At 39.0% G+C, this 58,494-nt stretch overlaps 1 protein-coding gene and 1 non-coding gene across 2 annotated transcripts; both read left to right on the top strand.

The window, feature by feature from the left end:
* The first annotated feature begins 32,540 nt into the window (after positions 1-32,540).
* LOC141593143 (uncharacterized) lies at positions 32,541-36,067 on the top strand. Its single transcript, XM_074414096.1, has 6 exons — positions 32,541-32,624; positions 33,204-33,816; positions 33,949-34,028; positions 34,074-35,048; positions 35,220-35,334; positions 35,481-36,067. The coding sequence occupies exons 1-6, from the start codon at positions 32,541-32,543 to the stop codon at positions 36,065-36,067; spliced, it is 2,454 nt and encodes an 817-aa protein (XP_074270197.1).
* An 18,606-nt stretch (positions 36,068-54,673) lies between these two features.
* Positions 54,674-54,780, top strand: LOC141593457 (small nucleolar RNA R71). Its single transcript, XR_012521538.1, has one exon. It is a non-coding gene; the product is annotated as a small nucleolar RNA R71 (small nucleolar RNA).
* The last annotated feature ends 3,714 nt before the right edge of the window (positions 54,781-58,494 follow it).

The raw sequence follows: 58,494 nt of genomic DNA, 5'->3' as shown, positions 1-58,494 counted from the left end.
ATTTCTCTCCTCCCTCGAAAGGAACTCGATTGGAACACCAATGGTGGTTCTCACCTCGCAAGGATCGAATCACACTACAATCTGAACCTCGCAAGGAAGTAATATAAAACTTAAAACTCGCAAGCAATAAGAACACAACAAGAAACTCTGGTATTAACTCTTAAACTTCAATTTCAGTAAAACTGAATACAAAACCCTTTATTTATAGGAGATTAGGCCGACTAAAATCTCCTCAAACTTAATAGGAAAAACGTCCTAAAAACAGCTCTCATGTGATTAGGAAACCGACTTCTATATGGCACAATTGCCTTATTTTTGCCTCTACTGAAATTAGGAAAGAAACAACAATTACCTTAAACTAATTAGGAAACTAATTTTAGGAAACTAAATCATGAACACAAAACTTGACATAATTGCTAATACACAGTTTAGGAAACCGTGTGGACAGCTCTAGCTTCCTTGCTCTCCAAGTAACCTATGTTGCTTGCTCTTTCCGAGTATGCTCCTGCATCACTTTGACTTGGCTTTGGCAAAATGGTTTATTCTCCTCAACTCACCAACATAATACATTTACGCAAACCTCAAGACATATAAACCAAAGACAATTGCAATTAACCAAAGTTACGACTAAAACGGCATAACCGGCATATACAATGATTCATGCTCAAAACCGGATATTATAACAAGTTTATTTAACTAATACAACCTAACTAACCCGACACAATTTGAATCTATCAAATACCCTCACACTTAGACTTTTGCTCGTCCCGAGCTAAACTCAAAACAAGCAATTGCATAAGTCTCCAAGTGGGTGTAGGTGTATTTGACCACTCTTCCCTCACTACAACCTTCTTATAACTCCCTCTCAAACAACCACCGATTAAAATAAAAATCTAGACTCAAATTTAACACATACTCTTCACTCATACCCCCTTCTTATATCTCCCTCATTACTACAAGACATACACACCACCTACTCCGATTCATCCACTCATAATCTACCCTTCTTATATATCACCAAGCAAGAGATGGCCACTCTCACCTTATCCCAAGGTGATAGAAAAGTGACCTATACAACCCCCTTACCAATCATCGAACCACCTCCTTATAGCACCCTCTTATCACTCCATCAAATGTATGATTGTACTACTTGGTTGGCCAAACACCTTTAAGAATCAACAATACAAGTAGCCAATAACAAAAGCCACCAATTTGGAACAATTGTTGTGAATAAAAAAGAAATTAAATCCTAATCTAGCCTCCTTCCAAGTCCCTCCTTATTTCTCCTTTCTTTTGCCTCCCAAATTCTCATCACAGGATGTAGTATGCTCCATTTTATTTTATTTTGTCTTTTCTTTTTCTCATTTTTTTTCTTTCTAAAATCCCTCATTTTGCCTAAGGTGCCCTTTCGGGTTTTCACCTTAGCTTTTCCTTTCGTCTCATCGGTGGCTCAAAACTCGATTTTTCATTTTGCCCGGAACGCCCTCCCGTGTTTTCATTCCGTCCTCGGCACATTTGCTTAGGTGCCCACCCATGTGGGTTTTCACCTAATCGGGATTTTTTTTCCATAATATTGAATCAAAACATGAAATAAAACGTACATATGTTACATCTAAACTCCTCACCCACACTTAGTTTTCACATTGTCCTCAGTGTGGAGGGGAGTACTATAAAAGTAAAAGAAAGAAATATGAAAGGAGTACGAGTTGCCTCCCGTAAAGCGCTTTTGGTTTTCGTCGTTTGCTCGACGCCTTTTAAAATCTTCTTTCTTTAGCTAAGATCAAGAACGAAGCAACTCAAGGCCCTTAGGAACTTATCATACACATTAGCCCATATACAAGAGCCATGATAGCAAATATCACACATTTAGCAAGCATAAGTAAGGACCGAGTGTGAAAATGACACACATTTTAACTTTTCATGCCCAAGGAACGGGTTCTTATCACGATAAGGCTCTTTGAACGATGGGATGGATTTGGTGAAAATCAAGTAAGAATGAGGCGATTCGTGAGCTTCTTTGGGGATAATCATGGGTTGGTCTTTCAAAAGAGCTAAGGGTGGTAACTCTATTTGAGGATAAATAAAAATAAAGACATTGTTCTTTCTCTCTTTGACACATTCAAAGCCCATCCCCTCCAACTTCTTAGCCAAACTTGGGTCTTTAACAACATCCATAAGAATCTCACCCTTTTCTTTTTCCTCAACCATCTCACAAACCACCCTTCCATGTTCTACTTCCTTAATTAATTCACTCAACGATCCTTCAATAGTAGAATCCTCTCTCACATGACTATGAATCGAGGAATCATTACAAGGAGAGTCACTAGGAACAAAAATTGGTTGTAAGGGAAGTGAAGTAGTCAAGTCAAAACTATAACTCTCACTCTCTTGGAACCGGAGATCCTCAAATTGAGGCTCCTTGCTAGGAATAGCCTCATACGGTACACTAGGAGGTGACTTTCTCAACTCCAATTGTTTACTCGCAAGAGCCCGCTTATGGAAAAATTTCCACGTTTCTTCATAGTTAGAGACATTGCCAACAAATTCTTCGTTAGTCAATTGATCGGTAAACAACAAAGTTTTTTCATTCAACCTATTAAAGACCACATTATTAAAAAGCTTTCTAGTCTCAAAAGGGTATTCACGTAGAGAGTTAAAACTCTTTTATTCTATTAAAATACTTGTAGAATGGTTCATCATATTGGCGAAAATAACGAGTAGCCATCTAATCAAACAAGTAAATAATCTATGACAAATAAATGAGTCCTTATATTTACAAAGACTAACTACACTAATTAAAGACTAATAGTTTAAAAACAAGCTTTAGCTATGTTGCCTTCCTCGGCAATGGCGCCAAAAATTTGATAAGAAATAACTAGGGGTCGTTAATTACGCTAATTACTCTATCAAATTAACAATTTGTAATCCAAACTTGAATCTAACTATTTAAATTAAGAAAGTAGTAAAGTGTAAGTAAGGGTTGAATCCAAGAGAAGGACTCACAACTAAAGACTTGATTTTTAACTACGTAACAAACTAATTAGGAATCTAAGAACTAATTAAGATACTGACCACAATTTAAGACTTACTAATTATTATAAACAAACAATGGTATGAAAAATTAATGAACATGTAGAAAGACATATAAGGAGAGAAATGGGCTGCAAGTTTCATTATTTTGACAAAAACACAGACAAGTAAAGTGCAAGAAATCAATATAAAGAAAGAATTTGGTGCAATTCTCCCTAATGACTAACACAATAAGAAAGTATGGACTCCTTCTTTCTTCCCTTCTTTCACCCAATACATAACATGAGATGGTAACCTACTAATCTAAGCCAACTAGAAGTTTCTTCATTAAAAGGGTCTAACTTACTAAGCCACAAGAGAAACCAATTTAAGAGCACTAGACATAATTCCAAACAAGATATGCTAGGATGTGTCTCAATCAATCTAAGCCTATTATTCAAGAATACACAAGTAATTTTCTACTCACAAAGACTTGATTTTTAAGCCAAAATCAAACCTTTACAAGTTTGCTTTCAAGAAGTTCCACTTTACTAAGTCATAAAGAGGATCTATACACTAATTAGATGAATAACATGCAAGATTGATCAAGTCCTACATTCACTCAACTAATATGACATTCAAATGAAGGAGATTACAATAAAGAAGATAAAAAGAGTAAAGGAATCCTTACAATGCTTAATATGTTGTCACTAATTCAAATTACACCAAGTATTAAAGGCCTAGCCAGTCATAATCATAAAAGAATCTAAGAATTTTGGAAAGATTAGCATGAAAATCCAATAAAGATTACAACTTTGTCTTTCTTAATAGTACTTCTCTTGCTAGCATAAGAGTTAATTATTATTATAAGATTAGATGATGTTTTTAGATGAGAGTAGGAGAGTTTATAGATCTAAAAATTCTAGATATATATAGGGAGGCACAAGAATCTAGGTTAAGTCCCTCAAGAAAGCCCAAAACACGGAACTAGAGTTGTGATATTCAGAGAAAAGCGCAGGCTACGCACATTTGCGCAGGCTACGCTTCAGCTTGATAACATCATCTTTCGGAGGCCATATCTCCCTCGTTTCTTGTTTGAATCAGGCGTGTGACCTACCATTGGAAAGCTAAGAACATAAGCTTTAACCTACACTTTGTCTGCGTCAATACTAGCTCTAGAACTCGAGACATACTCGTTTGATGTTGCCTCTTGTGAAACCGAGTTTTTAATTCTTCATTTTGGCTCTTATTTGTGCATGTCAAGGCTTCAATTCTTCCTTTTGCTCGCTTCTCTTGACTTTGAACTTATTCCCTTGGCTTAACTTTGGCTCTCCTTCTTCATCTTGGTTGATCATGGCTCGGGTTTGACCCCTTGACTTTGACTTGTCTATATCTCGATCTATTTGACTTGGCTTTGGCAAAATTATTTCTTCTCCTCAAGTCACCAACATAATACACTTACGCAAACCTCAAGACATATAAACCAAAGACAATTGCAATTAACCAAAGTTACAACAAAAACGGGATAACCGGCATATACAATGATTTATGCTCAAAACCAGATATTTTAACATGTTTATTTAACTAAAACAAACTAATTAACCCAACACAATTTGACTCTATCATGAACCACATCACGACTCAACTCAGAAGAACAGTTTAACTGATTGTCCAACATATGCAAATGCACAGTTTAACTGACTGTACAACTCATGCATGAATAACATCAGGACTCGACATAGTAGAACAGTGTAATCGACTATCCTAATAACAAATGAACAAGACTAACCAATCAACAAATTAAACCACAAGATTATAACACATGCATAAAATACAACATATGAAGTAAGTATAAAAAACCAAGGTTATGGTAGCCTTAGTCATAACATGAACTCTGGATGTGAGGTATATTAACCTCGACTATACCTTCAACATACCACTAGAGGTTATACTAACCTCAGCCATAACCTTGACACGAAGCTCTAAGTTATTCTAGTTCTAACCATAACCTTAAGTTATAATCTCAGGGTTACGTTAGTTTCAGTTATAACCTTAACTTGTAGTCCAATGTTATACTAGTTCCAACTATAACCTTAATTCATATTTCCAAGGTTATACCTCAAACAGCCATAACTTGAGTCATAACTTAAGGTTGTACTAGCTTCAGCCATAACTTTGAATCATATTTTCAAAGTTATACCAACTTCAGCTATAACCCTGGGCATCACTCTTGGCCGCAGGTCAAGCCGCCTCTAGGGTTTCACTCGTGAACCCTAGCCGCGCACATGACACCCATAACAACGCATAAACCACACACGCGTCATAATTAGGACATTAAAACATGCACAAACATATGAAACATATTATTCATGGTAATAAATAATCAAACATGTACTTAATCATACAAAACAATCATTAAATCATATTAATTTTATCAATTGGCATAAACACAATTAAAAGAGACACACATAGTAACCTTTTTAGCAAAAGCTAAAGAACATCTTCTACCAGATAGATGTACTCTCCAGGTGTAATTTCCACACCTTTAACGAATTATCCACGTGCCAAAGATAACTGATCTAATTAATATCCTTACTATATAAATATATTAAAAATCGCGTAAACTACGAAACTTATGACGAAGATTGATAGATCCAAGAGGTAGGATGGATCAAGGCACGAATGACGATGAAGAACGAATAAGCAAAGGTAGCACAAATCCCTAAGGCTCCAGAAACCGTGCGGCTCAAAGGGAGGGAACAGAGGAGGAAGACTAGGTTAGGGTTTTGTGGAAATATGAGAAAAGAAATGTAAGGGATTGGTTTCTCTTCTTATTTATAGAAAAACTCGTGGGTTTACTACAACTTAAGCCCAAAACTCAACCCATCTATCATAACCACACGTGAAACCCACAACCCAAGCGGGTCATCACCACACTCAAGCTCGATCAACCCATTAAAAAAGAAATGGATATTTTCCCGGAAAATAAAATATGAAATATGGGAAAAAAATAAAGAAATATATTACGGAATTAGGGGAGTTACAATCAAACCCCCTAAAAGAAGTTTCGTCCTTGAAACTTGATAAGAGAACTACCTCACTTGAAACGATGCGGATGCTTCTCTCTCATCGACGATTCGGTTTCCCAAGTCTCTTGCTCGAACTTCTGACTCCTCCACAGAACTTGAACAAAAGGTACAACCTTATTCCTTAACTTCCTTTTCCGACGTTCCAAAATGCGAACAGGCCGTTCCTCGTAAGTCGGGTTAGGCTCAACATCAATCACATATGCTTGTAGAACATGAGAAAGATCACTGCCATAACGACGCAACTGCGACACATGGAAAAATCGTGAACCTTCGAAAAATTTGGAGGTAAACTCAACCTATAGGATACCTCACCAACTCTCCCGAGCACCTCATAAGGTCCAACGTACTTAGGGCTAAGTGATATTGTCATTTTGTACCAAAGATAAACCTAATTAAAACTAACAAAGAAGCTAGTGATAAGCAGGGTCGATCTCCACAGGGAGGCAAGATATCTGTTAAGAGTCCGTCTATTTGGTCATAAATGGGGGGTTTTGAATTTTGGTTTCTAAACTAATAAAAGGTTAAAGGAAAGAGCAGTAAAGAGAGAGCGATAAAAGTTATAAAATATGAATAAAGTGATCAAATAAGAGAAAGCATGCCAGGATTTTGGTTCACCATGGTAGTCTATCGACTCAGCTGCAAATAGTCTAGACAATCTACTGTGAGACGAATACAGGAAAGGTCCTTCCGGTCCACTTTCTATCCTAGATTTCCACTAACTTAACTTCCGTCCTCATCAGGGTATTCTACTGTTCATAGCAGGTCTATTTAGTCCACTCTTCCGAGCTAGGAGTAAATTTAACCAGATTAAAGGTAACATAGAAGCGTGCACTCAACTAAGTCAGTATTACAATTAAATTGCCATGGGTACAGGTTCTCACAAGTAAACTATCTAGTCTATTTGCTATATCGTCACAATCCTACCATGGATTCCCTAATCCCGACATAAGAGAAATTAGCTACTCATATTACTAATGATGTCAACAATAATAATATAAAGCATACTAATTGAAGGCATGATGAAATAACAATAATTAAGCATAAACAGAATTAGGGCAGAAATAATTAAGGGAGAAACAAGAATTAAAGTAAAGAAACAATGAGATTAAGATCAATAAGAAAAGAATGATTACAATCTCATGCAATCCGGCATAAAGAACAATCCAGTATCCAAGCAAGAGATTAAAGATAAAGTTTATCAGTAGAGAGTATGAAAAAGAGATTAGAGAGTTCTAAGATGATAAAAGCGTCCTAATGACCTAATTAGCGAAAGCTTAAATAGGAAAATAAAAGGTTTAACGAAATAAAACTAATCACGGGTCACGAAGCCCGCATAATACTAAAAACCTCTCGATCGAGTGATATAAAACCACTCGATCGAGGTCTTCATCAGCTAATCCTCTCGATCGAGCCAAAATACCTATCGATCGAGGACATCCAAAAATCAGCATTTCGATCGAGTAACTAAAAGTACTCGATCGACCTCTCGTGTCCTCCAAACCACTCAATCGAACCAAAAAAATTCTCGATCGAGTGCTTTTCTTCATATTAGCCTCTCAATTTGACTTTGACTGCTTCGTTGACCACCCTTCATGCACTCCAAGGCATAATTCTTTCTTTAACACTCTCGTCTCCTCAATATGCATGCTAAATAGAACGAAAAGAGTACGGTTTCACCACTTTCAGGTTCATTTCTGCAATTCAGACAAAACAAACCAAAGTAGCCAATTCGGGGCATTTTGTAATACATAACGGTATAAAATTGCATAGAAATACGTGCAAAATAAGACTAAAAAGGCTATATAAAATGCACGTATCAAATCTCCCCAAACCGAACCTTTACTCGTCCTCGAGTAAACTAAATGCAAACTAATGGAACGGAAATAAAAACTCAGAGCTAGCTATAACTTGTCTACTTGAACCAATTTAATGCAGATAAAAATCAACAATCATAGCTACAACAGTCAATACGCAAACGAGTTATAAGATGTCCATAAACAAAGCTGACCTATCGACCTTACAAGACCAACAAAATCGGACTCTCACGTGGTCACTCTTCTCTCATGAAGCAAAAGGTTAATTATATATGTATAAGAGAGAAAGAGAAACAGTCACTCACCTAAACTGCGACCTACATAACATGCATACAACAAAAATGATAGACGATTCAAGTACTATGCATACACTCCAAACAACAATGTCCGTCATAGCCGAGGGCTTACAAATAGTATAGTAAAGTGAGGTTCAGGTAAGAAAGGCAAAACAAATTATGGGAATGTGAAGGTAAAGCGTCAAGCTAGCTCCTAAACAAGACCATATAAAACCATCTGAATCTCAACTGACTGAAACTAAAGCACAAGTGCCTTTTATGGCACCTATCTCACTAACCAAATACACTATCTCCTCAAAAATATACGAATAAGAACAGATGAGTGAGACGGTAACAAAATTCCCTTTTATAAAACGGTCTCATTTTTAATTCCAACCAACTTTTTCAATTTTTTTCTTTTTCTTCTTTCTTTCTTTTTCACGTGAATTCAACTCTTTTTTTTTCATTCACGTCTCTTTTTTCTTTTCATGTCTTTTTTCTCATTTTTCATCCCTTCTCCATCCTCATTTTCCACGAACTCCAATAATAAAAACGGGCCAAACTCGCAAAATGGATCAACATACCAGAATTGACACACTAAACTAGCTTGACTGGGCAGGCTTAGTTTTGGGTGTAGCTAATGGGTCAAAAAGGCTAAATTTGGCTTAAGTGGAGCTAAATGGGTGAAAAATATAAGAAAGGGAAATTTGCAAGCACCTCCCTGCATGTGACACCAGCCACATGTCACCAGTTATATGGCTCTAAATCTCAGAAATTATAGAGTAGGTTGTCAATTTATCAAGTCAAGTCTACACAGTCAGCTAAATTTGAACAAAAACTCGTAGATATGCGTGAGACTCAGCTAAGAACTGTCAATAAAGTGCAAGGCTCAAGTAAAAATGACAAGTTACAGTGCAATATCATCACGGAAATCAACCGTTCCGACTCAACCTATATAAAAATGAAACGTGAATATTTTATTAATTTTTTTGAAATTTTCTAATTTTTGAAATAAATGAAAACAATGCAATCAGAAAATAGAAACGTGAATGCAAAAACAAATGCAAATGCAGACTCAAAGGATGAAATACCCTCCCCAAACCAAAACGGACAACGCCCTCGTTGTCCTCCAGCATACACCAGCAGATAAATACAGGGGAACGGGAAAATACAACCGATAAATGCATGAAAAACAATAAATAAAAAGAAGACAAAAGAAATAAGAGAACAGGAATGTACATACAAAACACGAACTTCCCCAAACCAGCCTGAAAACTAGGGAAGTGAGTAGACCAGTAGCTACTCGTCAGCCTCGTCCTCTACGTCCTCCACCATGAAGTCTGGGTCCACCTCCTACTCTCTCCTCCTCGCCTCCTCAGCCTGAGTATGCGCCTCCTCCTCACCTGTGCCATCCTCGTCACTGGCTGGCTCTGGGTACCCCTCAGCTGGGTACCGGTAAAAAGACGGGTGTGGCCAACCCTCAGGAACTGGACGTCATCGCATCATGTGATACTCGTATAGAGGGAACAAAGTAAGAGCTATGTCCCGCTCCATACGAACTGCCTGCTAAGAAGCTCAAGCAACAAACCGTCACGACGCCCTTGGTCAAGGATCGCGTATGCCTCAAAAGGTGGAGGAGGTACAAAATTAGCCGGGTAAACCGGCTGTGTCTGGTCTGGTGCAGGAGTAGGAGTAGGAGTAGGAATGGCCATGTAAGTCTGGCCACCCGTAGAAGCTAAGGTGTGGATCCCTCTCCGGTCTCAGGTCTCTTCCGCTTCTTAGAAGCGGACATAGTAGGAGGTGGAGCAAGCGGGAGGTGATACATGGGGAGTGGTGGAGATAACCTACCCCTAACAATGGGCATGAGAATGAGACGAGACAGAGTGGTGCAAGACAAGGGTACAGACAGGGAACCGCAAATCTTCCATGTCTGATGGTTAGAAGTAAGCCAAGTCATAGACAGCATAGCTGCCAGGTCAAGGTACCTATCCGTGTCTAGGTACTGTAAGTCACGAGGAAAGGCGGGGAAGATAGAACGGGCAAGAAAAGTGGCTATGCCACCGCAAATAATGGTGCCCGTAGTCTTCCGCCCCACCGTGTTAAAGTACTGAGCAGTCAAGTAAGCAATATTAAGCACAAAGGGTATCTCACTGTCAATGTTCAGGTACCCACCAAGAATAGACAGCTCAATGTTGTTCACGTTGTTAGGTTCTTTACGGCCAAAGATGGTCCCACCAATGAGACGCAAGAAGTAACGGGCCGGGGGAAGGTGGACATGTGCGAGCTTGCGCTCCTCGTAACTGGTCTGTGCCAAGGTCCCCCACAACTGGCGGATGACCTTCCTAGGGGCGGCAGTGCCACCCATAAAAGAAAGACCTAACCTAGTACCAAACTCCTCTAAAGTCCAAGAAATAGTCCGGTTAAACAACCGGAAAGAAACAGAGGCACAGGTTGGGTCAGTGGCATAGGCGCCAGAAGAGAAGGTAAAGGAGCTGAAAAACTCAAGGGTTAGCTCCTTGAAGGTCAAGGCACTCGTGGTGACTAGTCAAGACATCCCCGTACCCCTCAAAATCTCAATAACAAGCTCGTAAATACCTAGCCTATCAAGCGACTTACGACACAAAAATTTAGTAGACAGAAAATCATAGCTCTCTAAGGCAAAGAAACGTTGACGATGTATAGCATTAAAGAAAATTACCTCAGGGTAGTCGGGGTGCGGGTTCGATACTGTCGTTTTGTACGAAAGATAAATCTAATTAAAACTAACAAAGAACTTAGTGATAAGCAGGTTCGATCTCCACAGGGAGGCAAGATATCTGTTAAGAGTCCGTCTATTTGGTCACAAATGGGGGGTTTTGAATTTTGGTTTCTAAACTAATAAAAGTTTAAAGGAAAGAGCAGTAAAGAGAGAGCGATAAAAGGTAGAAAATATGAATAAAGTGATCAAATAAGAGAAAGCATGCAAGGATTTCGGTTCACCATGGTAGTCTATCGACTCAGCTGCAAATAGCCTAGACAATCTACTGTGAGACGGATACAGGAAAGGTCCTTCCGGTCCACTTTCTATCCTAGATTTCCACTAACTTAACTTCCGTCCTCGCCAGGGTAGTCTACTGTTCATAGCAGGTCTATTTAGTCCAATCTTCCGATCTAGGAGTAAATTTAACCAGATTAAAGGTAAGTTAGATGCGTTCACTGAACTAAGTCGGTATTACAATTAAATTGCCATGGGTACAGGTTCTCACAAGTAAACTCTCTAGTCTATTCGCTATATCGTCACAATCCTACCATGGATTCCCTAATCTAGACATAAGAGAAATTAGCTACTCATATTACTAATGATGTCAACAATAATAATATAAAGCATACTAATTGAAGGCATGACGAAATAACAATAATTAAGCATAAACAGAATTAGGGCAGAAATAATTAAGGGAGTAACAAGAATTAAAGTAAAGAAACAATGAGATTAAGATCAATAAGGAAAGAATGATTACAATATCAAGCAATCCGGCGTAAAGAACAATCCAGCATCCAAGCAAGAGATTAAAGAGAAAGTTTAACAGTAGAGAGTATGAAAAACAGATTAGAGAGTTCTAAGATGAAAAAAGCGTCCTAATGACCTAATTAGCGAAAGCTTAAATAGGAAAATAAAAGCTTTAACAGAATAAAACTAATCACGGGTCACTAAGCCCGCATAATACCAAAAACCTCCCGATTGAGTGATATAAAACGACTCGATCGAGGTCTTCATCAGCTAATCCTCTCGATCGAGCCAAAATACCTCTCGATCGAGGACATCAAAAAATCAGCATTTCGATCGAGTAACTAAAAGTACTCGATCGACCTCTCGTGTCCTCCAAACCACTCGATCGAACCTAAAGACTTCTCGATCGAGTGCTTTTCTTCATCGTAGCCTCTCAAGTTGACTTTGACTGTTTCGTTGACTACTCTTCACGCACACCAAGGCATAATTCCCGCTCTTACACTCTCGTCTCCTCAATATGCATGCTAAATAGGACGAAAAGAGTACGGTTTCACCACTTTCAGGTTCATTTCTGCAATTCAGACAAAACAAACCAAAGTAGCCAATTCGGGGCATTTTGCAATACATAACAGTATAAAATTGCATAGAAATACGTGCAAAATAAGACTAAAAAGGCTATATAAAATGCACGTATCACTAAGCTTGCTCTTAATCCCAAATATTTTGACACATTTCATCGGTGAAATCATAAGAAAAACCTTATCACCAACCTCGAACTCAATCAGCCCGCAAATCAGCATACCTCTTCTGACGATCCTGGGCTGCCTTAAGCTTTTTACGAATCATCCTTACCTGCTCAATCGATTCCTGAACCAACTTCGGACCAAGAATGACTGCCTCTCTAGAATCTTCCCAACATAAAGGACTACTACACTTCCTTCCATAAAGTGCCTTAAACGGAGCCAACTGAATACTAGCTTGATAATTGTTGTAGGAGAACTCCACAAGCGGTAAACTCTTCTCCCAACTAACTTAGAACTCCAAAGCACAAGCTCGCAACATGTCCTCAAGCGTCTGAATGGTACGCTCAGACTGATTATCACTTGCAGCTTGAAAAGCAGTACTCATCTTAAGCTCACTACCCAAAGCCAACTGCAGTTTCTTCCAAAACTGAGAGCAGAACCTTAAATCACGATCGGAGATGATATCCTTAGGAACCCAATGAAGATGGATGATCTCACACCAATAAGAACTAGCCAGCTCTTCGAGACTCCAAGTCTCCTTCATCGGAATGAAATGCGCGACCTTAGTCAAAGGGTCAACCACGACCCAAATGACATTCATTCCTTTTGGTGACCTCCGCAAAACACATGACGAAATCCATCGAAATTAAATTCCATTTTCATGTGGGAATCCTCAAAGGTTTCAGTAGACCACCAGGTCTCTGGTGTTCAAACTTGACCTTCTGACAGATCAGGAAACGGCTCCCAAACTCGTCGATCTCTTTCTTCATATTCGGCCACCAAAATCGTAACTTCAGATCCTTGTACATCTTATCACCACCAGGATGAACCGAATAGGGAGTACTATATGCGTCCTTGAGAATCTTACATTTTATAACCTCACATCTTGGTACACACTAACGACCTTGGAATCGCAGACCATTATCAGGTCCAATGTCGAAGCCCTTGGCGCGACCTTCGCTTACAGCGACTCGAACTCCTTTTAGGAACCCATCCTCTCTATGCTTAAATCAAATCTCATAGAGGATCTCGGGTTCACATCTATCACACTCAAATCCAAAGTACGAGGAAGAACTACCTCAAGGCTCATCTTCTGGAACTCTCGACTCAAGTCGTGAGGTAACACCATCACAAATTTCATAGCATGACACACCTTACAACTCAAAGCATCTACAACCATGTTTGCCTTGCCCTCATGATATTGCTACTCAACCTTATAGTCACTAAGCAGCTCCAACTAATGTCTCTGCCTCATGTTAAGATCTCTTTGAGTAAAGAAATACTTCAAGCTCTTATGATCCGTATAAATGTTGCCAGAGACTCCATACAAGTAGTGTCACCACAGCTTAAGTGCAAACACACAGCTGCCAACTCAAGATCATGAGTCGTGTAGTTCATCTAAGGAACTTTAAACTGACGGGAAGCATAAGCCAAAACCCTACCGTTCAACATCAAGACACAACCCAAACCAGACTTTGATGCATCGCAGTAGACATCGAACTCGACGCCCTCTTCTGATAAAGTCAACACAGGAGTAGTAGTCAACCTCTTCTTCAACTCTTGGAAAGCAGCTTCACAAGCCTCAGTCCAAATGAACTTGGATTCCTTATTCATTAACTGAGTAATAAGCCTCGCGATCTTAGAGAAATCAAGCACAAAACGACGATAGTAACCAACAAGACCAAGGAAACTGCGAATCTTGTTCACATTCTTCGAATTCTCCCACTCGACCACAGCTCGAATCTTCGACGGATCAGCCATAACTCCAACGCAGAGTCTCTAAAATAACATGAAGATGACTCTCGTGCTCATCCTAATCTCTCGAGTAAATCAGCATGTCGTCTATGAACACTACGACACACGAAAAGCAGTCTTAGAAATGTCCTCTTTCCTAATAAAAATCTGATGGTAACCAGACCTCAGATCGATCTTAGAAAACACGATAGCGCCATGGAGCTGATCAAACAAATCCTCGATCCTCGGCAAAGAATAGTTATTCTTGATAATAAATTTATTCAGCTCACATTAATCACACAACTGCAAACTACCATCCTTCTTCTTGACGAACAAAACTGGAGCACCCAACGGTGAAGCACTCGATCGAATAAAACCCATATCGATCATCTCCTCAATTTGCTTCTTAAGTTCATGTAACTCAGCTGGTGCCATACGATAAGGAGCTTTTGAAATGTGACCAGTACTAGGCAACAAGTCAATTGAGAACTCTAGATCTCGCTCAGGAGGAATACCAGGTAGATCATCAGGAAAGAAATCAGGAAACTCCTTATGTAATACCCGCTTTATTAGGGACCCGTTGACCGACGCTTGACCTCGTAGGACTTTTGGTAGGGGATAAAGAGGGAGTTAGATTGTATTTGAGATTGTGAACTCGACCTAGTAAGGGTGACTTGGCAGATTGTCGGTGGCACTCAACTGAGTGCAGTGTACATGGTCGAGTACATTCATTACTCGACCGAGTGGCCCAACGTCAACACGTTATAATGTTACGCGGTTGATGCGACTCAAATCCTTTCATATATTTTCCTAAAACCTAAAATTAGAACCTCTCTCTATCTCTCTTTCTCTCTCTCTCCCCATATTATCAACCCTAAATCCTCCATCTAGAAGTTCATCATCATGGGAGCTGGATATGCCAGTTGGGACGTGTAATACCTGGATATTTTAGGACCCTCAAAGGAACCCCGGGATACGTGAGAGGACCCTTGGGTTTGATGAGTCTACTCGGGCATGAAGTATAACTATAAAGTGGACCGAGTATAACCTATACTAGACTTAGTGGAGTTGTTATAATGTCCGCCTATAGAAGGGTCGTCTTAAAACTGTCATAACTTGAGATCTATATATGGTATTGATGTGATTCTAATTGGAGATGATAGCTAGTTCTCTTAAGATTCCAATGGTAGGTCACACGCCCAAAATGACAAAGAAACGAATGAGATATGACTATTTTACGAAAAATGGTCATTGTTGAGAACTGTGTTGCACTCGACCGAGTGAGGTCACTCGATCGAGTTGACTCGGTACTTGATCATGTAAGTGACACTCAACCGAGTGAGTGAAATTCGATCGAGTGGACTCGTCACTCGATTGAGTGCCGCCGCGTCAAAATACGGAATATGGAAATCTTAAACTATTATCCTCATTCATTATATGTTCTTCCTTCTCACTCTATATCCTCTCCCTTCTCTCTAAAACCCTCACAAACACACTTATATGGGATTCAAGCTTGCTCTAGGGAATTGTTCATCCTTTTCCTTCCTCCTCTTACCTTGTAAGTTAAGATCTACCCTTCTTTAATTAGTTTAATCCTTAACATTTGAGGGTTTTATCTTGGGTAATTAAATAAAAATTAATATGTGTAATAAGGTAATTAATTGATAATAATAAGGGGTTTTTAGTGTATAGTAGTGTAGGATGTATTTGTGATAGTATTACATGGTTTATATAGGAATAAGACGATCTTGTGAGACAGAATCATATGGGATTCGAGTTGCTTGTGAAGAATGCTAAAAGGAAGGTTAATCCTACTCGGTTTTAATAATGTGTGTGTATATTTATATGTCTTTTTCATCATTTGCATATTATGATTCGGATTGTATCATGCGATAATGTTTAAGGACCTTGGTGAGTCCCTTAAGTTGTTGGATTTGCATTATATCATGTGTTTTGTTTGACATTCATGATGTATGAGAAAAGTCAAATTGTTATGAGTTATGCATATTCATTATAAAATGGTCGCATATTGGCATATTGTGATACATTTAGTGATATATGTGATGGTTGGTAATTGTTGGTGGTGATTCTTGTTGTTGAGGAGACGTAAGACGGTTGGGAGACTGACATCCGCTTGAGTCGCCTCTTGGAGCTTCCGACTGCAAGAGGGATGTGCACATTAATGGCTTGAGTTCGTAGGGACTCGTGTGGGTGAGACACGACGTCTGGCAGGGGATCCGGTTAGCTTCCGGACACGGTACTTCTGTGCGTGTCCTGGTACCTTTGTGGTGAGGTGTGGTGTCGTAGGCGTATCCCTGACACTGGTGGTTATGGGTATGTCTGGGCATGTCCCGGTACCGACATGGTGATTGTATAATTGTATCTCATTCATATCATTGGCATGTTGCATATCTACTTATGTTGTGTCTTATATTAAATTATTGAAAATGACGTGTTGTGTGTCTGTGTAATTGTCACCTATTTCCGGGATGGCCTGTGTCGATCCATATGATATTTCTGATCATATGGGGAGCAGGTTGAGTCGGTGTCACGTGGGAGACGGGACGAGCTTGGACTTGGAACCGAGTGTCATTTTATTAGAAGAGTATAGTAGTCGTGAGTGGTATCATTTATTTCATTTATTCATTTATGGTTATGGAATCTCCTAAATACTTTATTTATATTAATTGTTTCTTAATTGCAACTCCGATTTCACCGCCTCAGGAAACCGAGATGGTAAAATCTCCCAATTATCTTGGCCGGGTAAGAAGGGGTGTTACAGAACGTGACCCAATCGTAGGTCAATTGAGTTAGGTAAGTCGTCGCCATCACCTGCGGTTTTGGTTATGTTTGTAGTTAGTCGTAACACTACTAAGCTAACTCGCAATAGTGACAGGAAATCTGACGGAAAAATAGAGCCGTCATATGACACGGGAAACTGACGGTTTTCTGATGAAAATTCCATCGGGAAGGTGTTCCTAACAGAAAATCCGTCACAACCCGTCAGATATAGATGGCGCGTTGAATGATGGCTTTGGCGCCATAATGGGTAACGGATTTCTGACGGAAATTCTGTCAGTAGTAAGAAATTATGACGGAAAATCCGTCAGTACTTTGTATTTCTGGGCGGAAATTCCGTCAGTCATGCCCACATACAGATGCCACTCTAACAATTATTGAGTGTAAACTCCTGACAGATATTCCGTCCGAATTTCCAAAGTATTGAAGAAAATTCCGCCAGGACTATTTGAAAGCACGGGATCCTGACGGTATTTCCGTCAGGAGTTTTTTCGGACAAATCAACACACGCAAAATCCCCTGACACCTCTATACTCATTTTTACCCCAAATCAATTAATTTTCCAAACCCTAACCCAAATCCGCCTTCACCACCACCACTACGACTGCCGCCGCCGCGCTCGCCTCCCCTACCGTCGTTGTTTCAGGTAATCCCACCTCCTACTCTCCTTTCCTTCATGGTTTTTTTGTTTGTTTTTTAATTTTTTTTTGTTTTAGCCGCCCCGCCGCCCCTTTGCCGCACCACCTTAATTCTCCTTCTTCCTTTTAATTCTTTGTTTCTTAATTAGGTAATTTATTAATCTTTTTTATTTAATTTTTATTTAATTAGGTTAATTGCCTTAGGATAGAAGCCTTTGTTGAATTGATGTTGAAATTATTATTGGTATTCGTGCATGTTGCCTTAGGATAGAAGCCATTGTTTAATTGTTGAAATTTGTTAAATTTTGTGAAATGTTAATGTTTTTAAAAATTAGACTTAATGTTAATTAGATTAGCAATGTAAAATGAAAAATTAGACTTAATGTTACTTAGTTTTTGTTAATTGACATTATTAGGATAGTAGTAATTGTTGTATGTATGTTTTGTTTTTAGTATTATAAAAATTATTGTTCATATATTGACCTAGTACCCGTTTAAAAATTGCTCAATAAGAGTAATTTTTGAAGAGTCCCCGTTTTGGGACTCTCTTTGTACGTTTCAAGTCCCTTAGGTAGTAAACATGTACTTGTGATTTGTTAATGACGAAAGTGTTCGGTGACAATCCTTAATGTTCTCTAATGCATATGTGGAGTAATTATTTATTCTACAATGTGTATTTGGAGAATATAGGGGAATTGCTGCCGAATTTTTTCCTCATTAATAAATCACAAGTGCGTGTTTGCTGGTGACTTGAAACGTACATCGTTAGGTTTAGGTTTGAGTGATAAGGAATTAAGGATCCAATTGAAAGAAATAAATGTTACTTGTTGACAATAACTATATATTGGTCATAATGTTTATTGTGCGTTATTCTTGATTGTGATTGTTGTTAAGTTATTGTTTTTTTTAATGACACACGCACACACACATATAACTTGAAATTTAGATACATAATAATATTAAAAGATTAGAATGACAGTGGATGTATGAAAGATTAGACCAAAAAAAGAAACACAAGATTGAATTTGCAGAGGGGGTGAAAGAGTTTATAAATTCACGGAACAAAGTAGTGAGTATATGAAATTTGGTGAAATGAGGTGTCCGTGTAAGAAATTCAATAACGCAGGTTTTAAAAGAAAACGAGATCTTCAAATTCATCTTTGGTCGAATGGTTTCGCCGATAATTACTATGCATGGACATATCACGGTGAGAAGTTGTCTAGCCGAACAAATACAAGTATTGTAGCTAGTGAGAATCCTTACTGTGAGTTGGTGGAAAATGCATTGCGTGATAAAATTGATCAAATATTGGAGGATCGACACAATCCCGATGACCTTAGCGATGGAGAAGTGTGTTATGCGTTAGACCATATAGTTATATGTCCTATTAAGTTTTGATAATGACAAAGTATGTTGTGTCTATATATTTGGTACTTGTAATGGTTTTTTGTATGCTACAAGAACATTGAACAAAGCTTGTTGGTTATATCAAGACAAAGACAAGTACAAGTTTTGAAGCTCAAGATAAAGAGCTTTTATTCAAGATACAAGATGCCCAACTACTGAAGATCTCTAGAAAGATTAGATAGTATAAGTCGTCATTTGGTAATGATATCTTTAGATGTGATTGTTCTGATGTAAAGTTTTAGCTATTTCATCTATAACATTACTAAACCAAATATAAGGTTATAGCTCATTCCACTAAAGTATTTATTTTGATTATATCTTATACTTATCTTGGATGAATAATTTACTCCTATCCTATTGATCAGTAATACAACCTATGAGTTGTCATGCTATCTAGGGTTTATGTAAGTTATTCACGTTAATCCCTAAAACAAACCGCCTAGGGTTTCGTGAAAGAGGACGACTACCTTGGTCATGATCCTCTTCTCGTTTTCCTTCTTGTGCAAGTTAGTGTTTAACATATCTTATTTGATAATAGTTTGTTAAAGATTCCATATCTCTTTCATTATCTAAATAAGATATCTTTTCCATAAAAATATAGAATATATCTTGATTTAAATATTAGATAAATATTTTATATATTCTTTATTATTTACCAAGATATTATTTCCTCAAAGATAACATAAATCTTAGAGAAGTATTCTTTTCTTCTCATACACGAAATACACGGCCCTAGAGTTTTGATTTTCCAAACCCTAGTTTCCGTCTTCTATAAATACTACTTTCACTCTTTTAATTAGGTTTAAGACTTTTCACGCAAAATCATTTTACGAGCATATCACGCAAATAGAGTAAAATTATTTTTAATTGCAAACGCTTTTATAAAGTTTCTTACTTTATTTTTAATTTTGAAAAGTCGAGTTCTTCATTTGTCAATTACATTTATTATTATGGTTATTGGATTATAGTGCTTAGAATTGTTTCTTATACGTTCAATTGTGTGAACATCAAAAGAACAATCAAACACTTTCTTATTAACGTAAGATAGATAGATCGAGTATTTAACGGTACTCAATTGAGTTACAACTAGAGCTAGTTGTACGAGTGGGTTGATAATTTTGTAATCCGTAGAAAGGTACTAAAATTATTAATCGAGAATAGTGGACGTAGGTGTCGACTTGTGAAACTGAACTACTTCAAAAATCCGTGTGTCCTTTGCATCTGTTTCATTTGTTTCGTTTTGCTTTTCATTTCACATACAATCGAGTTAGTTGAATTTAATAAATAAATTCATACTAATTGCTACATACACGTTTCATATGGACATAATCGAAAAAGTGGGCATATTTACTTCTCCTCAATTCACCCCCCCTCACCCTCTTGAGCATTTCGGATTGATAGGCTCTTCAATTGGTATCAGAGCCTCGTGCTCTTGATTGTCTAACCGCAAAGAGGCTAATCCGTCTACTCCTTTTATTTTAAATTCCACTGTCTTACACGTGTGAAATGGATTCCATATATCTTAAGTGTCCCGTCTTTGATGGGAAGAATTATGGACTTTGGAAAAACATGATGACACACTATATAAAAGGACATGATTGGGAGTGCTGGAGGATCATACAAAATGGACCAAATAAAATTTTGGTTGGATCTTCTGAAGGCACCACCTATGAGAAAAAGGAAGAAGACTATGTGGAGGCTGATTACAATAAGGCTGAGAAAAACTCGAAAGCTATAAGCCTGATGCAAAACGGCCTGACGTTAAATGAATTCGATCATTTTTCTTCTTGTACCTCGGCCAAGGAAATATGGGATGGTCTTGAATTAGCTTATGAGGGAACGACAATTGTTAAGAAATATCGTACTGACTTGCTGATTCAAAAATATGAGCTCTTTACAATGGAGCCAAACGAATCTCTTGGTAGCATGTCTGCACGATTTTCAAGTATTATAAATGAATTGATCTACCATTGTAGGAAGTTTGAATCCGAGGACATTGCTAGAAAAGTCCTTAGGAGTCTAACCTAAAAATGGCGTCCTAAGGTCACAACAATGGAGGAATCAAGAGATCTTACTTCGTTGTCTTATCAGGAGCTTATAGGAGGTCTCATGGCTCATGAGATCGTCCTAGATAATGACGATGCCAAACCAAGTAAAAATAAGATCATGGCTCTCCAAGCATCATCAAGTGAAAAGGTTGAATCTGACATTGAAGATGAGACGGTCTTGTTTGCTAGACGTTTCAAAATGAAACTCTTCAGAAACAAGCAAACAAAGTCGTCCTATAACAATAATACATCCTCCAATAAGAAAGCAACTGAGTCAAAAATATAGTTCATTAATAGAGGATGCTTCAAGTGTGGAGAGTCTGGTCATATGATCAAAGACTTTCCCACATGGGAGAAAATCAAGGATAAGACTAAGCGTGAAAAGACCAAAAATGAATTTAAACAAGTCATGATGGCATGGTGTTGGGGAGATCTCGACACAGAAGATGACGAGGGGTCTGAAGATGAAGAAGTTGTTAATCTATGCATTAACAACGTTAGTCTTGACTTAATTTTTGACAGTGACGATGAAAGCACAAGTTCAAGTACATAATATTATCTTCTAGGAGAATTTTACTCAGACAATGAAGAAGAAAAGGTAAGTTATCTTGAACTTAAGAAACAAGTTAAGAAACTGTCCAAGAAAGCGCTGATTGAATACTTCAAGAAAACTCTTTATAATTGTCATGAACAAGATTTGGAATTGAAAGATTTGAAAGAAAAAATTCTAGATATTGCTGAGGAGAATCACCTTCTAAAGACTAAAGCCACGAAGCTTAAATCTAGAGTTACAGCTAATATAGCTACAACTTCAGATTCGACAAATGCTGAGAAAATGGCTCTTGAGTCTAACGTTATAGCCAATGAAGTTATAACCTCAGAACTAAAACTCAACATTAAGCATCTCCAAGCCAAGGTTATAGCTAATGAAGCTGTAACCTAAGAATTGAGAAAAGTCAAAGAGCTTCTAAAATCTGAGGCTATAGCTAGAGAAGCTACAATTTCAGATCAAAAGAAGGAAATTGATTCTTTAAACCAGCAATTAAAAGAATCTAAAGCCTTGCTATTTGATACTAAGAAATTACATTCTGAGATGGTACGGGTTCTTAATAAAAGTTTCCAGGATTTTCGTGAAATTATATAGAGAATAACTCCTCTAAAGATGTGGAACTAGATCATTCCAAATGCCTAAAAGAAATCCAATCTTTAAAGGAATTGCTCTTATATGCCAGAATGGTTCATGATAAGTGGGAAGGAAGCACGAAAGTCCTAAATTTTCTAACTAAGCAATTAGACAATAATATGAAAATGGGTTTTGGACATGAGTGCTATGGTCGTAGAGACCACTCTAAATGCAAATCAACTCATTCCGAGCGAGATTTCAGGAAGATAAAATATGTTAATTTACCTGAATACTTGATTTGCAATTACTGTGGTCATACGGAACATATTCAAGACAACTGTGTTAAATGCGTGCAAGATTGACGCAAAGGCATACAATTTTTTAAAGCATCTAACATAGTAGTTGAAGAAAATTATATTCTCACGAATGAACCAAACTTGAATGAAGAAAGAAATAATAACTTCCATTGGTTCTATGATATGAGTTTTGATTACAAGAAAAAGAGCAATGAACCTAAACAACCACAAAAGCCTAAAGAGTCGTATAAGACTAAGGCTCCCCTAAAACAACCTGAAAAGCAACCACGTGAAATACCTAGAGCTCACACTAAGATTAGGACACCTTCAAGACAAACCCATTCGTCTATCAAACGAAAAACCATTAGACAAGTTTGGGTTAGAAAAGATTTAATCTTTAGGCTGACTAACATTAAAGGACCCAACCTTGCTTGGGTACCTAAAAACTGTATCTAATCTCTTTGTAGGTTGTGGATGGTACCTTGATAGTGGTTATTCAAGGCATATGACTGGAGATATAAACCTGTTTCTTTCTCTTGAACCCTTTGATGGAGGTAAGGTTACCTTTGGAGATAACAAGAAAGGTAAGGTTGTTGGCATTGGTAAGGTCGGTATTTCCACTTTTCATGCCATTAGTGATGTCTATATTGTTAGAGGACTCAAGCATAATCTACTTAGTATTTCTCAATTATGCGACAAGGGAAATAAAGTTGTTTTTCATTCAGATACTTGTCGTATAATAATTGAATGAACAAGTAGTGTTATTCTTGAAGGTCATCGTAAAATGAATGTCTACATGATTGATTTGAATGCAATTCCTACTAACTCGTTTTCATGCATGAAAGCTACTTTAGAAGATCCGTGTTTATGGCATAAAATGTTTTCTCACATTAGCTCGACAATACTGAATAAACTCAAGAAATAGGATTTGGTTATGGGGTTGCCATCAATCAAATTTGACCAAGAGAAGCTATGTGACTCGTGTTCTCGTTGTAAACATGTGATATCGTCATTCAAACCTAAGAGAGTGGTAAGCACGAAAGAACTACTGGAACTAGTACATATGGATCTGTGTGGCCCAATGAAAGTAAGAAGTAGAGGCGGATCCAAGTTTGTTTTTGTTATAGTTGATGACTATTCAAGGTATGTTTGGCCTCTCTTTCTAAATTCAAAAGATGAAACTTTTGATGAGTTTGTAGTTCTAATAAAGCTTGCCCAAAATAAGTAAAAGTCAAAATTAGTTTCTATACGTACCGATCATGGCACCGAATTTGATAACTATGCCTTCATAGAATTCTATAGGAAAAATAGTGTAGGGACATAATTTTTCTACACCACGAACTCTACAGCAAAATGGTGTTTTTATATGTATGAATAGAAAACTAGAGGATGTGGTACGCACTAGGCTATTGTGTAGTGGTCTACCTCATAATTTTTGGGCTGAAGCTATTAGTACTGTATGCTATGTTCACAATCGAGCTTTGATTAGACCTATCATTAAGAAGACTCCTTATGAGCTTCTTAGAGGACGGAAACCTAACATATCTCAGCTACATTGCTTCGGGAGTAAATGCTTCGTCCATAACAATGGCAAAAACCGTTTAAACAAATTTTATCCCAGAAGTGACGAAGATATTTTCGTTGGATACTCTAATCATAGTAAATCATATAAAGTTTTTAATAAAATAACTTTATGCATCGAGGAAAGTGTTGATGTTATTTTTGATGAGAATAATATGTTTGATAAGGCTGATCAGGTTGCGGAAGAAGATATGAACGAACCAAATTTTCGTCTATCTAGAGATGATCCTCCAGAGTTGGATGAAGAAGATAAAGAAATTGAAGGTACTAATGATGAACGTGGAATTCCTTCAAATGACAAGGGAAAGAGAGCTGATATTATAGTTGATGATAAAATAACCTCCTCTCAAAACAAGAACTTGGAAACTGAAGTTATAATTGATGAAGCTATAACTTCAAATCCAAACCAAAGAATAGAATCAAGAGTTATACCTGATTCTACTATAACCCCAGGATTGAACTCAGGGGGAACAATTCTTGGATCCCAATAATTTGAAGAAGGTGAGCCCAGTTCAAATGAGATTGATGTGCCTTCAGTCTCTAAGAAATGGAGATATAAAGATTCTCATCCCATGGAGCACATTCTTGGAAATTTAAGGAAAGGTGTTCAAATTCGTAGAGGATTGAACAAATTTTTCTCCTTCTACTCTTTTCTCTCCGCCATTAAACCTACCAATATCAAAGAAGCCCTAGTTGAACCAGATTGGATCGTTTCCATGCAAGAGGAATTGCAACAATTCGAAAGGAATAAAGTGTGGCACTTGGTTCCTAGACCTAAAGATAGATATGTTATTGGCACCAGATAGGTGTTCAGAAACAAACTGGATGACACGGGAGTTATTATGCGAAACAAAGTTAGATTGGTTGTACGAGGATACAATCAAAAAGAAGGGATTGATTATGACGAGACCTTCGCTCCCATTGCTCGTCTTGAAGCTATTAGATTATTAATAGCTTTTGCAGCTTAGAAAGGAATGAAATTATTTCAAATGGACGTTAAGACTGCATTTCTTAACGGTTATTTAAATAAAGAAGTTTTTGTAGAGCAACCCTCAGGATTTCTGGATAGCAAGTTTCAAAACCACGTTTATAAATTAGATAAAGCTTATATGGTTTGAAACAAGCTCCCAAGGGTTGGTACGACAGATTGTCTAAATTTCTACTTGAAAGCAATTTTAAGAGAGGATCTGTTGACAAGATCATGTTCCTAAAATCCAAGGATTCAGATTTACTAGTTGTACAAATTTACATTGATGATATCATTTTTGGTTCAACTAATAATAGATTGTGTGAGTATTTTTCAGATTTGATGACCTTAGAATTTGAAATGAGCATGATGTGAGAACTCAAATTCATCCTAGGACTTTAAATTCAACAAACTAGTGAAGGGATTATGGTCCACCAGCAAAAATACATCAAGGAACTAACCAGGAAATTTGGAATGGAAAATTCTCATTCTATGTCCACTCCTATGGTCACAGATAAGAAATTAACATTAGACGAAGATGGTAAGTCTGTCGATGAAACAACTTACTGAGGTATGATTGGTTTACTTCTATATTTAACTTCTAGTCGCCTTGACATTATGTTAAGTGTATGCGTTTTTGCTCGATTTCAATTGTGCCCTAAAGAATCGCATATGATAGCAGTTAAGAGAATCTTGAGGTATTTAGTTGGCACATCCAAATTATATTTGTGGTATCCTCTTGAGTGTAATTTCGATCTCATAGGGTATTCAAATGCAGATTATGCAGGTTGTTTACTTGATAGAAAAATTAATTCCGGCATCGCTACGTTTGTTGGACCATGCATCATAACGTGGGGTTCTAAGAAACAAAATTCAGTCGCCTTATCTACAGTTGAAGCTGAATATATTGCTGCTACCTTGGTATGTTCTCAATTACTTTGGTTAAAGCAGCAATTATCTGACTATGGTGTGAATGTTGGTTGTGTACCTATTCTATGTAATAATACGAGTGCTATAATTATATCCAAAAATCCCGTACAGCACTCACGTACTAAACATATTGATATTAGGCACCACTTTCTTAGAGACCAAGTAGAAAAAGGCAATATAAGACTTGAGTTTTGTAGTACGGAAAAACAATGGGTATATATTTTGACAAAAGCATTGGCTAGAGAACATTTTGAGAATTTGCAGTTGGAAGTTGGTTTAATTGGTGGCACCTAAACTTGTCATAAATATTTCTTATCTCTATGATTGACTAGATTTGGACGAGATTATATGACTGTGTCCGTATATTCCGCTGCGGGATTATAATCGCTAAATATTCTATTATATTACTAGAATATTCCGTCTACGTGTTGTTTATATTTTATGTCGATGTACAAACCAAATTCCGTCTTCACAAAATATCTTGGCCGAAAATTTCCGAAATTAATTATCACATATACATACCTATTTTCGGTTATTTTCATATTACTTACCATGTCATACACTACATATCTTTTCATATCTCTACCATATTTTATCTAAGATTTTGCATTAAATTATATTATGTGAAATTGAAAATCAAATCCTTAGACTTACCCTTGTCAACCATCCAATCTTTACAAAATACACTCCAACCATAATTCTACCACCTACTTTCCTAATCTTACCAAGAGTCAAACACCTTTTTGACTATAAAAACTCTCCTTCCTCACGTCACTCATCATCACCATCATCTCCTCTCTTCTTTTTCGAAAATTGCAAAACCCAAAATCCCAAACACTCAAACTCACCTCACCATGACACCATCATAAAAACCTCAAATCACCCCTACCACTCGTTCAATAACCAAATCAACCAAAGCCACTACCAGTACCTTACCTCCTTCAACCCAACTGAAACCAAAATATTCCCTTGCAACCCAAACACATGTCGAGTCTAGTGTTGGAGGTAAAAGGAGGAAGTTAAACAAAGGGAAAAAGAAGGTGAATGCTGGAGATGAAGAAGTGGTGGTGGATGGTGGTGTTGTAGTCCGAGAAGGTGTTCGGAGGATAATGTTTTGAGAGTATATGCCGCATGCAACGGATTTAGGCTTAAATAAACTCAGTCTTACAAAAGATGAAAGACGACCGATTGATCAAGTACTTCAATATGACATTCATGGAGCTCGAAATTAACCAAGTGAATGGTATGAAAAAATTGAACCTTTTCAATTTTTCTCGAATTTCCTTACATTACAAAGATGGAAAACGATTTGTGAGTTCTCGGTTCCGGTTTATCCTATTGAAATCGCCCAGTTCTATATATCCTTTGAAGTGTCAAAGGAAGTTATGCATGCGGCGGTGAATGGAAAAGGAGTCGACATCTCTATTGCCGATTTTTGTTCCCTGTTTTCCTTTCCTGATGATAGACCCGAAATCAATCCGAGTCAAGAATGGGGTGATATCACGAATGAAGTTAAGATGGTGATTAAGCGATCTTTTGATAAAGATCCAACTTGTAATAGTCAGGTGTTGACCACATCTTTTTCGCCAAAGGTAAAGTTTTTCATCAATTTTCTACGGAGTACCATACTTCCTAGACGTGGTGACCGTGATAAAATATCAAGTTATGAGATAGTTACCATTTACTCTTGGTTGGAGGGACGGAAGGTGAGTTTTTCTTTACTTGTCTTTCATCGGATTATTCAAACTAGTGTCCTTGCTTGCAAGGACAAGGGATCCACAACTATCGATTTGCCTTAACGCATGTAGATATCTCGTCTTTTTTAGGTCAAGAAAGTTGACGATGTTGCAAGTTATGGAGTTATGACTCGGGATACAATGGAAGATAAATTTTTACAATTGATGAAATTGGGCGTGATAGAACTGGAGTTGGTATTTGTTTCAAAAGGAGTTATTGAGGACAAACCGTCCGATGTTTTGGCGTCTATGGATAAAAAATTGGAGGAATTATGGTTGGTATCAATGAGAAAATGGAGGCGCAAACAAGGTTGTTCATGGATGTTGTTGCTCGATCAGGGGAGGCAAAATAGAGTGATGCCTCTGTTGGTATTGATTCAATTATTGCTGCAATTACGGGATTAGAGGAGTGGGTTGAGCTAATGAGGAGGGATTTGGACTTGGTTGTTCACGATGTGGTCTGTCATACGACCTCTATAGCAAATTTGGTAAGCCAAAGAGCGGTGATTATGATGGCGGGTCGAAGGATGAGAGAGGAGATGAGTCTTATCTTCAAAGCTACGAAGGCTCTCTCGCTCAAACTGCTAAACTTTGATACATGTTTGACAACCCAAGCTACCCATGTTCGTTCTTGCCTTTACTGTCTTGAGTCCCTTGAATTCCGCACTAGACCCGGCTATGTCAACCCTCATACTGTTAATCATCCTCGCCATTAAGCTCTTACCTGTTTTTCGGTTGCCTTTTTCTTTGCTTTTCTTAACAATAATACTCTATCATTCGGCTAATTAAGCTTAACTACTCTAATGTCAATTCGGCCCATTTTGGCATTGTTTACATTCGGCCCATCGGCATTAATCGTTTGGTTTGTTAGTTAAGATATATTATCGTAAACCTTGTTAGATGTTACTTTCTCGTTTTATGATATATGTTTGCTTTTATTTTCTTTCCTCTGTTTATATTATTATGGTTATTTTATATCTTGTTCTCGTCTTTTCGATGATGTCAAGAGGGGGAAGAAATGACCTTGATTTATAGTATTTGCGACCTTGATTTATAGTTTTTGCCTAAGCTTGCTCCTTGTCAAGACCTTTAGTCTCTTAAGGTCCTTAAACGCTATACGTTTGAATATATTTGTCTTGCCTTGCATTTGACCCTTCTACAATATGATGGTATTACATTGAGGGGGAACCTACTTTTGACATAAATCATGGGAGGCTTGTCATCATCAAAAAGGGGGAATTTGTTGGACCATATAGTTATATGTCCTATTAAATTTTTATAATGACAAAGTATGTTGTGTCTATATATTTGGTACTTGTAAAGGTTTGTTGTATGCTACAAGAACATTGAACAAAGCTTATTGGTTATATGAAGACAAAGACAAGTACAAGTTTTGAAGCTCAAAATGAAGAGCTTTTATTCAAGATACAAGATGAACAACTACTGAAGATCTCCAGGAAATTTAGATAGTATAGGTCGTCATTTGGTAATGGTATCTTTAGATGTGATTATTGTGAAGTAAAGTTATAACTATTTCATCTATAACTTTAATAAACCAAATCTAAGGTTATAGCTCATTTCACAATAACTTTGGATGACTTATGAAGAACTTTGTTTTTAAAGCTTAAAATATTTCGAAATGTTTTTATAAACTAAAGTATTTATTTTGATTATATCCTATACTTATCTTGGATGAATAATTTACTTCTATACTATTGATCAGTAATGCAACCTATGAGTTATCATTATATCTAGGGTTTATGTAACTTATTCATGTTACACCCTAAAATAAACCGGCTAGGGTTTCGTGCTGCGTAGAGTATCGTGAAAAACGGCGGTTACCTTGGTTATGATCCTCCTCTCGTTTTCCTTCTTGTGCAAGTTTGGGCTTAGCATATCTTATTTTATAATAGTTTGTTAAAGATTTCATATCTCTTTCATTATCTAAATAAGATATCTTTTTCATAAAATAAAGAATATATCTTGATTTAAATATTAAAGAAAGATTTTATATCTTCTATATTACTTACCAAGATATTATTTCATTAAAGATAAGATAAATCTTAGAGAATAATTCTTTTCTTCTCATACACGAAATACACGACCCTAGGGTTTTGATTTTTTAAACCCTAGTTTCGGTCTTCAATAAATACTACTTTGACTCTTTTAATTAGGTTTAAGACTTTTCACGCAAAATCATTTTACGAGCATATCATGTAAATAGAGTAAAATTATTTTTAATTGAAAAAGCTTTTAAAACGTCTCTTTCTTTATTTACAATTTTGAAAAGTCGAGTTCTTCCTTTGTCAATTACATTTGTTGATATCGTTATTGGATTATAGTGCTTAGAATTGTTTCTTATACGTTCAATTGTGTGAACATCAAAAGAACAATCAAACACTTTCTTGTTAACGTAAGATAGATAGATCGAGTATTTAACGGTACTAAATTGAGTTACAACTAGAGTTAGTTGTACGAGTGGGTTGATAATTTTATAATCCGTAGAAAGGTACTAAAATTATTAATCGAGAATAGTGGACGTAGGTTTCGACTTGTGAAACTGAACCACTTCAAAAATCCGTGTGTCCTTTGCATCTCTTTCGTTTCTTTCATTTTGCTTTTCATTTCACATACAATTGAGTTAGTTGAATTTAATCAATAAATTCATACTAATTGCTACATACACTTTTCATACGGACATAATCAAAAAAGTGGGCATATTTACTTATACTCAATTCACCCCCCCCCTCTTGAGTATTTTGGATCGATAGACTCTTCATTATGAAACCCCAAACCTCCAAGTTTCTTCCTTCTGTAAATTGCTAGATCAAGCCGAACAACCAGTGTATGAGGGAAGTAATATGAGTTTGTTGCAAGCGGTTCCTAGGTTGGTAGCACTCAAATGTGTGAACAACATATCTCTTAGATGCGCTAATGATTTTGTGTCGTTCGTTGGTGACCTTATTCCAAAGGATAATCAAATGATGCGCAATTTTAATGAGATTAAGAATGTTCTCAAGTGAATCCAACAACCCCATGAGAATATCGATGCATGTCCTACTGGATGCATGTTTTTCTGAGAGGAAAATGCTAATCTTGAGGAATGTACAAAGTTCATGCATCTCGGTATAAAGGTATAAAGATTTTAAGTGGCAGGTGAATCCTTGCAAACCAGTAACTTATTTCCCGCTTGCGCCAAGGTTGCAATGACAATATGCAACCAAGCACATAGCAGGTGAGATGAGTTGGCACTACAAAAACTCCCGATTAAGAGAAAAGGGGACAATGGCACATCAAAGTGATGGAGAAGCGTGGAAACATTTCGATAGAGAGCATCCAAAATTTTTAAGTGAGCCTCGCAATGTTCGGCTAGGTTTGTGTACAGATGGATTTCAACCTTTTGGGCAATTCGGGAAGAAATACTCATGTTGGCCCGTCATTGTCACTCCGTACAACTTACTTCCTTTGTTATGTATGAAGAGACAATTTCTATTCTTATCTCTGCTCGTTCCTGGTCCTAACAACCCTAAGTCAGATTTAGTTGTCTACCTCTAACCGTTGATCAAAGAGTTGAAAGATCTATTGGAAACCGGCGTGTACACTTATGATGTCTCTAAGAAACAGAATTTTCAATTAAAGGCTGCATTAATGTAGACGATCAACAATCAATTCATTAATCCAAAAAACAACAAAGATCAAAATCTGAATAACAGTTATGAGAGAGAAAGTTAGTGAGAGAAAGCTCTAAAATTCTGCAAAATTGATTGCTCCTGATTAACACAATGGCGAGATCACGAAAATCAACTAATAATAATACGAAAAAACCTAAAAAAAACAGAATGGCAAACAAATATTAGTAGAACAAGAATTTCTAGAGGGCAGTGATGAAGATATTCAATTGAATAAGAAGCAGGCGGCGAGATGTCTTCTTCCTTATGATCGTGACCTTGACCTGGATGAACCGGTGGCAGTAGAGGTGTCTCAGGAAAAGGATGGATCGTGTACGGAGGTGTTATCCAGAAAAATTAAGAAAACAATCCAAAAAACGGCGGAAGCTGCTAACCCTAAGGTATTACTTCAACTTTCTGAAGAGGATGTTGCTTCTGAAATTAACTACTGGAAATCATCTGTTTTCTGCTACATCCTTGGAGAAAATCCCCCATGGAATGTAATTGAAGGGTTTATTAAACGAGTTTGGTCTAAATTTGATATTGATAAGGTGTCTTTCATGCCAAATAGAATTTTCCTGGTGACATTTATAATCTCTGATCAATTAATGTTTGATAACAAGTCGGTGGTTGTTAATGAATGGAAGCAGGTCTCTGAGTTAGTATAACATGATTTAGAATATGTTCCTATTTGGGTTAAACTGTCTGGGCTAGAATTGAAATTTTGGGGTCAGAATACTTTGAAGAAAATCAGTGGCCTAATTGGGACGTATGTTCGTTGTGATGATGCTACTCAACAGAAAACTCTGCTTAATTTTGCTAAGGTTTTGGTTAAAGTCAAACCTGATCAGACCTATCCTGATGGCATTGAGTTTTTGGATGAGAAGGGAAAAGTTCAGAAGATTAAAGTTGAATATGATTGGTTGCCAATCCATTGTACAAGTTGTAAAGGGATGGGGCATTTGGCGGGTAATTGTAGGAAGCCTACTTCTAAAGCTAATCCTACAAAACCTAAAAGGGTTAAACTAGTGTGGAGACCAGCTGCCAGACCTCAGGCTCCAGCTCGTGCTCCTGCGGCTGCTTAAGCTCCTGCACCTGCTCCTACTCCATCTCCTCATCCACCAACTGGTCATCTTGTGGTACTGACAGAGAGTACTCCTTCAGTTCCTTTTACTCCGGCCAGACTATTAAAAAGAATGAATACACAGAATTACAGTAAAGACACTGGCCCAAGTAAAGCCTCTTTTATGGATACTTTCAGTGCTGCAGTTCAGAGATCAGTAGATGGCTAAGAGAGGGATTAATAGTAAGAAAGTTTTGGTTGCAAGAATTGTTGAGGGAGGCTCCACTTCAAGAGTTGGTAATGTATAACTTTGGTTTCTGGAACATTAGAGGACTAAATAGCCTTAATAAACAAAAGGAAATAAAATGGTTTTTGCATGCTAATAAAAATTGGGCTATTTGGTTTAGTAGAAACTAGGGTTAAGAGTAATAATTGGCTTAAAGTAAGGAATAATTTGTGCTCTAGTTGGGCCGTATGCACTAATAATAGTTTACAGAAAAGTGGCAGAGTGTGGTTATTATGGGATCCTAATTGCTTTGATGTTAATGTTGTTGATATCACAAGCCAAACCATTCACTCTTATGTTCAGAGCAAGATTACTGGTAGGAAGTTCTGGTTTACAGTTGTGTATGGTTTTAATCAGAGCTCTAGAAGATAGAGTCTTTGGAATAAGTTGAAGGAGTATGAAGGATTATGTAATAAGGCTTGGGCTGTGGGGGGTGATTTTAATAATATCTTGAACTATCATGAGAGGATTGGGTCTGATGTTACCTCTACTGAAATTGCTCCCTTCCAGGATTGTGTTAACTGGTGCCATTTGCAAGATATACCTGCTATTGGCTCTTTTTTCACTTGGAATAACAAAGAAGGAGTGGAATCTAGAGTCTATAGTAGAATAGACAGGATGTTGGTCAATGGTGACTGGATCTCTTGCTATCCTGAGGCTTTTGCCAATTTCTTGCCTGAGGGACTTTATGACCACTGTCCTTGCATTGTTCAGTTTGATGCCTTGACCAGAAGGAATAGAGCACCTTTCAAATACTACAATATATGGTCCTTGAGTTCAGAGTTTGAGGGGATTGTTAGAGAGGCTTGGACAGAGCACATTCATGAAGCTAAAATGTTTCAAGTGGTATCTAAACTCAAGATGCTGAAGATGAGGCTTAGAATTCTTAATAAGAGAGATTTTAGTGATATTGAGAATAATTGCTCCATTACATGTATGGCCCTGACTGATGTGAATAAGAAGCTTAGGGTTAAGCCTATAGATCCTGAGCTTATTGCAATTGAGATGGAGATTGCCAAGGATTATGCACAATTGCAAAAAGCCAAACATATGTTCCTATTGCAGAAATCTAAAACTGAATGGGCTACTGAAGGAGATGATAATACTTCATATTTTCATGCCAGTATAAGAAATAGAAGAAGTAGGAATAAATTTATTCAAGTGGATGATATGTATGGATAGTGTCAAACTGAGGGGTAAGGTATCAATGCTGCCTTTATTGAGTATTTTACTAACATCTTGGGGACTAGTAAAGATGTTCTTGATGTCCATGTTCCTACTGTGAGGAGAGGGAAGGTGGTAACTGATGCTATGCATTCCATCCTGCATAAACAAGTAACTGCTGATGAAGTTAAGATGGCTTTGTTCTCCATTCCATAGACCAAGGCACCTGGCCCTGACGGATACACTAGCCAATTTTTTAAAGATAGTTGGGATGTCATAGGTGGTGGAATTACTGATGCAGTCCTGGATTTATTTCAGAATGGAAGGATGCTTAAACAGTTGAATAATACTCTTTTGACTTTAATTGCTAAAGTTGATAGACCTACCTCTGTTACTCAATTTCGTCCCATTACTTACTGTAAAACTTTATATAAGTGTATAGCCAAAATCCTGAGTACTAGGTTGGGTGAAGTTCTTCCTATGATTATTAGTCCTAATCAGAGTGCCTTTATCAAAGGGTGTGACATTGATGAAAATATCATGATTTGTCAGGATTTGGTTAGATTATATGGTAGGAAAGCTTGCTCTCCAAGGGTGATGATTAAAGTTGACCTTCAGAAAGCTTATGATAGCATTGAATGGCTGTTCTTAAAGCAAATGCTTAAGGCATTGTGTTTCCCTGCTAGGTTTGTTCAACTGATTATGGAATGTGTGTGTACCCCTTCCTTTTCCTTGGCTCTTAATGGGGATTTCTTTGGATTCTTTAAGGCTAAAAGAGGGATTCGTCAGGGGGATCCACTTTCTCCACTTTTATTCATTGTCTGTATGGAGTACTTGAGTAGGGTGCTTTTTGTGGTTCAGGAAATGGAAGGTTTTAAATTTCATCCTTTGTGTAAACCTTTGAAATTGTCTCATTTGTATTTTGCTGATGAATTACCCCTTTTCCGTAAAGGAGAGAAGGATGTGGTGATCATGTTTCTTAGGGCATTTGAAACTTTTTCAAGAGCGTCTGGTTTATGTATGAACCAAAGCAAATCTAGCCTCTACAGCAATGGAGTCTCTAATGAAGTTGTGTCTGAAATTGTACACTTGACATGTATGCTGGAGGGTCATCTCCCCTTCAGATATTTGAGTGTTCCAATTGCTTCTAAGAGACTCTCTGCACTGGAATGTGCTAAGCTTGTTGATAAGGTGAGTGAGAGGATAAGAGTTATTAGGACGAGGAAGCTGACTTAAGCAGGCAGACTGGTCCTTATCAAGTCAGTGTTGAGTACCTTGCACTGTTACTGGGCAAGAATATTCATTCTTCCTGCTAGAATCCTTAACAAAGTGGAAGCTTTATGTAGAAGCTTTTTATGGCAGGGGAAGGAATCTGCTAATTCTCCTCCCCTGATTGCCTGGTCTACCTGCTGTAAAAGTAAAAAGGAGGGAGGATTGGGAGTAATTGATTTAAGGAGATGGAATAGGGCAGCTCTGGGTAAGTAAATTTGGTGGATTAGTCACAAAAAGGACCATTTGTGGGTTAAATGGGTTCATTCCATTTACATCAAAAATTCAGAGTGGATGTCTTATCAACCTAAACCTTACTCTAGCTGGTCCTGGTGCAAAATATGTGGTGTCAAGGACATTTTAAAAGATTTCATGGGCAGTGGTGGCTGAAGGAAGGCAAATCTTATTCCATTCAGCAAGGTTATCAATGGATGGGAGTTCCTGATGATTCAAAAGTATGGGCTAAATTTGTATGGAACAATCTGAGTTTGCCAAAGCATTGTTTCATTGGATGGTTAGTTTCTAATGAGAGGCTTCTCATAAAGGATAGGCTTCAGCATTTCCATCTAACCTCTGATTCTGTTTGCCATTTATGTGGAATGGAGGATGAAGACCATAGACACTTGTTCTTCAGATGTGTGTTCAGTAACAGATGTGTGCAGGTTTTATCTTTCAGATTGGACGTCTCTATTCCTACTACTAATGTAATTCAGTGGTGGCTCAAGCTGAGAATTCGAAGTTTGTTTAAGAAGAAGCTCATAGCAGCTTTGATTCAAGGTCTAGCTTACAAAATTTGGGAAGCAAGGAACCGTTGTAGATTTGAGTCTGTTGTTAGTAGGCCTAAAGTCATAGTTACACAGCTAAGAGAGGAGGTGTATAACAGGATAGTTCATTTATGTAAGGCAACTGATAGAGAACGTATTAGGCAATGGCTAAGATAGCTTTTTGCTTAATTTAGTAGTTGATGTAATCTGGACGGTTTTATTGGTTTTAATTGGTCGTGTTCCCTCGCGGGGTTTAGTTTTCAGTACTTGTCGTTAGGAGCACCTAGACCAAAACACAATTTATAACTTCACCAACAACTCTACAATTAGTAAAGAGGCAAGTAAAGGTCGGATCCCAAGGGACGGGAATTGAGATGAGATTTCTATTGCAACTAGTGGTGTCTAAGGGTGTCACAATTGGGGTTTGAAGTAGAAGATCACTAAACTAAATAGCAATGAAAGTAAACAAGCAAGATGAATAAAAAGGGGTGTAAACAATTGATAAAAGGAACTAGGGTAGCATGGGGTCATAGGGGATTCATGGGAATTGATCATACAAACATATTCTCAAGTTATAAGCAAGCAATTATTGTTGTGATGGACCGAGCTAGTTTATATCTTACAATCCTAGGAAAGTTTGGGTCTCGTAGCCGAATCGATTAGATTGTACAACACCTACAAGTCGACTTAATCTTCCCTACTCAACAAAATGCATGGTCTAATGAGACTCGAGTTGGTTTTTGTCTTACAAGTCTCATTGAAAAGATAGGTGATGGGTAAAAAAATGTAAGGATTCATAGGCTCACATTTCATCAAACATAACATGTGCATAAGTTGAGATCACAACAAGCAAGCGAATAAACTATGAAAGCATATTAATTTAAGCATGAATCATTCCCCATGTTGGTTTCCCCTAATTACCCATTAACCCTAGCTAAGGAAACTACTCACTCATTATCATGTTGAACATGCTAGCAAGGTTGTCAATCATACCAACAAAGTGAAACATGATGAATAAATGAAAGTGATTAACAATAATTAAAAAGGGATTAAGAGAATTATACCTACTAATGATTCCAATAATAAAGCAAAGAATAAAAGAAGTACTTGATGCTTGATTGAGAGGTTATCAATATCCAAATGATAACCCAAATAATCTTCAATTACCCAAAATAAAGGATGAACAAGAGAGAGATTAAGGAAATAAAACTTGTATTAAAACTTGATTAAATGTTGAATACAAGATTAAAGAGAGATTTGATTGATATTAACTACACTAAAGATTGCTAAGAAGAACATGCTCTTCTAATTAGACTAATGGGGTATTTATAGTGGGGATTAGGTACATAAATTAGGGTTTACTAAGGGCTTAAATGGCGATTAAGTCCTTGAGGAATCGCTGGTCTCTAGGGAGACTCCGGTCTCTTTTTTGCCGGTCTTAGAAAAAGATGTGCATCCTTCCTTGAAGCTTGTAGAAGACGAAATGAAACTGTCTGGGAATCCGGGCGTTTTTGACACGGGACGGGCGGATTTGGGAGCTTCTGGACGGACGTCCAGAGGGTAAAGATGGGCGTCTTCTGGAGGTTCTGCCCGGGCGTCTTGTGGAGGAAGACGCTCGGATTGTGGTGGTGGACGGGCATCTTCAAGGCAATCCGCACGGATTGTCAGGCAGTTTCTTTCCTTCTTCTTTTCTTCCTTTTTCTTCATAAAATCCTTGAGGATTTCCTCGGGGATGCAAGGATCTTTTCTCATCATTGCCCATCTACTATAGTATGTACAAAGGCCTTCTAATCTTGTCTCTCCTTGATGCTTGGTCATTGAATTCAATCAATTTAGCCTCATTTTGCCATGAAAATGCAAGGTTTGCACTCCTTTCCTACCAAGGACACAAAACCTCAAAGAATATGCAAAACAAAGAACTAAAGACAATAAATGACCCGGCCAAATATGCACTAAAAAGCATGGGAACAAGGCTAATTCGGGGACTAAATATGCTCTAATTATGGTCACATCAAATATCCCCAAACTGAACCTTTGCTCGTCCCGAGTAAAGAGGTAACAAAGACTAGGACCATTATTTAAACTAACCTAATAACATAGCCGATATGAGACAATTAGCGGGTCTCACTCCGCCCCTTCAACTCACAACAAGACAACCATGAGGTAGGATGTCTTCTTGCAAGGCAAGGTGGGTCTTGCCAAAATGGCGACACATCCAAACATTAAGCACACAAAATCAAGTAGTGGATGCATCTACAAAAGAATAGCCACTTTCCTCATCTAAGTGGCGGAAATTATTTACAAGGGAAGCAATTCAAGGGTACACATTCCTTCATAGATGCAATTTTTTCAAACTACTAAGCCTAGAAGGATACCAATAAATCACCTCCAAGTTGTGTCAAGTTAGGGTACCTTTGTCCTCAATCGTTAAATGGCTTTGTCAAGAGTAGACTCCCTATGGTGTTAGAAACCTTGGAGGATTGCGGAATTCCCCCTCTTGCCTAGACAAGAAGAAGGGTCGTCCCCTCTCTACCATGCACAAAAATGGATACGATGGATAAAGGGATCGATAGTATTTGAGTTTCACTTTGGGAGTTTGCTTTTGTTTTTGTTTTTCCCCCCAATTTCTCGTGGCATATAACATTTGAGAACACTTTCTTTTGCCATTTGTTTTTGATTTTTGGCATTTCAACACTTGACAACTTTCAACTTTTCTTTGCATTTCTTTTGAACATTTTCAAAGTCACCCCATATGTAGTGAGGGTGGCTTATATTTGAAGCTTTATGAGTTCTATTTTTTTTTGCTCCTCTTTTCATTTGATGCATTTTTGCAAACTTTCTTTCACTTTTCATTTCATTGAACTCAAATTGATTTCTTTTTGTGCCCATTCCCTTTCATGACAAAAATGTGGTAGAACATGGATGATGGATGGATGCATAGTTTCAAGGGTCACCTTGGAATAAACGGTAGCCAAGGAGTTATCACACCACAAGGTACTCTTGACTAGGCCTTAATCCATGGGTCAAAGAATACTAGCATGACACATCCTAGGGTGTTTTACAAGTATTCTAAAAAGTGAAGTCTTAAGAAGAAAAAGCATCTACTAGGGCCTATATACACTTGTCAAACTTCCCAAGTAGACGGTTTCGCAAAATTTTTCTAACATGCAAACTACATGCCATGATGCAACTAGCATATAAACATCCTAATGTAAATGATTCTACCAACTAATATGACATATAAACTAAATGCAAGTCTTAAGTTCACATTGTTATACCGCATCAATCAAAATAAAGCCACATAGTCATTAACATAAAGAGGAAAAAGGAGATTGGAAAGATCATACCATGAGGTCTTCAATATCCTATGTCTCGGATGTGGCGTAGTCGATCAATGTGAACAAGGATAGAACAAATACAATATATACAACAATATATACATGACTACACTACAAAGGAAATGAACTTGTTTTTGGATTTTCAAATTTTCAAATTTTTATGGTTTTTTAAAATTATTGATTTTTTTTGGATTTTTGAATAAAAGCTAAGTTAGAATTCCCCATCCCCACACTAATATGGGCATTGTCCTCAATGGCCAAAATAATGGGAAATTATGCAAACATGATGCATGAATTCTACACTAAATGCAAGCTATACTAATCTACACTACATGATGCATGGGTTTTTGTTTATGACGGAGAGCGTAATTTATATTACCTCCCGTTGCGTATGTATGTACTTCCCCAAACCGAGATAGACATTATTTCTAATGTCCTAAAGTTGGGGTAGTTCATGCACACAAGATGCAATGCATGAAACTAAATTTGTCATTTTGGATTTTCAAAAGTGGGAACAATGAAAAAAGAACACCTCAATGGGGCCGAGGTGTTAGTCCTCTATGTTGCTAGGACTCTCCAACCATGATCAAGATAAAATAAATAAAACAAAGAAAGAAGTAGACAAACCTAAAGAGGGTAGGAGCCTCCAAAGCTTGCTAGTCTTCCATCATATCATCATTGTCATCATCTTCCTCAATAGAAGTGGACTCATCACCACTTCCCTCTTCACTTCCTTGCTCACTTCCTTCATCATCATCTTCTTCTTCATTAGCCTCTTACTCTTAATTTACCTCTTCATCAATGCTTTCATCAACAACCTCATCACCGACAACCTCATCGTCACCCGGTCTCTCACCCCTAGATGCACTTGGAAAGAAGACTTCCCTATCCGCCCAACTAGGCAAAGGACATGAAGGATCAAGTAGTCCTTGCCTAGCTAAATGAAGGAGGGGTGGATATTGGGCTAAGTAGGTATCTTCCCGATCCTTAAAAGCTTGTTTGTGCATCTCTTGCATAAGTAGAGTCATGTAGTCATTGCTTGTTTAACACCTTCAGGTTTGAACTCTTGATACTTGAATGGATAGGGTGGTGTGACAATGGAGGAGGAGGGCATTTCAATTTTACCCCTTTTTTGACGGATGATGTATTCGGCTTCTTTTGAGAGGGGAAGAAGGTAGTTGGTCCGATGGACACTCAAACGGCATATCTTGGAAGGCAAAGTAAAAGATGTAGCCTCATTGGCTAGCCACCCATATTTGGTGTGAAGAGGGTTATGAGTGACCCACTTGTACTTGTTAATCATGGCATCCATGTCAATGAGATGACCCCCCTTTTTCGCCACATACTTGCTATCCTTGTTGAAATTCGGATCAAAGTACTTAGCAAAAGAGTGACTAGACCTCCATTTACAATAAAAGTGGTGCCTTGCTTTCCACAATTAGCTTTGAGCCATCTTTCCACTAAAAGACTTAGAGAATTGTAAGGCTTGGTGAATTCCCTTCTAATATTTAAGGCCGACTCAAGTAGAACACAATCGAGCTTGGTAAAGTGGTTAGTGTCTTTTCTTGCAATGATAGTATTCCCGATGACCTTTTGCCACACTCTAATGCCCGGATGGTGGACTAATAGAGCGCGACTAGCATGATAGTTCTCAAATTTCCTCCCAGAAATCGCCTCCCAAAGAGGAGCGGGGTCATACTTTTCGGGATTCTTGTAATAACTAGGTGAATCACTAAGACCAAATACTTTACCCAATTCATCAAAGGTGATGCGCCTACTCACATTAGCAAGGCGGAACTCGATGTTTTCTCTAGTCTCTACCTTAGTAACTTTCAAAGAACTCAAGAATTCTAAGGTAAGGGAGGGGTATGTCAATTCTCTTGTAGCAAACAATTTTCCCAACCCCATGGCTTCAAAGAAGGCTTTTGTTTGTTCAAGGACACCCAATTTGTTCAAGGCATCTTCACATATGAATTTGGTGGGTAGAAAGGATTTCCTAGCATACTTGGCAAATGTATCCCTATGTGAGTTAGAAATGAAAATTACCTCCGGATAGTTTGATAATTGAGAAATTTCCGGAGTTGTTGATGTTGTTGCTTCCAAGGGAGGTTGTTATTGTTGAACTTCCAAGTTTGAACTAGCTACCACCATAGCCAATGAGGCTTTCTTTGCTTGAAGACATTTTTGTCTTGTTGAGAGTGCATTTGCCTTAGGTGCCTTTGTTGATCCTTTTGTTCTTGCCATTGATGATTATACCAAGAAAAGAGTGAAAATCTTCAATTTCCAAGTATACCCAAATCGATTTTAAGATGAAAGGCTTTGCCTTTGTAATTCAAAAATCGACTCAAAGGTTGAAGATTTTGGTGCTTGGTTTGATTTTTGTTGGAAGAGGAGTGATTAATTTTTGTTAAAAGGAAGTTTGGATTTGATTTTGTTGAATTTGGTTGAGGAAATCTTGTTTTGGTGATGGAGAGGATGAGGGTTTTGAGTTTTGGGGTTTATGGGTAGTGTTTTGAATGAATGAATGAAGAAATGAATGTGGGAGGGGGTATTTAAAATACCCAAAAATTTCAAAAATTGTAGGGGAAGATGGGCGTCTTTCCTTCGGGACGCTCGGATTCTGCCTATTTTGGGTTCAGGATTCTCACCTAAAGACGGGCTTCTTTCAGCAAAGACGCTCGGATTCTTTGATTGCAGGACGAGCGTCTTCCTCTGAAGATGGGCGGATTCTTAGACAGCAAGCTTTCTTGTTTTTCACAGGCAAAAAGATGGGCGTCTTCCTGCAAAGACGGGCGGATTTCTGAAGACGAGCGTCTTCTCTACCAGGACGCTCGGATTCTTCGACAGTCCCAAAATTTCAAATTCTCAGTTAAAATGGACGGCCGGATTCTGGCAAAGACGGGCGTCTTTCCTGAAGACGAGCGGATTCCCTGGAAGATGCTCGGATTCTCCCTGTTTTACCCGGATTCAGTTCCATCCGTGCACTTGCATATCCTGTGTCATTTTTCATTCTTCAAATCCCGTGTTCTTCATTGTAGGGGCACTACTAAGGCATGAATAGTCTAGGCAATTGCTATCCCCACACTAAGCTAAAGCACTACACATCAATTAAATCATTAGTCCCTCCCTCACTTCTCTCAAAAATGATAATTATCTTGATCAAAGCATAAAAATCCAAAAATGACAAAAATGCAATGTAAGAATTAAAATGCAAGTTAGGGAGTTAGAAATATTTACAAATGGTGGTTTAGGGAGGACTCCACCAAACTCTCATCCTTAGTCAGATGTCATGGGGGCATGTCCAAGGTGTTGTTGATGTTGCTCAACACCTTGAAAATGTAGTCAAAAGCTTGTTCATTATCATGATAAAGATCTTCAATAGACCTTTGCCGTTGTTGTCGGTCTTTATCGATAGCAATACCAATATAGGGATTGAAAATCCCTTAAAACTCATCGTCCCAAAGACCACAAACTTCATCTACTTGATCACTAAAGATCTCTTGAGTTGATAGAGACAACTGTCCCATTTCCTTATCTTGGCCAATGAGGCCATCCTCTTCATTGCTTGACTTTGGTGAGCTTTTCAAGCTCTCTTTGTTACAATTCATTTGGTCTTTGAATGGAGCATCATCAATTTTCTTCTTCCATTGGAATTCCGACTTCTTCCTATCATCCTTCCGGCTATAATGATCAACCATAAAACATGGTTCATGCAAACGGGGAGCTCTCATGGTCTTGTCAAGATTGAAAGTTATGCTCTCATCTCCCACTTCTAGAGTGAGCTCTCCATGCTTCACATCAATCACCGCACCCGCGGTGTGTAAGAAAGGTCTTCCTAGAATGATTAGAATGTTGGAGTCTTCTTCCATGTCAACAATGACAAAGTCCACCGGGATGAAAAATTTCCCAACTCTTACGGGAACATCTTCCCATATCCCTAATGGTGTCTTCGTCGATCTATCGGCCATTTGGAGTGTGATATTGGTGCATTTAAGCTCTCTCATCCCCAACCTTTTACTCACTGATTACGGCATAACACTCACACTAGCCCCTAGATCACATAAGGCTTTGTTGATCGTGGTGTCGCCAATGGTACACGGTATTGAGAAGCTTCCCGGATCTTTGAGTTTTGGAGGTGAAGTCCCTTGAAGTATTGCGCTACTCACCTTAGTGAAGGCGATAGTCTCAAGCTTCTGGATTGACTTCTTCTTTGTGAGGATGTCTTTCATGTAATTTGCATAGGCCGGCACGTGATTGATTAATTCCGTGAAAGGAATCGAGACTTCCAAATTCTTCACAATTTCCATAAATTTTCCAAGTTGGTCATCAAATTTGGGCTTGGCTTGACGACTCGGAAAAGGAAGGCTAATCACAATGGGCTCCTTCTCCTTGACCTTGTCTTCATTTTTGTTTGAAATTTTATCTTTTGATGGTTCTCCATCCTTGGAGTTTTGCACAATTTCTTCTTTGTCACTATCTTCCACAACTTAATCCTCAACTTGCTTCTTTGGTGCTTCATACCTTGTACCACTCCTCAAGTGAATGTCTCTAACCGTTTCATGTCTTGGGGATTACTTTGAGGTGGTAATTGCCCCTTTTGTCTTTGTGAGCTTGAAGATGCTAGTTGAGTCAATTGGGTTTCCAACATTTTGGTGTGAGCTAGGATGTTGTTAATGGTGATTTCCTTTGCTTGACTATTTTTTTGCATTTGAATGAAAAACTCTTCTTGATTCTTTTGCATTTGGAGGACCGCTTTTTGAACATCAAAACCTTGGTCATTTTTTTAATACCCGTCCTTTTAGAGACCCTTTTGACCAGCGTTGACTAACCTTGGGAGCGGTAATAGTTCTTAGAAGTGCGTGCCAACGCTATCTTGGGTTACGAGTTATGGGTGATACTCGATAGAGTAGAGGCTACTCGATCGAGTAGCGTGGTTACTCGATCGAGTAGGGGGTCACTCGATCGAGTATGTGGGGTACTCGATCGAGTACCGGGTTTTCAGCGAGGGTTTTTAATCGCGTTTTGTTAAACCCGCAAATCATTTCTGCCTCATTACTTCAATCCTTTAGTCTCCTCTTTCCCTTCCCTTCACCATAAAACCTCCATGGAAGCCTTTTGAAGGTTCTTGTGCCTTGGGAGAGCGTAACTTCAGTCGGGTAGCAGCCTTTTGCCAAGTTTCTCCTTATAGGTATGTCGTTATCATCATCCGTATCCTTGTCTTTGCAGTTAGGGTTTGCTTGATAGTAATAGATGATTGTGTTGTGGTTATAGGCAATGCTTGATTGCTACCTCTACCTTAACACCCCGGAGACGCGATCGAGTTACTTGGCAGAGAGAGTGTCATCTACTTTGACACTCAGGAGTATGCATGAGATGGCGTACACTCAGGGGATTGGGACCGAGGGACCGCATCCGGTGTGGGGGAGTGGAGTCGGGGACTATAGTAGGGTTTTCCACTCTTACGGGGTGGATCAGTCAGCTTGGGGGACGCCTCAGTCCTTTTCTTATGGTGGCTTGACCCCATGGTACGTAGGTCCTAGAGCTGGAGCGGGGGTTGATGCGGGTATCGGGTCATCGGGAGCGGGCACCTCGAGAGGTGATGTTGGTGGTGATGAGGTGATGGAGGAGGAGCAGCAACAGCAACAGGAGTGATACTCCTATTCTTTTCCTTGTGTTCGGTTGATGGTAGTCGTCGTTAGTTATGGTAGTTGTTGGTTGTTAGAACTTTTATTTCTCGGATTTGTATGCTTGGCCATAAGACCGAATTTACTAGTATGACTTTGTTGCAGGATTTTGAGAGTCGGGAAGTCATTCCGACTCAAGTGACCTGTGTCGAAAGGGTAGTGATGTTGTCGTGTTTCCGTATCTTGTGCTTTGAGTAAGGTGAGTTGAACTTCGGAGACGAAGTTCTTTTTAAGGGGGGAAGACTGTAATACCCGCCCTTTTAGAGACCCTTTGACCAGCGTTGACTAACCTTGGGAGCGGTAATAGTTCTTAGAAGTGCGTGCCAAAGCTATCTTGGGTTACGAGTTATGGGTGGTACTCGTAGAGTAGAGGCTACTCGATCGAGTAGCGTGGTTACTCGATCGAGTAGGGGGTCACTCGATCGAGTATGTGGGGTACTCGATCGATTACCGGGTTTTCAGCGAGAGTTTTTAATCGCGTTTTGTTAAATCCGCAAATCATTTCCGCCTCATTACTTCAATCCTTTAGTCGCCTCTTTCCCTTCCCTTCACCATAAAACCTCCATGGAAGCCTTTTGAAGGTTCTTGTGCCTTGGGAGAGCATAACTTCAGTCGGGTAGCAGCCTTTTGCCAAGTTTCTCCTTATAGGTATGTCGTTATCATCATCCGTATCCTTGTCTTTGCAGTTAGGGTTTGCTTGATAGTAATAGATGATTTTGTTGTGGTTATAGGCATTGCTTGATTGCTACCTCTACCTTGACACCTCGGAGACGCGATCGAGTTACTTGGCAGAGAGAGTGTCATCTACTACTTGACACTCAGGAATATGCATGAGATGGCGTACACTCAGGGGATTGGGACCGAGGGACCGCATCCGGTGTGGTGGAGTGGAGTCGGGGACTATAGTAGGGTTTTCCACTCTTACGGGGTGGATCAGTCAGCTTGGGGGACGCCTCAGTCCTTTGCTTATGGTTGCTTGACCCCATGGTACGTAGGTCCTGGAGCTGGAGCGGGGGTTGATGCGGGTATCGGGTCATCGGGAGCGGGCACCTCGAGAGGTGATGTTGGTGGTGATGAGGTGATGGAGGAGGAGCAGCAACAGCAGCAGGAGTGATACTCCTATTCTTTACCTTGTGTTCAGTTGATGGTAGTCGTCGTTAGTTATGGTAGTTGTTGGCTGTTAGAACTTTTATTTCTCGGATTTGTATGCTTGGCCATAAGGCCGGATTTACTAGTATGACTTTGTTGCAGGATTTTGAGAGTCGGGAAGTCATTCCGACTCAAGTGACCTGTGTCGAAATGGTAGTGATGTTGTCGTGTTTCCGTGTCTTGTGCTTTGAGTAAGGTGAGTTGAACTTCGGGGACGAAGTTCTTTTTAAGGGGGGAAGACTGTAATACCCGCCCTTTTAGAGACCCTTTGACCAGCGTTGACTAACCTTGGGAGCGGTAATAGTTCTTAGAAGTGCGTGCCAAAGCTATCTTGGGTTACGAGTTATGGGTGGTACTCGATAGAGTAGAGGCTACTCGATCGAGTAGCTTGGTTACTCGATCGAGTAGGGGGTCACTCGATCGAGTATTTGGGGTACTCGATCGAGTACCGGGTTTTCAGCGAGGGTTTTTAATCGCGTTTTGTTAAATCCGCAAATCATTTCTGCCTCATTCCTTCAATCCTTTAGTCGCCTCTTTCCCTTCCCTTCACTATAAAAACTCCATGGAAGCCTTTTGAAGGTTCTTGTGCCTTGGGAAAGCGTAACTTGAGTCGGGTAGCAGCCTTTTGCCAAGTTTCTCCTTATAGGTATGTCGTCATCATCATCCGTATCCTTGTCTTTGCAGTTAGGGTTTGCTTGATAGTACTAGATGATTGTGTTGTGGTTATACGCATTGCTTGATTGCTGGATATGTCGTATGTTGGCATGGATTGGTTGCGGTTGCTTAAAGGTAGGTTCGCCTACTCAGTTCTGTAGATAGTCTAGTGTGTCGACTGTTGTGTCGTTGTTGTTGTTTTGTGGTTGTGTTTGTGTGGCAGTGTATATACGGTTGTTGGTCGTGTTGTATTGCAGCGGTTGTTGATTGTGTTTGTTTGTCCCTGGCTCTCGAGATGCGTTCTCGGCTGAGTGGAGTCACTTGCGGGAGTGGCTTCACGCCCTAGTTTTGCCCTCCGTGGAACCCGCCAAGGGAGGGGATGTGCACATTAATAGGACAGGGTTATCGCTCGGTGTGATGAGCGGGGCTTAGCTGGGAACGGCTGCGGTCCCCCACTGGCAGGGCTGGTCCAGTGGACAGTCGGTGACGGAGATTGATTGGAGTGGGTGTGATTGTGTGTGTGACTGATTGTGTTGTGTTGTATTGCTAGATGTCGTTGGTTTTTCCATGTCTTATCTCAGTACTGACCTTGTGTGGTTGTCTTGTTGTTTTATGTGTCTGCCGTGATCCCTTATGGTGAGCAGTCTGCTTAGCAGGTGTTGATGTCGTTGATAGCTGGAGTCCGGGCAGGGATGAGTCTTCACGAGATTTGATAGTAATAGCGAGTGGCTTTTGAGTTGTATCTTTTATATCGTCAGTTAGTTTAAAATCACTTGTAATATAACATAATAGTTCTTTTATCGACGTTTGATTATTACTGTCCTCGGGCAACCGAGATGGTAATGCCCTTATATGCTAAGGAAGGCCTAGCTAAGGCTCCTCTGAATATGGGGGGTGTTACAAAGTGGTATCAAAGCGACGATTTTGGAACCTGTAACCAATGAAAATATTGAACGTAGTGAGTCTAATAAAATGAACCTGTTGTATGTATAATGGGAGCCCCGCAGATGCTAGATTTCGGGTGAGTAGGCGCCCTCATTTCAAAATCTTGGCCCCATGGTACTTAAGCCAGTCACAAGGTATGGGAATGTGGAGTCCGTGTGTATATATGTGATGTGTATGTTACTTTTGTCGGAGTTATTTGTGGTCGAGTCTTTGTTAATGTAGAGACGGGCATAGTGGTTGCGATTGGATGGTGTATAGTGATGAATTGGCATGATTAGTGAGCTTATACGATGATTACGAGAACGTGACAAGAGTTTATTTGATAGAAATGCGTGAAAATGTGAAAGTATATGCCGTAATATGAAGGTGATCATGTTAGTGTTTACTTCAGGTTGTTAATAACGGTAATTATGTTCGAGTTTATAAGCCCTACCGTCATTACAATGATGATAGTTATAGAATTGTTGAGTTATAATATGAGACATAGCATATAGTAATGCATATGCTTTGTTAAGTGGTTGCACCTTTCCGCTACGTGACGATCGATTTATGAAGAATGATTTGCTTATGATTGAATTTGGAACATGATAGGCCCTAATTTGCCATGTAGAGTTTGCATTTATATGACATAAGAAAGAATGAATTAACGTTAATTATATGTTTCATGTTGATGTGAACACGAGTTTGGTAGTAATGTGGTAAGACAAGTTTAAGTGTGGTATGATGACGTGATTATGCTTTTGAATGACTCGGTAGCAGGTAAACCGAGTTGGGTAATTATTGTAGCGTATTAGGACATAAAACTTATTTGTTGAGACGATATGGTATGCTTGAGTAATAATGGTAATGCGTGATCGAGCATGATAACCAGTGACGAATCCGAACTTAGTTTGGAATCGACACGCGATATTGGTTTTTGCAGGAATCTTCAATCTACTTCGTATTTCTGACCGTGTACCTAACTTTACTCGACTTTGTGCGAGTGCTTACTAGACCGAGTAGACCTCACTCGATCTAGTTAGGAAGCTATGACGTCGGGATGTGGAAATTTTCTGCAGATACTCGACGAAATAGCGCATACTCGATCGAGTAGAGGGCACTCGATCGAGTACCCTAGACACTCGATCGAGTAGGTTACTGTACAGTGATTCTTACTGGTTTCTTAAAACCCTTATTTCTTCATACTCTCCTCATTCCTTCTTCTTTATTTCGACCGATAACCTCTTATAACCCTCAAAAGCTTTCATAATCTTGTAGTGTGGTGATTAATTTGGGTTGTTTCTTCTTATTTGTTTACATTCTTTTACTTTCCTACTTAATCAAGGTATGATTTCTTCCCTATTTACATGTTTTTATGCTTTTAAAGTTGTTGGGATGAGGGTATATCTGAAATTTTCGATTCATATGTATAATTTATTGCTTTTAATTGTTGTAATATGATTCACATGCTTCCCTTTCATGAATGTTGGTGATTAATTGCTGTAAAATAGGCTAGAAATTGCCGATTTGTGGGCCGAAATTTTCATGAATGTTTGATGATGAAATTGAGTACTACATGTTGTATATACCTTGTTGAAAGTTGGATATTGGTGATTTTTGTCTTAAAACTTGCCTTAAAACTCTGTCTTAAAAGTGCCCCAAATTGAAATTCGTCTTCTATATTTGAAAGTTTGGTGTTGCATATGATTGTTTAAGTAAGGGTAAACTTCAACATGGTAATGGTGATGTTAATTGATGGTGAATATACCCAAGTAGTTACAGCTGTAGAGACCGTCTGACAAGTCTAACTGAGTTGTTTTGTTTCTAATATTGAAGGTTGATGATGATATGTCCTAAATTACTTTTCTATGAGCATATACAAATATCTCGCATGTTATTAAAGCATATGTATAGAATAGCATTTGAATCATGCTAGGGTGTTAGAATGGGTTGAGTAAACCATGTATATCATGCTAAACCTTTCACAACTTTTGGATATGAGTTGCTATGAACTGAATTATATAAATATATCAAATTGGGAACTTGTTGGTGACGTGAGTACCTAGCTTGGCATTCAAAGTTTAATTGTACGAATTACGTGCTTTACATGTCTATACAAGTTTGGTTTAAGTTATATGTTGAAACAGATGCCGAGACTGAACATAGGGACCCGATAAAGCAAAAGGGGGAGGGCTTCACAGCCTGAGACTGGGTAAGGGAGTGGACCCGTGGTACCCGCGGTACCGGAGTACCCTTCTGTAGTGTTTGTAGATTTTAAACAGAGAGAGCGTTTTGTGGTTTTGCAAAAACGCAAAATGATGCCAACGAGGTGTGTAGATACCACACTTTTGGAGGATTTGGGAATAGAGATGGATGTCCGTCACATATTTGAGACCTTGGGCTTTACGGGGTTGTACCGGCTGAGGAAACATTCCTACCCTTTTCTTACTTTGGAGTTTATGAGCTCCTTTAGTTATGACCCAGCTGCCCAAACCGTTGAGTTTCGGTTGATGAACACAAGTTTCTTGCTTACTATGGACCTTTTCGCTTCTCACCTTGGGTTGGCCAAGCCTCCCAAGGATTCTATCACTGATATTCCTGCTGAGTGCGGTGTCTGCCGCCTAATGCCTTGTCTTACCGGAAAGCCAGCTCCCACCTCAAGCAACATGCTGATTAATGATGTTCATCATGTTACATTGAGGATCTTTCTTCGTTCTCTTTCGAACCTCCTTTACGATAGACCGGATATCAGTAAACTGAACAATCATGAGGTGTTGCTTATGATGTCTTACCTCAACCCGGAGCGGACCGAGAGGGTGGTCTTTAATGCTCCTTCCATCGTCTGCGCTAGCCTTGCTTTGATGGCTACGACCACTTCCCGGTACTTGAGTTGCGGCGCTATCACCACTCGGTTAGCTGAAAAGCTAACCACCTTTGAGGCTTTTTCCGAGTATGTTCCTCTGGCTACACCGGTGCCTATTATGGACCGTGACTACTACCTCGACCTGAAATGGTTGAGAACTTTAACTAATGGCAGCCTTGCTTGGAGGGTGTGGGGCATGAGCTGGATGAAGATTCCGGCTCCTGAGCACCTCCCACCGACATAGTCGTTAGACCCGGTGGTCATAGCTGTGGACTTCGATGAGGAGGAGGAGAGTGATGACGTTCCTCGACAGTTGAGGACGTACCTCATTGATGACATGATTCTCCAGGTCATGCCCGAGCCGAAGAAGGGGGAGAACGTGGCGGTAGTGGAGGAGAGGCCTAGGTTGGGGAGAGGACCCCGTCGAGTGAGAGAGAGGACCGCTGAGACCAGACCAAAGCCGGTAGCACCACCACAGCAGCACCCTTTTCCGTGCTACCCCTACCTTGACACCCCGAAGACGCGATCGAGTTACTTAGCAGGGAGAGTGTCATCTACTTTGACACTCAGGAATATGCATGAGATGGCGTACACTCAGGGGATTGGGACCGAGGGACCTCATCCGATGTGGTGGAGTGGAGTCGGGGACTATAGTGGGGTTTTCCACTCTTACGGGGTGGATCAGTCAGCTTGGGGACGCCTCAGTCCTTTGCTTATGGTGGCTTGACCCCATGGTACATAGGTCCTGTAGCTGGAGCGGGGGTTGATACGGGTATCGGGTCATCGGGAGCGGGCACCTCGAGAGGTGATAGTGGTGGTGATGAGGTGATGGAGGAGGAGCAGCAGCAGCAGGAGGAGTGATACTCCTATTCTTTACCTTGTGTTCGGTTGATGGTAGTCATCGTTAGTTATGGTAGTTGTTGGTTGTTAAAACTTTTATTTCTCGGATTTGTATGCTTGGCCATAAGGCCGGATTTACTAGTATGACTTTGTTGCAGGATTTTGAGAGTCGGGAAGTCATTCCGACTCAAGTTATGCGACGATTATGTATATATACATGTGGGTTATGACAGGTTTTCCATAAATTTGACCTGTAGGTACTCGACAGAGTACCCCACACTCGGTCGAGTAGCTGCAGGTATGACATAATTGACGCATTCTGATCTCAGAGTTACTCGATCGAGTAGCTAAGACACTCGATCGAGTAGCGGGCACTCGATCGAGTACCACTACATACTCGATCGAGTAGCACTGTTACAAGAACTTTTCGAAAATTAAAATTGTTTAATTTTTATATAATTGCATGTTTGATGTTTAACATGGTTATTAAGGAGTAGTAACATGTTTGGACCGTTCATTTAAATTGTTGGAGGTCGTGCTTGGTTTTAAAGGTGTATTTGCAACGAATAGTGAAGTTGTAATTATTCTAATTACATTCGTTTTACATCCGTTTTGTCCACAACTTATATTTCACCGAATGTTATATACATACAAATTCAAAGGATACGCTTAACATGTTTTCTCGACGGCGGCTAGTTATTCGGGTGATTTGTGCATGTTTTCTAATTTAATGAGTATATGATTCGTGAGTAATGTCCATAATAAATAAAATAAGGTTTTGATTTATGTTACGATGCAAGTAATAGGTAATATGTGTGGTATTTTGGTGGTGAACTTCGGGGACGAAGTTCCTTTTTAGAGGGGAAGAGTAATGTCGCAAAATAAAAAGGCTGAGGAAAAGGCTGATTTCGAGATTATGTTGTTGTTCGTTTAAAATGTTTTGTTGTTTATTTACAAAGTTTTCTTTTACTTTGGTCACTTTGATTGTATGAAGTTGTAATTGGTTACTTTAGTTCGTTGAGTAATTCATGCGTCGAAGTGGAAGTTGATAGTCGTTGTGCCATGTGTCGTAATAGAATCGCGTTGTTGAGTAACATGGTAGTATGGTCATGCGGCATGTTGATATGAGATGTGTTTTGCGTTGTTGGTGGTTACTAAGTGATAGTGTAAGTTTGTGGTGTGTTAAGTATTTCAAGTAATATCTTGTATGAGTCGACCTATATAGAGTGACAGTTGATGATGATGACATAGGGGAATGGTATTTCGGGGGAGTAGTGACCTGTGTCGAAAGGGTAGTGATGTTGTCGTGTTTCCGTGTCTTGTGCTTTGAGTTAGGTGAGTTGAACTTCGGGGACGAAGTTCTTTTTAAGGGGGGAAGACTGTAATACCCGCCCTTTTAAAGACCCTTTGATCAACGTTGACTAACCTTAGGAGCGGTAATAGTTCTTAGAAGTGCGTGCCAAAGCTATCTTGGGTTACGAGTTATGGGTGGTACTCGATAGAGTAGAGGATACTCGATCAAGTAGCGTGGTTACTCGATCGAGTAGGGGGTCACTCGATCGAGTATGTGAGGTACTCGATCGAGTACCGGGTTTTCGGCGAGGGGTTTTAATCGCGTTTTGTTAAATCCGCAATCATTTCCGCCTCATTCCTTCAATCCTTTAGTCGCCTCTTTCCCTTCCCTTCACCATAAAACCTCCATGGAAGCCTTTTGAAGGTTCTTGTGCCATGGGAGAGCGTAACTTGAGTCGGGTAGCAGCCTTTTGCCAAGTTTCTCCTTATATGTATGTCGTCATCATCATCCGTATCCTTGTCTTTGCAGTTAGGGTTTGCTTGATAGTAATAGATGATTGTGTTGTGGTTATAGGCATTGCTTGAATGCTGGATATGTCGTATGTTGGCATGTATTGGTTGCGGTTGCTTAAAGGTAGGTTCGCCTACTCAGTTTTGTAGATAGTCTAGTGTGTCGATTATTGTGTCGATTGTTGTGTCGTTGTTGTTGTGTTGTGGTTGTGATTGTGTGGCAGTGTATATACGGTTGTTAGTTGTGTTGTATTGCAGCAGTTGTTGATTGTGATTGTTTGTCTCTGGTTCTCGAGATGCGTTCTCGGCTGAGTGGAGTCACTTGTGGGAGTGGCTTCACACCCTAGTTTCGCCCTCCGTGGAACCCGCCACGGGAGGGGATGTGCACATTAATGGGACAGGGTTATCGCTCGGTGTGATGAGCGGGTCTTAGGTGGGAACGGCTGCGGTCCCCCACTGGCAGGGCTGGTCCAGTGGACAGTCGGTGACGGAGATTGATTGGAGTTGGTGTGATTGTGTGTGTGACTGATTGTGTTGTGTTGTGTTGCTGGATGTCGTTGGTTTTGCCATGTCTTATCTCAGTACTGACCTTGTGTGGCTGTCTTGTTGTTTTATGTGTCTGTCGTGATCCCTTATGGTGAGCAGTCTGTCTTAGCAGGTGTTGATGTCATTGATAGCTGGAGTCCGGGCAGGGATTAGTCTTCACGAGATTTGATAGTAATAGCGAGTGGCTTTTGAGTTGTATCTTTTATATCGTCAGTTGGGTTAAAATCACTTGTAATATAACATAATAGTTCTTTTATCGACATTTGATTATTACTGTCCTCGGGCAATCGAGATGGTAATGCCCTTATATGCTAAGGAAGGCCTAGCTAAGGCTCCTCTGAATATAGGGGTGTTATAATTTTTTTGATTGTATGGAGTTTGATTTAGGTAACCTTGGTTTTGGTTGTAAAAGGGTCTTTGATTTTAGTTTCTCATGGGAGGTGGGGTGTATGTTGGTTGAGGGTTTTGAACATTTTGGCTTTTGTATGAGAGATTTGGATGGAATTTGGTGTCTTCATTGTAATAGTTTGAATAAGGGGTTCCACTCTTGTATGCTTGGAAAGCATTCACTTGTTCATTTGTTCCCCTACATTCACTTTGGTCATATCCCAAAGTTCCACAATTCTCACATATCCCACTTGGGATTGATGAAGATGCCGTCATGGCATTAACATGATGCTTTGGTGATTTTGAGGCTTCTTCAAGTCTAGCCATAGCTTTTTCAAACTTCAAATTGATGGTATCAATGTGAGCACTATGTTGAGCACCCAATTGAGTAATGGAGTCCACTTCATGCTTTCCTCCTTTAGTAGCCTTGCGAGGTCTACTATATTGTGAGTTATGGACCGCCATTTCCTCAATTTTGTTCTAAGTTTGATTGTCAACAACTTCGGTGAACATTCCATTTGATCCCATGTTGAGAATGTTCCTTGAATCTTCATAAAGACCGTTCCAAAATTGTTGTACCAAGAACCACTCGCTAAGTCCATGATGAGGACATGAGCGACAAATTCCCTTGAATCGCTCCCAAGCTTCATACAAAGATTCCTCATCTCTTTGATTAAAGCCCGTAATTTGAGCTCTTAGCATGTTAGTCTTTTCCGGTGGATAGAACTTTTTGTAGAAAGCTAGAGCCAACTTTTTCCAAGAATCAATTCCGAGAGTAGCCTTATCAAGGCCTTTAAACCATTGTTTCGCGGTGCCAATTAGAGAAAAAGGAAATAAGACCCATCGAATTTGGTCTTGAGTTACACCGGTTTGAGAAATCGCATCACAATAGTCACAAAAAGTCTCCATATGAGAATGAGGGTCTTCACTTGGCATCCCCCCAAATTGGCTTCTTTCGACTAATTGGATAAATGCGGATTTGGCAATAAAATTTCCGGTTAAGTGTTGTGGTGTGGGAGTACCATTGGGTAGGTTCTCCTCGGTGGGTACAGAATTTGATGAAAACTTAGGCATTGTGGATTGATTTTGTGTTGGATTTTGTGTTGGGTTCTCCTCGCCTTCTCTTGCAAAAGGGTTGAACTCAATAGTATTTGGTTGAATATCTACAACCTCACCAATACCTCTCAAAGTTCTCCTAGCAAGTCTTCTATTGGTTGTCAAAGTCCTTTTAATTTCGTGATCAAAGGGTAACAAGTTACCTTGTGATCTTTCTAGACATGCAAAATATCAAACAACTCGAAAACAATTAGAATAAACCTTGAGGACTTTTACTTCCCCAAGGCAAAGAAAGACACAACTAATAACAATGTAAGAAAATCTAAATCAAGTTAACACCGTCCCCGGCAACGACGCCATTTTTGGTTGTGTTCCCTCGGGTTTAGTTTTATGTACTTGTCGTTAGGAGCACCTAGACCAAAACACAATTTATAACTTCATCAACAACTCTACAATTAGTAAAGAGGCAAGTAAAAGTCGGATCCCAAGGGACGGGAATTGAAATGAGATTTCTATTGCAACTAGTGGTGTCTAAGGGTGTCACAATTGGGGATTGAAGTAGAAGATCACTAAACTAAATTGCAATGAAAGTAAACAAGCAAGATGAATAAAAAGGGGTGTAAACAATTGATAAAAGGCACTAGGGTGTCATGGGGTCATAGGGGATTCATAGGAATTGATCATACAAACATATTCTCAAGTTATAAGCATGCAATTATTGTTGTGATGGATCGAGTTGGTTTATATCTTACAATCCTAGGAAAGTTTGGGTCCCGGAGCCGAATCGATTAGATTGTACAACACCTAAAAGTCGACTTAATCTTCCCTACTCAACAAAATGCATGGTCTAATGATACTCGAGTTGGTTTATGTCTTACAAGTCTCATTGAAAAGATAGGTGATGGATAAAAAATGCAAGGATTCATAGGCACACATTTCATCAAACATAACATGTGCATAAGTTGAGATCACAACAAGCAAGCAAATAAACTATGAAAGCATATTAATTTAAGCATGAATCATTCCCCATGTTGGTTTCCCCTAATTACCCATTAACTCTAGCTAAGGAAACTACTCACTCATTATCATGTTGAACATGCTAGCAAGGTTGTCAATCATACCAACAAAGTGAAACATGATGAATAAATGAAAGTGATTAACAATAATTAAAAAGGGATTAAGAGAATTATACCTACTAATGATTCCAATAATAAAGCAAAGAATAAAAGAAGTACTTGATACTTGATTGAGAGGTTGTCAATCTCCCAATGATAACCCAAATAATCTTCAATTACCCAAAATAAAGGATGAACAAGAGAGAGATAAAGGAAATAAAACTTGTATTAAAACTTGATTAAATGTTGATTACAAGATTAAAGAGGGATTTGATTGATATTAACTACACTAAAGATTGCTAAGAAGAACATGCTCTTCCAAGTAGACTAATGGGGTATTTACAGTGGGGATTAGGTACATAAACTAGGGTTTACTAAGGGCTTAAATGACGATTAAGTCCTTGAGGAATCGCCGGTCTCTAGGGAGACTACGGTCTCTTTTTTGCCGGTCTTAGAAAAAGATGTGCATCCTTCCTTGAAGCTTATAGAAGACGAAATGGAACTGTCTGGGAATCCGTGTAACACCCCGACCCAAACCGGGTCGGGAGCGGTTACTTATGATAGCTCATCAGGCTGTGTACATGGCCCACAGATCAACACAAATCCTTTATAGCGCATTTTGTCCTCACTCATGCGCATCCCGGAAACCTTCCCAGGAGGTCACCCATCCTAAGACTACTCCCAGTCAAGCACGCTTAACTTTGGAGTTCTTTCGCATGGATGACCATAAAAGAAAGTGCACTTTGTTGATATGAGTAGTACTTCCAATCCCTTTAAGCACTAGTCATTTAAGCCTATCACTGGACCTCTTCAATTACCGTGGGGTGTTACAATCCGGGCGTTTTTGACACGGCACGGGCGGATTTGGGAGCTTCTGGACGGTCTTTCAGAGGGTGAAGACGGGCGTCTTCTGGAGGTTCTGCCCGACGTCTTGTGGAGGAAGACGCTCGGATTGTGGTGGTGGATGGGCGTCTTCAGGGCAATCCGCACGGATTGTCAGGCAGTTTCTTTCCTTCTTCTTTTCTTCCTTTTTCTTCATAAAATCCTTGAGGATTTCCTCGGGGATGCAGAGATCTTTTCTCATCATTGCCCATCTACTATAATATGTACAAAGGCCTTCTAATCTTGTCTCTCCTTGATGCTTGGTCAATGAATTCAATCAATTTAGCCTCATTTTGCCATGAAAATGCAAGGTTTGCACTCCTTTCCTACCAAGGACACAAAACCTCAAAGAATATGCAAAACAAAGAACTAAAAACAATAAATGACCGAAATATGCACTAAAAAGCATGGGAACAAGGCTAATTCGGGGAATAAATATGCTCTAATTATGGTCACATCATTAATATACTTACATTTTACCAAAAAAAAATGTGGACGATCAACTATTTCTCGGCATATGAGATGCTTTCCGGTTGGTTCACAAGTGGGTACCGTGCTTGTCTATATTGCCAAGAAAAAGATCATAGATCTTTTTTGCTCAAACATAGTGGCAAGGTTTGTTGGTTCGATTGTCACCGTGATTTCTTGGTACCTGGTCATCCTTTCTGCAACAATTGTAAGCATTTTCTAATGAACAGGAAAACTGAGAATCGCATAGCCGCATCAAAATTAACGGGTGATGAAGTGTGGGCTTCCCTTTATTTCGAAGATCACAGTGACAGAAAAGAGAAATACTTAGATGTTAGTGTAAATTCCGATGATCGGTTAAATTTTAAATTATCCAAGTTATTCAATGATGACATGAGAACTACAACCGGGAAACGTATTCAGAGGTACTTGAATAAAAGAGTATGAAGAAGCTCATTTTTATGTGCTATGGAACTGTGGAGAATTTTTATGTTCGAAGATCAAGTTTGTTGTGCTCGTTATCCAACCACTAAGAAAGATAATCAATGGTCCGCGATTTTTAAATCCAGGCAAGATCACATGTTAATGTTCCTGTTGACGAAATTGTCTTCCAAGATCACAGGCTGAACAGATGGAAGCCATGCAAAAGGCCTGGGCTAATATGCAGGCATCATAACCCCCAAACTCGTGCTCAGGTTTCCCTCGATATCGTAGAGACGACTTTGCGGACGATGGGCATGGGTTTGGAGATAGTGATCCCATTCAGCCTTTAGGTTAGTATTGTCATCTATGATCTATGTTAGTATGTAAGAAACATTTCTTATTATGTACGATTATGTTAGTATTTCATTAGTAAGACATTGTACGAATTTGACAAATTTTTTATGTAAATAAC

The sequence above is a fragment of the Silene latifolia genome, chromosome 7, assembly GCF_048544455.1.
Source record: "Silene latifolia isolate original U9 population chromosome 7, ASM4854445v1, whole genome shotgun sequence".
Taxonomy (NCBI): Eukaryota; Viridiplantae; Streptophyta; class Magnoliopsida; order Caryophyllales; family Caryophyllaceae; genus Silene; species Silene latifolia.
This window is presented reverse-complemented; position numbering and strand designations above follow the sequence as displayed.

Excerpts from the sequence above, each read along its gene's own strand:
- LOC141593143 (XM_074414096.1), top strand. The coding sequence starts at position 32,541 with ATGAATACACAGAATTACAGTAAAGACACTGGCCCAAGTAAAGCCTCT. Across the intron at positions 32,625-33,203 it reads GTGCTGCAGTTCAGAGATCA|GATTGTGTTAACTGGTGCCA; the intron begins GTAGATGGCTAA and ends GCTCCCTTCCAG. Across the intron at positions 34,029-34,073 it reads ATTCCATCCTGCATAAACAA|ACCAAGGCACCTGGCCCTGA; the intron begins GTAACTGCTGAT and ends TCCATTCCATAG.